Below are 71,051 nucleotides of genomic sequence, written 5' to 3' on the forward strand. Positions count from 1 at the left end.
ATCGATAGGGTTGTCTTTGTTTCAGGTGTACAATAGAGCGATTCCCCTCCCCTACCCCACCTGCTGTCAGCTCCGGTTGCAGGCACTGATGTGCCTTGGAGATTCAGGTGCACCTCCCCCACCCCTCCTCCCTTCAACTCCTGTTGCCAGGCACTGGTTTGCGTTGGAGACGGAACCCTCGTAGGGGTTCCAAGCACTTCCTCGTGGCCCAGAAGACACTGGTGATCGGAGACCAAGCCACAAGGCTCTTTGGAGCCAGCTGGGGGCCATCCAAATGCCTCCCCACACAGTTCTGGAGCCGCTGTGGGCTGTCCTGGAGCAGCTGTGGGCTGCTGGGTTGGTGATAGGCGAACGTTGGCCACATGTGCCACGAGTCTCTGGGTTTCGCTGGGAGATCCTGGTGTGCACTGCAGTGGTGGTGTTCCTGGGAAAGAGTGCACTCAGCTTCCGAAGAAGAAAGTGGCAGTGTGCCCAGAACGAGGAAGTCTCTGGAAAAGGCATGGAGAAGACCGAACCGGACGCACAAGCCCGTGGAGCTGTCGCATCATCCGAGCCGAAGGCCAGTCCTCTCCCGTTCCAGCTTCTTGCTCTGGCTGCCCTGAATCAAGATGCCGGGTATTGGTCAGTGGGAAACACCACGCAACTGCTGAAGGGAGTTCGGGAAAGGCTGTTGAAGAGCCCTCACCAGCTGCCTCCTGAAAATCCCATCTGTGGAGCAGCCCGGGAAGATGGAGAAGCCCTGGTGAGGAAAACACCAGAAGGCTTCAAGGACAGCCGTGATCTGCAGGCAAGTGCAGACCCGCTGGTTCAGGAGATTGGCAGCTGTGGACAGAGAGTGCAGGACGAGGCAGGGCAGGCAGGCAGGCCAGAGCTTCCTGAAGGAGGAGTGCGGCGGCAGGCCAGCGCTGAGGGCCAGAGCCAACAGCACACCCTCAGCCAGATCCTCCTGAAGGGGATGCATGTGCTAGAGCTGCTTGGAGATCATCTGGAAGGTGGGGGCTCAAGGAGGCAGGTGGAGACTGGCTCCTCCTCCCCTGACCACGTGCCCTCAGGCGGGAGCCCCGTGAACCAATTAAAGCCGTCCAGGGCACTGAAGAAGGCACGTCAGAGGAATGAAGAGCTCCCAAGAAACCCAACAAGCCACCAAGCTGAGCAAGGACCTGTTCACCTTCGGAACACCCTCCTGGACGGTGAGATTCCGAAGTTGCGCCTGAAGCTTGAGGCAGAGCCGAAGCTGTGCGAAGAGCACCTCAGACACCTGGAGAGGAAGATGATGGAGGAGAAGGCACGCTGCCTGCAAGTGAAGAACGAGCTTGCCAAGGTGCGCAGGAAGGCGGATGCTGCCCACTGGCACTTGGGCCTCTATAGGAACATGGCCGCCGACCTGCACCGAGAATGGCAGCAAATCGCCTCCTTGCATGAGCGGGAGCGCCTCCTGGTGGAGAAGAGGAGTGAGGAGAGCCAGAAGGCTGTCCTGTGGGCAGAGAGGGAGTTCCAAAGGCTCCAGGCCCAAAACCATTGCCTCAGGCAGAAGCTGGCCAACTCTGGGCCCAAGGTCCAGCCTGTCTCCGGGGGGCCTCCTGCTCCTGCTCCTGCTGTTCCGGGCACAGCCTCCAAATACCCTCAAGGGCCAAAGGCTCCCCTGAAACCCAGGAAGCCCAAGAAGGGAGCAAGGGTGCACTGGCCAGACTCCAAGTTCTCGGGTCCCCTGCAGGTCTGATTCCCTTGCCCAGCAGCCACCAACACTCACAACCAGAGCACAGAAGCTCCTGTGCTGACCCCTTCAGCCATACCCATGGCTCCTTTGACTTGAGATCCACCCCATCCTTTAGCCTGATGCTCCATATTCCCTGGAGCCGTATGAGTGTGAGAGAATATTTTTCAGTGTTCAGCGTAACACAAATAAAAATAAAAATATCCAATGGCTGAGACTACTGCTACTGAGAATGGATTTGATTAAGGGATTCTATGCCAAGCAAGGGACGGTTTGAAGTGTCTTGTATCGATCCCTTAATCGTCCCAATAACCCAGTGTGTCATGTCTGACTGAGGTTCAGACAGGGGAAACAACTTGCCCCAAGATCACACAGCTAGTGAATTTCAGAGCTCCTGTTCCAAACCAGGGTTGTCTAATGATCACCTGCTGTGCCAATAACTTCTACTACAATGCCTACTACTGTTCTTCTTCTTCTTCTTCTTCTTCTTCTTCTTCTTCTTCTTCTTCTTCTTCTTCTTATTCTTTGGAGAGACAGAAAGGGTGACGGCACACACATACACACACACACACACACACAGGAACGCACACACATGCAGGCGGGGGAGGGGCCGAGTTAGAGTGATTCCTCGACAGGCTTGGGACTCAAGTGCTGAACCAGACGCTGGTCTGGATTTCCCAGATCACGTGATCAGCCCTGAACCGAAATCAGGAGCCAGACACTGAACTGACAGGCACCCTTGGGCAAGGAACTTCTAGGCAAGCTGCTGAAGGATCCCAGAAGGGCTTGGTAAAATGTTCCCCTCGTTCACGTCCTAGGATGTGATGATTATATGCAAAGATAATAGTGCATATAATATAATCTAACATAATATATAATAATATAAGGATGCCGAGATTATAGTGGTGGCTAGCTGAGGTCAAGTCCCAGCCAAGTAGGGAGGGCAGCCTTTAAGGGTCTCCAACGATTCCCATCTTGGGTACACATCGTTTTGGGTTCCATAGTCTACCTCTTGCTTCGAGTCAGAACTACTGACTCCCTTGTAAAGGACAGAATGTGGCCAAAGTGATAGGATGTCCCTTCGGAGGTGAGTTTACAAAGAGACTGGTCTCCTCTTGGGCTTGCCCGCCCTCCGTCCCTCCCTCCCTCATCTGTTCCCAGGGAAGCCAGCTGCTCCTTGGGAGCTTTATGCTGGAGAGGCCCATGGGGCAAGGAATGACTATTTCTTGCTTCCAGCAGTGGAGGGCCTCTGGCTGCTCACAGCCAGCTGAGTGAGCTCAAAAGCAGACTTACCCCCAACAAGCCCGCAGATGACTGAAGATCCAGAGGCCCTCTGGACTGCAGCCTTGTGAGAGATCCTGAGCCACAGGGACCTGGCTAGTTGCACCTGGATGGCTGGCCCACAGAAACCATATCAGGTTATGAATGTTGTTTTAGGCCCATTGGTTCAGGGAAAACCTTCAAGAAAGACAGGAGTGGGAAGGCAAATGTTGGGCTTCTGACCCACCCCCCCTCTCCTGGGGTTGAAATTCCAGGGAAATCAAGAGATGGTAGAAACGCCTGAGAGATGAGGGTAAACAATGGAAGAGAGAGGACATCTATGCTGATCGCCATGGATCTCTCTGAGAGGACATCCTCCCACTTGATCCTCCTGTGTCGAAGGGTGGCAAATGAAGGGGAGACACCTGGCAGTGTGGTCCAAGTTGGCTGAGAGCACTCGACCCAGCCCCACAGAGCCTCCTAGAAGGCAGAGAAAGAGCCCAGAAGTTCCCTGGGGCCCCTAGAGAAGGCCCCGAGAGAATGAGATGAGTTGAAAGCCTGGGACCTGGTCGTTGGACTTCTAGACTGGAGGGGAGATGGCCTGTGGAAGGGCCACTGCCCGCAAGCCCTGTTGGACCAGACCCCTCCTGTCTGCTTTGGGAGACTGGGGGTGAATATGAGAATGAATTCATGTAGAAGAGATGGTGTTCTAATGCTTGGTTTCAACTTCTTGAAATCCTTTCAACTTCTTGAAATCGTTGACATTCCTTTTCTCCTTGTCCCCAGGACCACCATGAATGGGAAGGGGCCTTCAAAGAAGCAAGATGAGAACATCTCTTACAAGGCTGTCCAGTGTCAATATCCAACCACTGCAGTCACTTCTACCCCCTTGGCAGCCCCACTGCTTCCATCAGGACACAGATCCGTTCCTGTACAGGTTTTTGAGCAAACGTAAGTTTGGATTTCTCGCAGAGAAATGCCAAGAGTGCAATGACTGGGGTCCTAGGGTGGTTGCAAGTCTAGTTTTCAGAGAAACTGTGTGGAGGGTTGGGTCACTCTACTGTGCACCCGAAAAGCATATTCTACTGCTTGTTCCCTGGAATTTAAATCCAGGCCTTGAAAAAGAAAAGGAACTGTGAACTGTTTTCAAGAGGGAGCTCTATCATCTTCCATTCCCAACAGCGATGCAGGAGCGATCCAGTCGTTCCACATCCTGCCTTGCATTGGGGAGTGGGGTCTCTCTCTCCCTCTCGGGTGCATTTGGTTTGCATCATGCTGATAGGTGTGCAGTGAGAGCTCATTGGAGTTTGAATTTGAATTGCCCCAATAGCAACTTTTTATGGGATTTCCATCTGTATACTCTTTGGTAAAGGGTTTCGGTCTATTGCCCATTTTTTTTTGTTTTTGTTCTTTTCAGACTGGATGGCTTGCTTCTTTGGGGGTCCACTTTTGAGGTTCTCTCCTTCCGACAGGAGTCCTTTATCAGGTATGTGGTTTGCACCTGTTTTCTCCCAGTTTGTAGCTTCCCTTTTGGGTCTTCTTCACAAGGTGTTTCACACATTACAGACTTCCAATTCTGATTGTTGGATCATGTCTAATGAATCAACTCTTCTTGAACGGAACATGATTTGATGTCCAGTCGGAGGATTCTTTACCTAGCTGTCCATTCTGGACATTTTTTTCCCTAGAAGATTTATCATTTTACATAGAAGGCGGTGATTAATTTTGAGTTAATTTAACAAATTTTTTTTTCTTTTTGAGAGAGTGAGCATGCGCATGAGTGGGGCGTGGGGTGGAGGGAGAAGCGAAAAGAGCGTCCTTAAGCAGACTCCCCAGTGAGCTTGGAGCCTGATTTTGTCCCGGGACCCTGAGAGCATGACAAGAGCCGAAATTAAGAGCTGGCTGCCTCAGCGACTGAGTCACCCAGGCGCCACGAGTTCAGTTTTGTACAGAGGATGAGCCTTCGATTGTGGTCCTCGTCCTCTTCGTCCTCCACCTCCACCTCCTCCTCCTCTCTGCCCCTCCCTCTTCTTCTTCTCCTTCTTCTTCTTTGTCTCTGGAAGTCCACTTGCTCTAGCACCATTTCTTCAAAACGCTGTCACTCCTCCATTGAATTGCTTTTCCCCTTTGTCAGAATCCCATTGACATGTTGGTGGTTGGTCTCTTTCTGGGTTTGATCCTGTTCCACTTATCTATCTTTATACTGTTCCATTTGTCTATCCCTTCACCAACACCACACATTTTTGATTACTATAGCTGTAGATCTTGAAACTGGGTGGAAGGATTCCTTTGGTTTTCTTCTTTAGTTTTATTTTCTCATCTTTTTCTAGGTTCTGACGTGGAGAGCTTATTGTTTTGAGACAGAGAGAGAGAGAGAGAGAGAGAGAGAGACGGGGAAGGGGTACAGAGAGAGAGAGAGAGAGAGAGAGAGAGATTATTAAACAGCCTCCATGCCCAGCACCAGCACAATGCAGGTTCAGTCTCACAACCTCGAGTTTCATCATGACCCGAGTCAAAATCAAGAGTTGGACTAACTGACTGAGCCTCCCAGATGCTCCTCCTCCTTTCTAACATAGGCAGTGATTGCTCTACATGGTGCTGTCCATTGATTGTGCTGTGTCCCACACATTTTCATATGTTGTATGTTCATTTTCCTTCACTTCAAGGCATTGAGATTTGATCTTTGATCTTTGATCATCTAGAAGGTTACTTTCTCAGTGTTTGGATATTTGTTCGTTTTCTCCTTTGGATACCTAGTTTGCTTTTTAAATATATTTTTTTTAATGTTGAAATTGTACTTCCGAGAAATTGATCGATAGGGTTGTCTTTGTTTCAGGTGTACAATAGAGCGATTCCCCTCCCCTACCCCACCTGCTGTCAGCTCCGGTTGCAGGCACTGATGTGCCTTGGAGATTCAGGTGCACCTCCCCCACCCCTCCTCCCTTCAGCTCCTGTTGCCAGGCACTGGTTTGCGTTGGAGACGGAACCCTCGTAGGGGTTCCAAGCACTTCCTCGTGGCCCAGAAGACACTGGTGATCGGAGACCAAGCCACAAGGCTCTTTGGAGCCAGCTGGGGGCCATCCAAATGCCTCCCCACACAGTTCTGGAGCCGCTGTGGGCTGTCCTGGAGCAGCTGTGGGCTGCTGGGTTGGTGATAGACGAACGTTGGCCACATGTGCCACGAGTCTCTGGGTTTCGCTGGGAGATCCTGGTGTGCACTGCAGTGGTGGTGTTCCTGGGAAAGAGTGCACTCAGCTTCCGAAGAAGAAAGTGGCAGTGTGCCCAGAACGAGGAAGTCTCTGGAAAAGGCATGGAGAAGACCGAACCGGACGCACAAGCCCGTGGAGCTGTCGCATCATCCGAGCCGAAGGCCAGTCCTCTCCCGTTCCAGCTTCTTGCTCTGGCTGCCCTGAATCAAGATGCCGGGTATTGGTCAGTGGGAAACACCACGCAACTGCTGAAGGGAGTTCGGGAAAGGCTGTTGAAGAGCCCTCACCAGCTGCCTCATGAAAATCCCATCTGTGGAGCAGCCCGGGAAGATGGAGAAGCCCTGGTGAGGAAAACACCAGAAGGCTTCAAGGACAGCCGTGATCTGCAGGCAAGTGCAGACCCGCTGGTTCAGGAGATTGGCAGCTGTGGACAGAGAGTGCAGGACGAGGCAGGGCAGGCAGGCAGGCCAGAGCTTCCTGAAGGAGGAGTGCGGCGGCAGGCCAGCGCTGAGGGCCAGAGCCAACAGCACACCCTCAGCCAGATCCTCCTGAAGGGGATGCATGTGCTAGAGCTGCTTGGAGATCATCTGGAAGGTGGGGGCTCAAGGAGGCAGGTGGAGACTGGCTCCTCCTCCCCTGACCACGTGCCCTCAGGCGGGAGCCCCGTGAACCAATTCAAGCCGTCCAGGGCACTGAAGAAGGCACGTCAGAGGAATGAAGAGCTCCCAAGAAACCCAACAAGCCACCAAGCTGAGCAAGGACCTGTTCACCTTCGGAACACCCTCCTGGACGGTGAGATTCCGAAGTTGCGCCTGAAGCTTGAGGCAGAGCCGAAGCTGTGCGAAGAGCACCTCAGACACCTGGAGAGGAAGATGATGGAGGAGAAGGCACGCTGCCTGCAAGTGAAGAACGAGCTTGCCAAGGTGCGCAGGAAGGCGGATGCTGCCCACTGGCACTTGGGCCTCTATAGGAACATGGCCGCCGACCTGCACCGAGAATGGCAGCAAATCGCCTCCTTGCATGAGCGGGAGCGCCTCCTGGTGGAGAAGAGGAGTGAGGAGAGCCAGAAGGCTGTCCTGTGGGCAGAGAGGGAGTTCCAAAGGCTCCAGGCCCAAAACCATTGCCTCAGGCAGAAGCTGGCCAACTCTGGGCCCAAGGTCCAGCCTGTCTCCGGGGGGCCTCCTGCTCCTGCTCCTGCTGTTCCGGGCACAGCCTCCAAATACCCTCAAGGGCCAAAGGCTCCCCTGAAACCCAGGAAGCCCAAGAAGGGAGCAAGGGTGCACTGGCCAGACTCCAAGTTCTCGGGTCCCCTGCAGGTCTGATTCCCTTGCCCAGCAGCCACCAACACTCACAACCAGAGCACAGAAGCTCCTGTGCTGACCCCTTCAGCCATACCCATGGCTCCTTTGACTTGAGATCCACCCCATCCTTTAGCCTGATGCTCCATATTCCCTGGAGCCGTATGAGTGTGAGAGAATATTTTTCAGTGTTCAGCGTAACACAAATAAAAATAAAAATATCCAATGGCTGAGACTACTGCTACTGAGAATGGATTTGATTAAGGGATTCTATGCCAAGCAAGGGACGGTTTGAAGTGTCTTTTATCGATCCCTTAATCGTCCCAATAACCCAGTGTGTCATGTTTGACTGAGGTTCAGACAGGGGAAACAACTTGCCCCAAGATCACACAGCTAGTGAATTTCAGAGCTCCTGTTCCAAACCAGGGTTGTCTAATGATCACCTGCTGTGCCAATAACTTCTACTACAATGCCTACTACTGTTCTTCTTCTTCTTCTTCTTCTTCTTCTTCTTCTTCTTCTTCTTCTTCTTATTCTTTGGAGAGACAGAAAGGGTGACGGCGCACACATACACACACACACACACACAAAGGAACGCACACACATGCAGGCGGGGGAGGGGCCGAGTTAGAGAGATTCCTCGACAGGCTTGGGACTCAAGTGCTGAACCAGACGCTGGTCTGGATTTCCCAGATCACGTGATCAGCCCTGAACCGAAATCAGGAGCCAGACACTGAACTGACAGGCAACATTGGGCAAGGAACTTCTAGGCAAGCTGCTGAAGGATCCCAGAAGGGCTTGGTAAAATGTTCCCCTCGTTCACGTCCTAGGATGTGATGATTCTATGCAAAGATAATAGTGCATATAATATAATCTAACATAATATATAATAATATAAGGATGCCGAGATTATAGTGGTGGCTAGCTGAGGTCAAGTCCCAGCCAAGTAGGGAGGGCAGCCTTTAAGGGTCTCCAACGATTCCCATCTTGGGTACACATCGTTTTGTGTTCCATAGTCTACCTCTTGCTTCGAGTCAGAACTACTGACTCCCTTGTAAAGGACAGAATGTGGCCAAAGTGAAAGGATGTCCCTTCGGAGGTGAGTTTACAAAGAGACTGGTCTCCTCTTGGGCTTGCCCGCCCTCCGTCCCTCCCTCCCTCATCTGTTCCCAGGGAAGCCAGCTGCTCCTTGGGAGCTTTATGCTGGAGAGGCCCATGGGGCAAGGAATGACTATTTCTTGCTTCCAGCAGTGGAGGGCCTCTGGCTGCTCACAGCCAGCTGAGTGAGCTCAAAAGCAGACTTACCCCCAACAAGCCCGCAGATGACTGAAGATCCAGAGGCCCTCTGGACTGCAGCCTTGTGAGAGATCCTGAGCCACAGGGACCTGGCTAGTTGCACCTGGATGGCTGGCCCACAGAAACCATATCAGGTTATGAATGTTGTTTTAGGCCCATTGTTTCGGGGAAAACCTTCAAGAAAGACAGGAGTGGGAAGCCAAATGTTGGGCTTCTGACCCACCCCCCCTCTCCTGGGGTTGAAATTCCAGGGAAATCAAGAGATGGTAGAAACGCCTGAGAGATGAGGGTAAACAATGGAAGAGAGAGGACATCTATGCTGATCGCCATGGATCTCTCTGAGAGGACATCCTCCCACTTGATCCTCCTGTGTCGAAGGGTGGCAAATGCAGGGGGAGACACCTGGCAGTGTGGTCCAAGTCGGCTGAGAGCACTCGACCCAGCCCCACAGAGCCTCCTAGAAGGCAGAGAAAGAGCCCAGAAGTTCCCTGGGGCCCCTAGAGAAGGCCCCGAGAGAATGAGATGAGTTGAAAGCCTGGGACCTGGTCGTTGGACTTCTAGACTGGAGGGGAGATGGCCTGTGGAAGGGCCACTGCCCGCAACCCCTGTTGGACCAGACCCCTCCTGTCTGCTTTGGGAGACTGGGGGTGAATATGAGAATGAATTCATGTAGAAGAGATGGTGTTCTAATGCTTGGTTTCAACTTCTTGAAATCCTTTCAACTTCTTGAAATCGTTGACATTCCTTTTCTCCTTGTCCCCAGGACCACCATGAATGGGAAGGGGCCTTCAAAGAAGCAAGATGAGAACATCTCTTACAAGGTTGTCCAGTGTCAATATCCAACCACTGCAGTCACTTCTACCCCCTTGGCAGCCCCACTGCTTCCATCAGGACACAGATCCGTTCCTGTACAGGTTTTTGAGCAAACGTAAGTTTGGATTTCTCGCAGAGAAATGCCAAGAGTGCCATGACTGGGGTCCTAGGGTGGTTGCAAGTCTAGTTTTCAGAGAAACTGTGTGGAGGGTTGGGTCACTCTACTGTGCACCCGAAAAGCATATTCTACTGCTTGTTCCCTGGAATTTAAATCCAGGCCTTGAAAAAGAAAAGGAACTGTGAACTGTTTTCAAGAGGGAGCTCTATCATCTTCCATTCCCAACAGCGATGCAGGAGCGATCCAGTCGTTCCACATCCTGCCTTGCATTGGGGAGTGGGGTCTCTCTCTCCCTCTCGGGTGCATTTGGTTTGCATCATGCTGAGAGGTGTGCAGTGAGAGCTCATTGGAGTTTGAATTTGAATTGCCCCGATAGCAACTTTTTATGGGATTTCCATCTGTATACTCTTTGGTAAAGTGTTTCGGTCTTTTGCCCATTTTTTTTGTTTTTGTTCTTTTCAGACTGGATGGCTTGCTTCTTTGGGGGTCCACTTTTGAGGTTCTCTCCTTCCGACAGGAGTCCTTTATCAGGTATGTGGTTTGCACCTATTTTCTCCCAGTTTGTAGCTTCCCTTTTGGGTCTTCTTCACAAGGTGTTTCACACATTACAGACTTCCAATTCTGATTGTTGGATCATGTCTAATGAATCAACTCTTCTTGAACGGAACATGATTTGATGTCCAGTCGGAGGATTCTTTACCTAGCTGTCCATTCTGGACATTTTTTTCCCTAGAAGATTTATCATTTTACATAGAAGGCGGTGATTAATTTTGAGTTAATTTAACAAATTTTTTTCTCTTTTTGAGAGAGTGAGCATGCGCATGAGTGGGGCGTGGGGTGGAGGGAGAAGCGAAAAGAGCGTCCTTAAGCAGACTCCCCAGTGAGCTTGGAGCCTGATTTTGTCCCGGGACCCTGAGAGCATGACAAGAGCCGAAATTAAGAGCTGGCTGCCTCAGCGACTGAGTCACCCAGGCGCCACGAGTTCAGTTTTGTACAGAGGATGAGCCTTCGATTGTGGTCCTCGTCCTCCTCGTCCTCCACCTCCACCTCCTCCTCCTCTCTGCCCCTCCCTCTTCTTCTTCTCCTTCTTCTTCTTTGTCTCTGGAAGTCCACTTGCTCTAGCACCATTTCTTCAAAACGCTGTCACTCCTCCATTGAATTGCTTTTCCCCTTTGTCAGAATCCCATTGACATGTTGGTGGTTGGTCTCTTTCTGGGTTTGATCCTGTTCCACTTATCTATCTTTATACTGTTCCATTTGTCTATCCCTTCACCAACACCACACATTTTGGATTACTATAGCTGTAGATCTTGAAACTGGGTGGAAGGATTCCTTTGGTTTTCTTCTTTAGTTTTATTTTCTCATCTTTTTCTAGGTTCTGACGTGGAGAGCTTATTGTTTTGAGACAGAGAGAGAGAGAGAGAGAGAGACAGGGAAGGGGTACAGAGAGAGAGAGAGAGAGAGAGAGAGAGATTATTAAACAGCCTCCATGCCCAGCACCAGCACAATGCAGGTTCAGTCTCACAACCTCGAGTTTCATCATGACCCGAGTCAAAATCAAGAGTTGGACTAACTGACTGAGCCTCCCAGATGCTCCTCCTCCTTTCTAACATAGGCAGTGATTGCTCTACATGGTGCTGTCCATTGATTGTGCTGTGTCCCACACATTTTCATATGTTGTATGTTCATTTTCCTTCACTTCAAGGCATTGAGATTTGATCTTTGATCTTTGATCATCTAGAAGGTTACTTTCTCAGTGTTTGGATATTTGTTCGTTTTCTCCTTTGGATACCTAGTTTGCTTTTTAAATATAGTTTTTTTAATGTTGAAATTGTACTTCCGAGAAATTGATCGATAGGGTTGTCTTTGTTTCAGGTGTACAATAGAGCGATTCCCCTCCCCTACCCCACCTGCTGTCAGCTCCGGTTGCAGGCACTGATGTGCCTTGGAGACTCAGGTGCACCTCCCCCACCCCTCCTCCCTTCAGCTCCTGTTGCCAGGCACTGGTTTGCGTTGGAGACGGAACCCTCGTAGGGGTTCCAAGCACTTCCTAGTGGCCCAGAAGACACTGGTGATCGGAGACCAAGCCACAAGGCTCTTTGGAGCCAGCTGGGGGCCATCCAAATGCCTCCCCACACAGTTCTGGAGCCGCTGTGGGCTGTCCTGGAGCAGCTGTGGGCTGCTGGGTTGGTGATAGACGAACGTTGGCCACATGTGCCACGAGTCTCTGGGTTTCGCTGGGAGATCCTGGTGTGCACTGCAGTGGTGGTGTTCCTGGGAAAGAGTGCACTCAGCTTCCGAAGAAGAAAGTGGCAGTGTGCCCAGAACGAGGAAGTCTCTGGAAAAGGCATGGAGAAGACCGAACCGGACGCACAAGCCCGTGGAGCTGTCGCATCATCCGAGCCGAAGGCCAGTCCTCTCCCGTTCCAGCTTCTTGCTCTGGCTGCCCTGAATCAAGATGCCGGGTATTGGTCAGTGGGAAACACCACGCAACTGCTGAAGGGAGTTCGGGAAAGGCTGTTGAAGAGCCCTCACCAGCTGCCTCATGAAAATCCCATCTGTGGAGCAGCCCGGGAAGATGGAGAAGCCCTGGTGAGGAAAACACCAGAAGGCTTCAAGGACAGCCGTGATCTGCAGGCAAGTGCAGACCCGCTGGTTCAGGAGATTGGCAGCTGTGGACAGAGAGTGCAGGACGAGGCAGGGCAGGCAGGCAGGCCAGAGCTTCCTGAAGGAGGAGTGCGGCGGCAGGCCAGCGCTGAGGGCCAGAGCCAACAGCACGCCCTCAGCCAGATCCTCCTGAAGGGGATGCATGTGCTAGAGCTGCTTGGAGATCATCTGGAAGGTGGGGGCTCAAGGAGGCAGGTGGAGACTGGCTCCTCCTCCCCTGACCACGTGCCCTCAGGCGGGAGCCCCGTGAACCAATTAAAGCCGTCCAGGGCACTGAAGAAGGCACGTCAGAGGAATGAAGAGCTCCCAAGAAACCCAACAAGCCACCAAGCTGAGCAAGGACCTGTTCACCTTCGGAACACCCTCCTGGACGGTGAGATTCCGAAGTTGCGCCTGAAGCTTGAGGCAGAGCCGAAGCTGTGCGAAGAGCACCTCAGACACCTGGAGAGGAAGATGATGGAGGAGAAGGCACGCTGCCTGCAAGTGAAGAACGAGCTTGCCAAGGTGCGCAGGAAGGCGGATGCTGCCCACTGGCACTTGGGCCTCTATAGGAACATGGCCGCCGACCTGCACCGAGAATGGCAGCAAATCGCCTCCTTGCATGAGCGGGAGCGCCTCCTGGTGGAGAAGAGGAGTGAGGAGAGCCAGAAGGCTGTCCTGTGGGCAGAGAGGGAGTTCCAAAGGCTCCAGGCCCAAAACCATTGCCTCAGGCAGAAGCTGGCCAACTCTGGGCCCAAGGTCCAGCCTGTCTCCGGGGGGCCTCCTGCTCCTGCTCCTGCTGTTCCGGGCACAGCCTCCAAATACCCTCAAGGGCCAAAGGCTCCCCTGAAACCCAGGAAGCCCAAGAAGGGAGCAAGGGTGCACTGGCCAGACTCCAAGTTCTCGGGTCCCCTGCAGGTCTGATTCCCTTGCCCAGCAGCCACCAACACTCACAACCAGAGCACAGAAGCTCCTGTGCTGACCCCTTCAGCCATACCCATGGCTCCTTTGACTTGAGATCCACCCCATCCTTTAGCCTGATGCTCCATATTCCCTGGAGCCGTATGAGTGTGAGAGAATATTTTTCAGTGTTCAGCGTAACACAAATAAAAATAAAAATATCCAATGGCTGAGACTACTGCTACTGAGAATGGATTTGATTAAGGGATTCTATGCCAAGCAAGGGACGGTTTGAAGTGTCTTTTATCGATCCCATAATCGTCCCAATAACCCAGTGTGTCATGTCTGACTGAGGTTCAGACAGGGGAAACAACTTGCCCCAAGATCACACAGCTAGTGAATTTCAGAGCTCCTGTTCCAAACCAGGGTTGTCTAATGATCACCTGCTGTGCCAATAACTTCTACTACAATGCCTACTACTGTTGTTGTTGTTGTTGTTGTTGTTGTTGTTCTTCTTCTTCTTCTTCTTCTTCTTCTTCTTCTTCTTCTTCTTCTTCTTCTTCTTCTTCTTCTTCTTCTTCTTCGGAGAGACAGAAAGGGTGACGGCGCACACATACACACACACACACACAAAGGAACGCACACACATGCAGGCGGGGGAGGGGCCGAGTTAGAGAGATTCCTCGTCAGGCTTCGGACACAAGTGCTGAACCAGACGCTGGTCTGGATTTCCCAGATCACGTGATCAGCCCTGAACCGAAATCAGGAGCCAGACACTGAACTGACAGGCACCCTTGGGCAAGGAACTTCTAGGCAAGCTGCTGAAGGATCCCGGAAGGGCTTGGTAAAATGTTCCCCTCGTTCACGTCCTAGGATGTGATGATTCTATGCAAAGATAATAGTGCATATAATATAATCTAACATAATATATAATAATATAAGGATGCCGAGATTATAGTGGTGGCTACCTGAGGTCAAGTCCCAGCCAAGTAGGGAGGGCAGCCTTTAAGGGTCTCCAACGATTCCCATCTTGGGTACACATCGTTTTGTGTTCCATAGTCTACCTCTTGCTTCGAGTCAGAACTACTGACTCCCTTGTAAAGGACAGAATGTGGCCAAAGTGATAGGATGTCCCTTCGGAGGTGAGTTTACAAAGAGACTGGTCTCCTCTTGGGCTTGCCCGCCCTCCGTCCCTCCCTCCCTCATCTGTTCCCAGGGAAGCCAGCTGCTCCTTGGGAGCTTTATGCTGGAGAGGCCCATGGGGCAAGGAATGACTATTTCTTGCTTCCAGCAATGGAGGGCCTCTGGCTGCTCACAGCCAGCTGAGTGAGCTCAAAAGCAGACTTACCCCCAACAAGCCCGCAGATGACTGAAGATCCAGAGGCCCTCTGGACTGCAGCCTTGTGAGAGATCCTGAGCCACAGGGACCTGGCTAGTTGCACCTGGATGGCTGGCCCACAGAAACCATATCAGGTTATGAATGTTGTTTTAGGCCCATTGGTTCGGGGAAAACCTTCAAGAAAGACAGGAGTGGGAAGCCAAATGTTGGGCTTCTGACCCACCCCCCCTCTCCTGGGGTTGAAATTCCAGGGAAATCAAGAGATGGTAGAAACGCCTGAGAGATGAGGGTAAACAATGGAAGAGAGAGGACATCTAGTCTGATCGCCATGGATCTCTCTGAGAGGACATCCTCCCACTTGATCCTGCTGTGTCGAAGGGTGGCAAATGCAGGGGGAGACACCTGGCAGTGTGGTCCAAGTCAGCTGAGAGCACTCGACCCAGCCCCACAGAGCCTCCTAGAAGGCAGAGAAAGAGCCCAGATGTTCCCTGGGGCCCCTAGAGAAGGCCCCTAGAGAATGAGATGAGTTGAAAGCCTGGGACCTGGTCGTTGGACTTCTAGACTGGAGGGGAGATGGCCTGTGGAAGGGCCACTGCCCGCAACCCCTGTTGGACCAGACCCCTCCTGTCTGCTTTGGGAGCCTGGGGGTGAATATGAGAATGAATTCATGTAGAAGAGATGGTGTTCTAATGCTTGGTTTCAACTTCTTGAAATCGTTGACATTCCTTTTCTCCTTGTCCCCAGGACCACCATGAATGGGAAGGGGCCTTCAAAGAAGCAAGATGAGAACATCTCTTACAAGGCTGTCCAGTGTCAATATCCAACCACTGCAGTCACTTGTACCCCCTTGGCAGCCCCACTGCTTCCATCAGGACACAGATCCGTTCCTGTACAGGTTTTTGAGCAAACGTAAGTTTGGATTTCTCGCAGAGAAATGCCAAGAGTGCCATGACTGGGGTCCTAGGGTGGTTGCAAGTCTAGTTTTCAGAGAAACTGTGTGGAGGGTTGGGTCACTCTACTGTGCACCCGAAAAGCATATTCTACTGCTTGTTCCCTGGAATTTAAATCCAGGCCTTGAAAAAGAAAAGGAACTGTGAACTGTTTTCAAGAGGGAGCTCTATCATCTTCCATTCCCAACAGCGATGCAGGAGCGATCCAGTCGTTCCACATCCTGCCTTGCATTGGGGAGTGGGGTCTCTCTCTCCCTCTCGGGTGCATTTGGTTTGCATCATGCTGAGAGGTGTGCAGTGAGAGCTCATTGGAGTTTGAATTTGAATTGCCCCGATGGTAACTTTTTATGGGATTTCCATCTGTATACTCTTTGGTAAAGGGTTTCAGTCTTTTGCCCATTTTTTTTGTTTTTGTGCTTTTCAGACTGGATGGCTTGCTTCTTTGGGGGTCAACTTTTGAGGTTCTCTCCTTCCGACAGGAGTCCTTTATCAGGTATGTGGTTTGCACCTATTTTCTCCCAGTTTGTAGCTTCCCTTTTGGGTCTTCTTCACAAGGTGTTTCACACATTACAGACTTCCAATTCTGATTGTTGGATCATGTCTAATGAATCAACTCTTCTTGAACGGAACATGATTTGATGTCCAGTCGGAGGATTCTTTACCTAGCTGTCCATTCTGGACATTTTTTTCCCTAGAAGATTTATCATTTTACATAGAAGGCGGTGATTAATTTTGAGTTAATTTAACAAATTTTTTTTTCTTTTTGAGAGAGTGAGCATGCGCATGAGTGGGGCGTGGGGTGGAGGGAGAAGCGAAAAGAGCGTCCTTAAGCAGACTCCCCAGTGAGCTTGGAGCCTGATTTTGTCCCGGGACCCTGAGAGCATGACAAGAGCCGAAATTAAGAGCTGGCTGCCTCAGCGACTGAGTCACCCAGGCGCCACGAGTTCAGTTTTGTACCGAGGATGAGCCTTCGATTGTGGTCCTCGTCCTCCTCGTCCTCCACCTCCACCTCCTCCTCCTCTCTGCCCCTCCCTCTTCTTCTTCTCCTTCTTCTTCTTTGTCTCTGGAAGTCCACTTGCTCTAGCACCATTTCTTCAAAACGCTGTCACTCCTCCATTGAATTGCTTTTCCCCTTTGTCAGAATCCCATTGACATGTTGGTGGTTGGTCTCTTTCTGGGTTTGATCCTGTTCCACTTATCTATCTTTATACTGTTCCATTTGTCTATCCCTTCACCAACACCACACATTTTGGATTACTATAGCTGTAGATCTTGAAACTGGGTGGAAGGATTCCTTTGGTTTTCTTCTTTAGTTTTATTTTCTCATCTTTTTCTAGGTTCTGAGGTGGAGAGCTTATTGTTTTGAGACAGAGAGAGAGAGAGAGAGAGAGACAGGGAAGGGGTACAGAGAGAGAGAGAGAGAGAGAGAGAGAGATTATTAAACAGCCTCCATGCCCAGCACCAGCACAATGCAGGTTCAGTCTCACAACCTCGAGTTTAATCATGACCCGAGTCAAAATCAAGAGTTGGACTAACTGACTGAGCCTCCCAGATGCTCCTCCTCCTTTCTAACATAGGCAGTGATTGCTCTACATGGTGCTGTCCATTGATTGTGCTGTGTCCCACACATTTTCATATGTTGTATGTTCATTTTCCTTCACTTCAAGGCATTGAGATTTGATCTTTGATCTTTGATCATCTAGAAGGTTACTTTCTCAGTGTTTGGATATTTGTTCGTTTTCTCCTTTGGATACCTAGTTTGCTTTTTAAATATATTTTTTTTAATGTTGAAATTGTACTTCCGAGAAATTGATCGATAGGGTTGTCTTTGTTTCAGGTGTACAATAGAGCGATTCCCCTCCCCTACCCCACCTGCTGTCAGCTCCGGTTGCAGGCACTGATGTGCCTTGGAGACTCAGGTGCACCTCCCCCACCCCTCCTCCCTTCAGCTCCTGTTGCCAGGCACTGGTTTGCGTTGGAGACGGAACCCTCGTAGGGGTTCCAAGCACTTCCTAGTGGCCCAGAAGACACTGGTGATCGGAGACCAAGCCACAAGGCTCTTTGGAGCCAGCTGGGGGCCATCCAAATGCCTCCCCACACAGTTCTGGAGCCGCTGTGGGCTGTCCTGGAGCAGCTGTGGGCTGCTGGGTTGGTGATAGACGAACGTTGGCCACATGTGCCACGAGTCTCTGGGTTTCGATGGGAGATCCTGGTGTGCACTGCAGTGGTGGTGTTCCTGGGAAAGAGTGCACTCAGCTTCCGAAGAAGAAAGTGGCAGTGTGCCCAGAACGAGGAAGTCTCTGGAAAAGGCATGGAGAAGACCGAACCGGACGCACAAGCCCGTGGAGCTGTCGCATCATCCGAGCCGAAGGCCAGTCCTCTCCCGTTCCAGCTTCTTGCTCTGGCTGCCCTGAATCAAGATGCCGGGTATTGGTCAGTGGGAAACACCACGCAACTGCTGAAGGGAGTTCGGGAAAGGCTGTTGAAGAGCCCTCACCAGCTGCCTCATGAAAATCCCATCTGTGGAGCAGCCCGGGAAGATGGAGAAGCCCTGGTGAGGAAAACACCAGAAGGCTTCAAGGACAGCCGTGATCTGCAGGCAAGTGCAGACCCGCTGGTTCAGGAGATTGGCAGCTGTGGACAGAGAGTGCAGGACGAGGCAGGGCAGGCAGGCAGGCCAGAGCTTCCTGAAGGAGGAGTGCGGCGGCAGGCCAGCGCTGAGGGCCAGAGCCAACAGCACACCCTCAGCCAGATCCTCCTGAAGGGGATGCATGTGCTAGAGCTGCTTGGAGATCATCTGGAAGGTGGGGGCTCAAGGAGGCAGGTGGAGACTGGCTCCTCCTCCCCTGACCACGTGCCCTCAGGCGGGAGCCCCGTGAACCAATTCAAGCCGTCCAGGGCACTGAAGAAGGCACGTCAGAGGAATGAAGAGCTCCCAAGAAACCCAACAAGCCACCAAGCTGAGCAAGGACCTGTTCACCTTCGGAACACCCTCCTGGACGGTGAGATTCCGAAGTTGCGCCTGAAGCTTGAGGCAGAGCCGAAGCTGTGCGAAGAGCACCTCAGACACCTGGAGAGGAAGATGATGGAGGAGAAGGCACGCTGCCTGCAAGTGAAGAACGAGCTTGCCAAGGTGCGCAGGAAGGCGGATGCTGCCCACTGGCACTTGGGCCTCTATAGGAACATGGCCGCCGACCTGCACCGAGAATGGCAGCAAATCGCCTCCTTGCATGAGCGGGAGCGCCTCCTGGTGGAGAAGAGGAGTGAGGAGAGCCAGAAGGCTGTCCTGTGGGCAGAGAGGGAGTTCCAAAGGCTCCAGGCCCAAAACCATTGCCTCAGGCAGAAGCTGGCCAACTCTGGGCCCAAGGTCCAGCCTGTCTCCGGGGGGCCTCCTGCTCCTGCTCCTGCTGTTCCGGGCACAGCCTCCAAATACCCTCAAGGGCCAAAGGCTCCTCTGAAACCCAGGAAGCCCAAGAAGGGAGCAAGGGTGCACTGGCCAGACTCCAAGTTCTCGGGTCCCCTGCAGGTCTGATTCCCTTGCCCAGCAGCCACCAACACTCACAACCAGGGCACAGAAGCTCCTGTGATGACCCCTTCAGCCATACCCATGGCTCCTTTGACTTGAGATCCACCCCATCCTTTAGCCTGATGCTCCATATTCCCTGGAGCCGTATGAGTGTGAGAGAATATTTTTCAGTGTTCAGCGTAACACAAATAAAAATAAAAATATCCAATGGCTGAGACTACTGCTACTGAGAATGGATTTGATTAAGGGATTCTATGCCAAGCAAGGGACGGTTTGAAGTGTCTTGTATCGATCCCTTAATCGTCCCAATAACCCAGTGTGTCATGTCTGACTGAGGTTCAGACAGGGGAAACAACTTGCCCCAAGATCACACAGCTAGTGAATTTCAGAGCTCCTGTTCCAAACCAGGGTTGTCTAATGATCACCTGCTGTGCCAATAACTTCTACTACAATGCCTACTACTGTTCTTCTTCTTCTTCTTCTTCTTCTTCTTCTTCTTCTTCTTCTTCTTCTTCTTCTTCTTCTTCTTCGGAGAGACAGAAAGGGTGACGGCGCACACATACACACACACACTCACAAAGGAACGCACACACATGCAGGCGGGGGAGGGGCCGAGTTAGAGAGATTCCTCGTCAGGCTTCGGACACAAGTGCTGAACCAGACGCTGGTCTGGATTTCCCAGATCACGTGATCAGCCCTGAACCGAAATCAGGAGCCAGACACTGAACTGACAGGCACCCTTGGGCAAGGAACTTCTAGGCAAGCTGCTGAAGGATCCCAGAAGGGCTTGGTAAAATGTTCCCCTCGTTCACGTCCTAGGATGTGATGATTCTATGCAAAGATAATAGTGCATATAATATAATCTAACATAATATATAATAATATAAGGATGCAGAGATTATAGTGGTGGCTAGCTGAGGTCAAGTCCCAGCCAAGTAGGGAGGGCAGCCTTTAAGGGTCTCCAACGATTCCCATCTTGGGTACACATCGTTTTGTGTTCCATAGTCTACCTCTTGCTTCGAGTCAGAACTACTGACTCCCTTGTAAAGGACAGAATGTGGCCAAAGTGATAGGATGTCCCTTCGGAGGTGAGTTTACAAAGAGACTGGTCTCCTCTTGGGCTTGCCCGCCCTCCGTCCCTCCCTCCCTCATCTGTTCCCAGGGAAGCCAGCTGCTCCTTGGGAGCTTTATGCTGGAGAGGCCCATGGGGCAAGGAATGACTATTTCTTGCTTCCAGCAATGGAGGGCCTCTGGCTGCTCACAGCCAGCTGAGTGAGCTCAAAAGCAGACTTACCCCCAACAAGCCCGCAGATGACTGAAGATCCAGAGGCCCTCTGGACTGCAGCCTTGTGAGAGATCCTGAGCCACAGGGACCTGGCTAGTTGCACCTGGATGGCTGGCCCACAGAAACCATATCAGGTTATGAATGTTGTTTTAGGCCCATTGGTTCGGGGAAAACCTTCAAGAAAGACAGGAGTGGGAAGCCAAATGTTGGGCTTCTGACCCACCCCCCCTCTCCTGGGGTTGAAATTCCAGGGAAATCAAGAGATGGTAGAAACGCCTGAGAGATGAGGGTAAACAATGGAAGAGAGAGGACATCTAGTCTGATCGCCATGGATCTCTCTGAGAGGACATCCTCCCACTTGATCCTCCTGTGTCGAAGGGTGGCAAATGCAGGGGGAGACACCTGGCAGTGTGGTCCAAGTCGGCTGAGAGCACTCGACCCAGCCCCACAGAGCCTCCTAGAAGGCAGAGAAAGAGCCCAGATGTTCCCTGGGGCCCCTAGAGAAGGCCCCTAGAGAATGAGATGAGTTGAAAGCCTGGGACCTGGTCGTTGGACTTCTAGACTGGAGGGGAGATGGCCTGTGGAAGGGCCACTGCCCGCAACCCCTGTTGGACCAGACCCCTCCTGTCTGCTTTGGGAGCCTGGGGGTGAATATGAGAATGAATTCATGTAGAAGAGATGGTGTTCTAATGCTTGGTTTCAACTTCTTGAAATCCTTTCAACTTCTTGAAATCGTTGACATTCCTTTTCTCCTTGTCCCCAGGACCACCATGAATGGGAAGGGGCCTTCAAAGAAGCAAGATGAGAACATCTCTTACAAGGCTGTCCAGTGTCAATATCCAACCACTGCAGTCACTTGTACCCCCTTGGCAGCCCCACTGCTTCCATCAGGACACAGATCCGTTCCTGTACAGGTTTTTGAGCAAACGTAAGTTTGGATTTCTCTCAGAGAAATGCCAAGAGTGCAATGACTGGGGTCCTAGGGTGGTTGCAAGTCTAGTTTTCAGAGAAACTGTGTGGAGGGTTGGGTCACTCTACTGTGCACCTGAAAAGCATATTCTACTGCTTGTTCCCTGGAATTTAAATCCAGGCCTTGAAAAAGAAAAGGAACTGTGAACTGTTTTCAAGAGGGAGCTCTATCATCTTCCATTCCCAACAGCGATGCAGGAGCGATCCAGTCGTTCCACATCCTGCCTTGCATAGGGGAGTGGGGTCTCTCTCTCCCTCTCGGGTGCATTTGGTTTGCATCATGCTGATAGGTGTGCAGTGAGAGCTCATTGGAGTTTGAATTTGAATTGCCCCGATGGTAACTTTTTATGGGATTTCCATCTGTATACTCTTTGGTAAAGTGTTTCGGTCTTTTGCCCATTTTTTTTTTTGTTTTTGTTCTTTTCAGACTGGATGGCTTGCTTCTTTGGGGGTCAACTTTTGAGGTTCTCTCCTTCCGACAGGAGTCCTTTATCAGGTATGTGGTTTGCACCTATTTTCTCCCAGTTTGTAGCTCCCCTTTTGGGTCTTCTTCACAAGGTGTTTCACACATTACAGACTTCCAATTCTGATTGTTGGATCATGTCTAATGAATCAACTCTTCTTGAACGGAACATGATTTGATGTCCAGTCGGAGGATTCTTTCCCTAGCTGTCCATTCTGGACATTTTTTTCCCTAGAAGATTAATCATTTTACATAGAAGGCGGTGATTAATTTTGAGTTAATTTAACAAATTTTTTTTTCTTTTTGAGAGATTGAGCATGCGCATGAGTGGGGCGTGGGGTGGAGGGAGAAGCGAAAAGAGCGTCCTTAAGCAGACTCCCCAGTGAGCTTGGAGCCTGATTTTGTCCCGGGACCCTGAGAGCATGACAAGAGCCGAAATTAAGAGCTGGCTGCCTCAGCGACTGAGTCACCCAGGCGCCACGAGTTCAGTTTTGTACAGAGGATGAGCCTTCGATTGTGGTCCTCGTCCTCCTCGTCCTCCACCTCCACTTCCTCCTCCTCTCTGCCCCTCCCTCTTCTTCTTCTCCTTCTTCTTCTTTGTCTCTGGAAGTCCACTTGCTCTAGCACCATTTCTTCAAAACGCTGTCACTCCTCCATTGAATTGCTTTTCCCCTTTGTCAGAATCCCATTGACATGTTGGTGGTTGGTCTCTTTCTGGGTTTGATCCTGTTCCACTTATCTATCTTTATACTGTTCCATTTGTCTATCCCTTCACCAACACCACACATTTTTGATTACTATAGCTGTAGATCTTGAAACTGGGTGGAAGGATTCCTTTGGTTTTCTTCTTTAGTTTTATTTTCTCATCTTTTTCTAGGTTCTGACGTGGAGAGCTTATTGTTTTGAGACAGAGAGAGAGAGAGAGAGAGAGACAGGGAAGGGGTACAGAGAGAGAGAGAGAGAGAGAGAGAGAGAGATTATTAAACAGCCTCCATGCCCAGCACCAGCACAATGCAGGTTCAGTCTCACAACCTCGAGTTTCATCATGACCCGAGTCAAAATCAAGAGTTGGACTAACTGACTGAGCCTCCCAGATGCTCCTCCTCCTTTCTAACATAGGCAGTGATTGCTCTACATGGTGCTGTCCATTGATTGTGCTGTGTCCCACACATTTTCATATGTTGTATGTTCATTTTCCTTCACTTCAAGGCATTGAGATTTGATCTTTGATCTTTGATCATCTAGAAGGTTACTTTCTCAGTGTTTGGATATTTGTTCGTTTTCTCCTTTGGATACCTAGTTTGCTTTTTAAATATATTTTTTTTAATGTTGAAATTGTACTTCCGAGAAATTGATCGATAGGGTTGTCTTTGTTTCAGGTGTACAATAGAGCGATTCCCCTCCCCTACCCCACCTGCTGTCAGCTCGGGTTGCAGGCACTGATGTGCCTTGGAGACTCAGGTGCACCTCCCCCACCCCTCCTCCCTTCAGCTCCTGTTGCCAGGCACTGGTTTGCGTTGGAGACGGAACCCTCGTAGGGGTTCCAAGCACTTCCTAGTGGCCCAGAAGACACTGGTGATCGGAGACCAAGCCACAAGGCTCTTTGGAGCCAGCTGGGGGCCATCCAAATGCCTCCCCACACAGTTCTGGAGCCGCTGTGGGCTGTCCTGGAGCAGCTGTGGGCTGCTGGGTTGGTGATAGACGAACGTTGGCCACATGTGCGACGAGTCTCTGGGTTTCGCTGGGAGATCCTGGTGTGCACTGCAGTGGTGGTGTTCCTGGGAAAGAGTGCACTCAGCTTCCGAAGAAGAAAGTGGCAGTGTGCCCAGAACGAGGAAGTCTCTGGAAAAGGCATGGAGAAGACCGAACCGGACGCACAAGCCCGTGGAGCTGTCGCATCATCCGAGCCGAAGGCCAGTCCTCTCCCGTTCCAGCTTCTTGCTCTGGCTGCCCTGAATCAAGATGCCAGGTATTGGTCAGTGGGAAACACCACGCAACTGCTGAAGGGAGTTCGGGAAAGGCTGTTGAAGAGCCCTCACCAGCTGCCTCATGAAAATCCCATCTGTGGAGCAGCCCGGGAAGATGGAGAAGCCCTGGTGAGGAAAACACCAGAAGGCTTCAAGGACAGCCGTGATCTGCAGGCAAGTGCAGACCCGCTGGTTCAGGAGATTGGCAGCTGTGGACAGAGAGTGCAGGACGAGGCAGGGCAGGCAGGCAGGCCAGAGCTTCCTGAAGGAGGAGTGCGGCGGCAGGCCAGCGCTGAGGGCCAGAGCCAACAGCACACCCTCAGCCAGATCCTCCTGAAGGGGATGCATGTGCTAGAGCTGCTTGGAGATCATCTGGAAGGTGGGGGCTCAAGGAGGCAGGTGGAGACTGGCTCCTCCTCCCCTGACCACGTGCCCTCAGGCGGGAGCCCCGTGAACCAATTAAAGCCGTCCAGGGCACTGAAGAAGGCACGTCAGAGGAATGAAGAGCTCCCAAGAAACCCAACAAGCCACCAAGCTGAGCAAGGACCTGTTCACCTTCGGAACACCCTCCTGGACGGTGAGATTCCGAAGTTGCGCCTGAAGCTTGAGGCAGAGCCGAAGCTGTGCGAAGAGCACCTCAGACACCTGGAGAGGAAGATGATGGAGGAGAAGGCACGCTGCCTGCAAGTGAAGAACGAGCTTGCCAAGGTGCGCAGGAAGGCGGATGCTGCCCACTGGCACTTGGGCCTCTATAGGAACATGGCCGCCGACCTGCACCGAGAATGGCAGCAAATCGCCTCCTTGCATGAGCGGGAGCGCCTCCTGGTGGAGAAGAGGAGTGAGGAGAGCCAGAAGGCTGTCCTGTGGGCAGAGAGGGAGTTCCAAAGGCTCCAGGCCCAAAACCATTGCCTCAGGCAGAAGCTGGCCAACTCTGGGCCCAAGGTCCAGCCTGTCTCCGGGGGGCCTCCTGCTCCTGCTCCTGCTGTTCCGGGCACAGCCTCCAAATACCCTCAAGGGCCAAAGGCTCCCCTGAAACCCAGGAATCCCAAGAAGGGAGCAAGGGTGCACTGGCCAGACTCCAAGTTCTCGGGTCCCCTGCAGGTCTGATTCCCTTGCCCAGCAGCCACCAACACTCACAACCAGAGCACAGAAGCTCCTGTGCTGACCCCTTCAGCCATACCCATGGCTCCTTTGACTTGAGATCCACCCCATCCTTTAGCCTGATGCTCCATATTCCCTGGAGCCGTATGAGTGTGAGAGAATATTTTTCAGTGTTCAGCGTAACACAAATAAAAATAAAAATATCCAATGGCTGAGACTACTGCTACTGAGAATGGATTTGATTAAGGGATTCTATGCCAAGCAAGGGACGGTTTGAAGTGTCTTGTATCGATCCCTTAATCGTCCCAATAACCCAGTGTGTCATGTCTGACTGAGGTTCAGACAGGGGAAACAACTTGCCCCAAGATCACACAGCTAGTGAATTTCAGAGCTCCTGTTCCAAACCAGGGTTGTCTAATGATCACCTGCTGTGCCAATAACTTCTACTACAATGCCTACTACTGTTGTTCTTCTTCTTCTTCTTCTTCTTCTTCTTCTTCTTCTTCTTCTTCTTCTTCTTCTTCTTCTTCTTCTTCTTCTTCGGAGAGACAGAAAGGGTGACGGCGCACACATACACACACACACACACAAAGGAACGCACACACATGCAGGCGGGGGAGGGGCCGAGTTAGAGAGATTCCTCGTCAGGCTTCGGACACAAGTGCTGAACCAGACGCTGGTCTGGATTTCCCAGATCACGTGATCAGCCCTGAACCGAAATCAGGAGCCAGACACTGAACTGACAGGCACCCTTGGGCAAGGAACTTCTAGGCAAGCTGCTGAAGGATCCCAGAAGGGCTTGGTAAAATGTTCCCCTCGTTCACGTCCTAGGATGTGATGATTCTATGCAAAGATAATAGTGCATATAATATAATCTAACATAATATATAATAATATAAGGATGCAGAGATTATAGTGGTGGCTAGCTGAGGTCAAGTCCCAGCCAAGTAGGGAGGGCAGCCTTTAAGGGTCTCCAACGATTCCCATCTTGGGTACACATCGTTTTGTGTTCCATAGTCTACCTCTTGCTTCGAGTCAGAACTACTGACTCCCTTGTAAAGGACAGAATGTGGCCAAAGTGATAGGATGTCCCTTCGGAGGTGAGTTTACAAAGAGACTGGTCTCCTCTTGGGCTTGCCCGCCCTCCGTCCCTCCCTCCCTCATCTGTTCCCAGGGAAGCCAGCTGCTCCTTGGGAGCTTTATGCTGGAGAGGCCCATGGGGCAAGGAATGACTATTTCTTGCTTCCAGCAATGGAGGGCCTCTGGCTGCTCACAGCCAGCTGAGTGAGCTCAAAAGCAGACTTACCCCCAACAAGCCCGCAGATGACTGAAGATCCAGAGGCCCTCTGGACTGCAGCCTTGTGAGAGATCCTGAGCCACAGGGACCTGGCTAGTTGCACCTGGATGGCTGGCCCACAGAAACCATATCAGGTTATGAATGTTGTTTTAGGCCCATTGGTTCGGGAAAAACCTTCAAGAAAGACAGGAGTGGGAAGCCAAATGTTGGGCTTCTGACCCACCCCCCCTCTCCTGGGGTTGAAATTCCAGGGAAATCAAGAGATGGTAGAAACGCCTGAGAGATGAGGGTAAACAATGGAAGAGAGAGGACATCTAGTCTGATCGCCATGGATCTCTCTGAGAGGACATCCTCCCACTTGATCCTCCTGTGTCGAAGGGTGGCAAATGCAGGGGGAGACACCTGGCAGTGTGGTCCAAGTCGGCTGAGAGCACTCGACCCAGCCCCACAGAGCCTCCTAGAAGGCAGAGAAAGAGCCCAGATGTTCCCTGGGGCCCCTAGAGAAGGCCCCTAGAGAATGAGATGAGTTGAAAGCCTGGGACCTGGTCGTTGGACTTCTAGACTGGAGGGGAGATGGCCTGTGGGAAGGGCCACTGCCCGCAACCCCTGTTGGACCAGACCCCTCCTGTCTGCTTTGGGAGCCTGGGGGTGAATATGAGAATGAATTCATGTAGAAGAGATGGTGTTCTAATGCTTGGTTTCAACTTCTTGAAATCCTTTCAACTTCTTGAAATCGTTGACATTCCTTTTCTCCTTGTCCCCAGGACCACCATGAATGGGAAGGGGCCTTCAAAGAAGCAAGATGAGAACATCTCTTACAAGGCTGTCCAGTGTCAATATCCAACCACTGCAGTCACTCGTACCCCCTTGGCAGCCCCACTGCTTCCATCAGGACACAGATCCGTTCCTGTACAGGTTTTTGAGCAAACGTAAGTTTGGATTTCTCTCAGAGAAATGCCAAGAGTGCAATGACTGGGGTCCTAGGGTGGTTGCAAGTCTAGTTTTCAGAGAAACTGTGTGGAGGGTTGGGTCACTCTACTGTGCACCCGAAAAGCATATTCTACTGCTTGTTCCCTGGAATTTAAATCCAGGCCTTGAAAAAGAAAAGGAACTGTGAACTGTTTTCAAGAGGGAGCTCTATCATCTTCCATTCCCAACAGCGATGCAGGAGCGATCCAGTCGTTCCACATCCTGCCTTGCATTGGGGAGTGGGGTCTCTCTCTCCCTCTCGGGTGCATTTGGTTTGCATCATGCTGATAGGTGTGCAGTGAGAGCTCATTGGAGTTTGAATTTGAATTGCCCCGATGGTAACTTTTTATGGGATTTCCATCTGTATACTCTTTGGTAAAGTGTTTCGGTCTTTTGCCCATTTTTTTTGTTTTTGTTCTTTTCAGACTGGATGGCTTGCTTCTTTGGGGGTCCACTTTTGAGGTTCTCTCCTTCCGACAGGAGTCCTTTATCAGGTATGTGGTTTGCACCTATTTTCTCCCAGTTTGTAGCTTCCCTTTTGGGTCTTCTTCACAAGGTGTTTCACACATTACAGACTTCCAATTCTGATTGTTGGATCATGTCTAATGAATCAACTCTTCTTGAACGGAACATGATTTGATGTCCAGTCGGAGGATTCTTTCCCTAGCTGTCCATTCTGGACATTTTTTTCCCTAGAAGATTTATCATTTTACATAGAAGGCGGTGATTAATTTTGAGTTAATTTAACAAATTTTTTTTTCTTTTTGAGAGAGTGAGCATGCGCATGAGTGGGGCGTGGGGTGGAGGGAGAAGCGAAAAGAGCGTCCTTAAGCAGACTCCCCAGTGAGCTTGGAGCCTGATTTTGTCCCGGGACCCTGAGAGCATGACAAGAGCCGAAATTAAGAGCTGGCTGCCTCAGCGACTGAGTCACCCAGGCGCCACGAGTTCAGTTTTGTACAGAGGATGAGCCTTCGATTGTGGTCCTCGTCCTCCTCGTCCTCCACCTCCACCTCCTCCTCCTCTCTGCCCCTCCCTCTTCTTCTTCTCCTTCTTCTTCTTTGTCTCTGGAAGTCCACTTGCTCTAGCACCATTTCTTCAAAACGCTGTCACTCCTCCATTGAATTGCTTTTCCCCTTTGTCAGAATCCCATTGACATGTTGGTGGTTGGTCTCTTTCTGGGTTTGATCCTGTTCCACTTATCTATCTTTATACTGTTCCATTTGTCTATCCCTTCACCAACACCACACATTTTGGATTACTATAGCTGTAGATCTTGAAACTGGGTGGAAGGATTCCTTTGGTTTTCTTCTTTAGTTTTATTTTCTCATCTTTTTCTAGGTTCTGACGTGGAGAGCTTATTGTTTTGAGACAGAGAGAGAGAGAGAGAGAGAGACAGGGAAGGGGTACAGAGAGAGAGAGAGAGAGAGATTATTAAACAGCCTCCATGCCCAGCACCAGCACAATGCAGGTTCAGTCTCACAACCTCGAGTTTCATCATGACCCGAGTCAAAATCAAGAGTTGGACTAACTGACTGAGCCTCCCAGATGCTCCTCCTCCTTTCTAACATAGGCAGTGATTGCTCTACATGGTGCTGTCCATTGATTGTGCTGTGTCCCACACATTTTCATATGTTGTATGTTCATTTTCCTTCACTTCAAGGCATTGAGATTTGATCTTTGATCTTTGATCATCTAGAAGGTTACTTTCTCAGTGTTTGGATATTTGTTCGTTTTCTCCTTTGGATACCTAGTTTGCTTTTTAAATATATTTTTTTTAATGTTGAAATTGTACTTCCGAGAAATTGATCGATAGGGTTGTCTTTGTTTCAGGTGTACAATAGAGCGATTCCCCTCCCCTACCCCACCTGCTGTCAGCTCCGGTTGCAGGCACTGATGTGCCTTGGAGACTCAGGTGCACCTCCCCCACCCCTCCTCCCTTCAGCTCCTGTTGCCAGGCACTGGTTTGTGTTGGAGACGGAACCCTCGTAGGGGTTCCAAGCACTTCCTAGTGGCCCAGAAGACACTGGTGATCGGAGACCAAGCCACAAGGCTCTTTGGAGCCAGCTGGGGGCCATCCAAATGCCTCCCCACACAGTTCTGGAGCCGCTGTGGGCTGTCCTGGAGCAGCTGTGGGCTGCTGGGTTGGTGATAGACGAACGTTGGCCACATGTGCCACGAGTCTCTGGGTTTCGCTGGGAGATCCTGGTGTGCACTGCAGTGGTGGTGTTCCTGGGAAAGAGTGCACTCAGCTTCCGAAGAAGAAAGTGGCAGTGTGCCCAGAACGAGGAAGTCTCTGGAAAAGGCATGGAGAAGACCGAACCGGACGCACAAGCCCGTGGAGCTGTCGCATCATCCGAGCCGAAGGCCAGTCCTCTCCCGTTCCAGCTTCTTGCTCTGGCTGCCCTGAATCAAGATGCCGGGTATTGGTCAGTGGGAAACACCACGCAACTGCTGAAGGGAGTTCGGGAAAGGCTGTTGAAGAGCCCTCACCAGCTGCCTCATGAAAATCCCATCTGTGGAGCAGCCCGGGAAGATGGAGAAGCCCTGGTGAGGAAAACACCAGAAGGCTTCAAGGACAGCCGTGATCTGCAGGCAAGTGCAGACCCGCTGGTTCAGGAGATTGGCAGCTGTGGACAGAGAGTGCAGGACGAGGCAGGGCAGGCAGGCAGGCCAGAGCTTCCTGAAGGAGGAGTGCGGCGGCAGGCCAGCGCTGAGGGCCAGAGCCAACAGCACACCCTCAGCCAGATCCTCCTGAAGGGGATGCATGTGCTAGAGCTGCTTGGAGATCATCTGGAAGGTGGGGGCTCAAGGAGGCAGGTGGAGACTGGCTCCTCCTCCCCTGACCACGTGCCCTCAGGCGGGAGCCCCGTGAACCAATTAAAGCCGTCCAGGGCACTGAAGAAGGCACGTCAGAGGAATGAAGAGCTCCCAAGAAACCCAACAAGCCACCAAGCTGAGCAAGGACCTGTTCACCTTCGGAACACCCTCCTGGACGGTGAGATTCCGAAGTTGCGCCTGAAGCTTGAGCCAGAGCCGAAGCTGTGCGAAGAGCACCTCAGACACCTGGAGAGGAAGATGATGGAGGAGAAGGCACGCTGCCTGCAAGTGAAGAACGAGCTTGCCAAGGTGCGCAGGAAGGCGGATGCTGCCCACTGGCACTTGGGCCTCTATAGGAACATGGCCGCCGACCTGCACCGAGAATGGCAGCAAATCGCCTCCTTGCATGAGCGGGAGCGCCTCCTGGTGGAGAAGAGGAGTGAGGAGAGCCAGAAGGCTGTCCTGTGGGCAGAGAGGGAGTTCCAAAGGCTCCAGGCCCAAAACCATTGCCTCAGGCAGAAGCTGGCCAACTCTGGGCCCAAGGTCCAGCCTGTCTCCGGGGGGCCTCCTGCTCCTGCTCCTGCTGTTCCGGGCACAGCCTCCAAATACCCTCAAGGGCCAAAGGCTCCCCTGAAACCCAGGAAGCCCAAGAAGGGAGCAAGGGTGCACTGGCCAGACTCCAAGTTCTCGGGTCCCCTGCAGGTCTGATTCCCTTGCCCAGCAGCCACCAACACTCACAACCAGAGCACAGAAGCTCCTGTGCTGACCCCTTCAGCCATACCCATGGCTCCTTTGACTTGAGATCCACCCCATCCTTTAGCCTGATGCTCCATATTCCCTGGAGCCGTATGAGTGTGAGAGAATATTTTTCAGTGTTCAGCGTAACACAAATAAAAATAAAAATATCCAATGGCTGAGACTACTGCTACTGAGAATGGATTTGATTAAGGGATTCTATGCCAAGCAAGGGACGGTTTGAAGTGTCTTGTATCGATCCCTTAATCGTCCCAATAACCCAGTGTGTCATGTCTGACTGAGGTTCAGACAGGGGAAACAACTTGCCCCAAGATCACACAGCTAGTGAATTTCAGAGCTCCTGTTCCAAACCAGGGTTGTCTAATGATCACCTGCTGTGCCAATAACTTCTACTACAATGCCTACTACTGTTGTTCTTCTTCTTCTTCTTCTTCTTCTTCTTCTTCTTCTTCTTCTTCTTCTTCTTCTTCTTCTTCGGAGAGACAGAAAGGGTGACGGCGCACACATACACACACACACACACAAAGGAACGCACACACATGCAGGCGGGGGAGGGGCCGAGTTAGAGAGATTCCTCGTCAGGCTTCGGACACAAGTGCTGAACCAGACGCTGGTCTGGATTTCCCAGATCACGTGATCAGCCCTGAACCGAAATCAGGAGCCAGACACTGAACTGACAGGCACCCTTGGGCAAGGAACTTCTAGGCAAGCTGCTGAAGGATCCCAGAAGGGCTTGGTAAAATGTTCCCCTCGTTCACGTCCTAGGATGTGATGATTCTATGCAAAGATAATAGTGCATATAATATAATCTAACATAATATATAATAATATAAGGATGCAGAGATTATAGTGGTGGCTAGCTGAGGTCAAGTCCCAGCCAAGTAGGGAGGGCAGCCTTTAAGGGTCTCCAACGATTCCCATCTTGGGTACACATCGTTTTGTGTTCCATAGTCTACCTCTTGCTTCGAGTCAGAACTACTGACTCCCTTGTAAAGGACAGAATGTGGCCAAAGTGATAGGATGTCCCTTCGGAGGTGAGTTTACAAAGAGACTGGTCTCCTCTTGGGCTTGCCCGCCCTCCGTCCCTCCCTCCCTCATCTGTTCCCAGGGAAGCCAGCTGCTCCTTGGGAGCTTTATGCTGGAGAGGCCCATGGGGCAAGGAATGACTATTTCTTGCTTCCAGCAATGGAGGGCCTCTGGCTGCTCACAGCCAGCTGAGTGAGCTCAAAAGCAGACTTACCCCCAACAAGCCCGCAGATGACTGAAGATCCAGAGGCCCTCTGGACTGCAGCCTTGTGAGAGATCCTGAGCCACAGGGACCTGGCTAGTTGCACCTGGATGGCTGGCCCACAGAAACCATATCAGGTTATGAATGTTGTTTTAGGCCCATTGGTTCGGGAAAAACCTTCAAGAAAGACAGGAGTGGGAAGCCAAATGTTGGGCTTCTGACCCACCCCCCCTCTCCTGGGGTTGAAATTCCAGGGAAATCAAGAGATGGTAGAAACGCCTGAGAGATGAGGGTAAACAATGGAAGAGAGAGGACATCTAGTCTGATCGCCATGGATCTCTCTGAGAGGACATCCTCCCACTTGATCCTCCTGTGTCGAAGGGTGGCAAATGCAGGGGGAGACACCTGGCAGTGTGGTCCAAGTCGGCTGAGAGCACTCGACCCAGCCCCACAGAGCCTCCTAGAAGGCAGAGAAAGAGCCCAGATGTTCCCTGGGGCCCCTAGAGAAGGCCCCTAGAGAATGAGATGAGTTGAAAGCCTGGGACCTGGTCGTTGGACTTCTAGACTGGAGGGGAGATGGCCTGTGGGAAGGGCCACTGCCCGCAACCCCTGTTGGACCAGACCCCTCCTGTCTGCTTTGGGAGCCTGGGGGTGAATATGAGAATGAATTCATGTAGAAGAGATGGTGTTCTAATGCTTGGTTTCAACTTCTTGAAATCCTTTCAACTTCTTGAAATCGTTGACATTCCTTTTCTCCTTGTCCCCAGGACCACCATGAATGGGAAGGGGCCTTCAAAGAAGCAAGATGAGAACATCTCTTACAAGGCTGTCCAGTGTCAATATCCAACCACTGCAGTCACTCGTACCCCCTTGGCAGCCCCACTGCTTCCATCAGGACACAGATCCGTTCCTGTACAGGTTTTTGAGCAAACGTAAGTTTGGATTTCTCTCAGAGAAATGCCAAGAGTGCAATGACTGGGGTCCTAGGGTGGTTGCAAGTCTAGTTTTCAGAGAAACTGTGTGGAGGGTTGGGTCACTCTACTGTGCACCCGAAAAGCATATTCTACTGCTTGTTCCCTGGAATTTAAATCCAGGCCTTGAAAAAGAAAAGGAACTGTGAACTGTTTTCAAGAGGGAGCTCTATCATCTTCCATTCCCAACAGCGATGCAGGAGCGATCCAGTCGTTCCACATCCTGCCTTGCATTGGGGAGTGGGGTCTCTCTCTCCCTCTCGGGTGCATTTGGTTTGCATCATGCTGATAGGTGTGCAGTGAGAGCTCATTGGAGTTTGAATTTGAATTGCCCCGATGGTAACTTTTTATGGGATTTCCATCTGTATACTCTTTGGTAAAGTGTTTCGGTCTTTTGCCCATTTTTTTTGTTTTTGTTCTTTTCAGACTGGATGGCTTGCTTCTTTGGGGGTCCACTTTTGAGGTTCTCTCCTTCCGACAGGAGTCCTTTATCAGGTATGTGGTTTGCACCTATTTTCTCCCAGTTTGTAGCTTCCCTTTTGGGTCTTCTTCACAAGGTGTTTCACACATTACAGACTTCCAATTCTGATTGTTGGATCATGTCTAATGAATCAACTCTTCTTGAACGGAACATGATTTGATGTCCAGTCGGAGGATTCTTTCCCTAGCTGTCCATTCTGGACATTTTTTTCCCTAGAAGATTTATCATTTTACATAGAAGGCGGTGATTAATTTTGAGTTAATTTAACAAATTTTTTTTTCTTTTTGAGAGAGTGAGCATGCGCATGAGTGGGGCGTGGGGTGGAGGGAGAAGCGAAAAGAGCGTCCTTAAGCAGACTCCCCAGTGAGCTTGGAGCCTGATTTTGTCCCGGGACCCTGAGAGCATGACAAGAGCCGAAATTAAGAGCTGGCTGCCTCAGCGACTGAGTCACCCAGGCGCCACGAGTTCAGTTTTGTACAGAGGATGAGCCTTCGATTGTGGTCCTCGTCCTCCTCGTCCTCCACCTCCACCTCCTCCTCCTCTCTGCCCCTCCCTCTTCTTCTTCTCCTTCTTCTTCTTTGTCTCTGGAAGTCCACTTGCTCTAGCACCATTTCTTCAAAACGCTGTCACTCCTCCATTGAATTGCTTTTCCCCTTTGTCAGAATCCCATTGACATGTTGGTGGTTGGTCTCTTTCTGGGTTTGATCCTGTTCCACTTATCTATCTTTATACTGTTCCATTTGTCTATCCCTTCACCAACACCACACATTTTGGATTACTATAGCTGTAGATCTTGAAACTGGGTGGAAGGATTCCTTTGGTTTTCTTCTTTAGTTTTATTTTCTCATCTTTTTCTAGGTTCTGACGTGGAGAGCTTATTGTTTTGAGACAGAGAGAGAGAGAGAGAGAGAGACAGGGAAGGGGTACAGAGAGAGAGAGAGAGAGAGATTATTAAACAGCCTCCATGCCCAGCACCAGCACAATGCAGGTTCAGTCTCACAACCTCGAGTTTCATCATGACCCGAGTCAAAATCAAGAGTTGGACTAACTGACTGAGCCTCCCAGATGCTCCTCCTCCTTTCTAACATAGGCAGTGATTGCTCTACATGGTGCTGTCCATTGATTGTGCTGTGTCCCACACATTTTCATATGTTGTATGTTCATTTTCCTTCACTTCAAGGCATTGAGATTTGATCTTTGATCTTTGATCATCTAGAAGGTTACTTTCTCAGTGTTTGGATATTTGTTCGTTTTCTCCTTTGGATACCTAGTTTGCTTTTTAAATATATTTTTTTTAATGTTGAAATTGTACTTCCGAGAAATTGATCGATAGGGTTGTCTTTGTTTCAGGTGTACAATAGAGCGATTCCCCTCCCCTACCCCACCTGCTGTCAGCTCCGGTTGCAGGCACTGATGTGCCTTGGAGACTCAGGTGCACCTCCCCCACCCCTCCTCCCTTCAGCTCCTGTTGCCAGGCACTGGTTTGTGTTGGAGACGGAACCCTCGTAGGGGTTCCAAGCACTTCCTAGTGGCCCAGAAGACACTGGTGATCGGAGACCAAGCCACAAGGCTCTTTGGAGCCAGCTGGGGGCCATCCAAATGCCTCCCCACACAGTTCTGGAGCCGCTGTGGGCTGTCCTGGAGCAGCTGTGGGCTGCTGGGTTGGTGATAGACGAACGTTGGCCACATGTGCCACGAGTCTCTGGGTTTCGCTGGGAGATCCTGGTGTGCACTGCAGTGGTGGTGTTCCTGGGAAAGAGTGCACTCAGCTTCCGAAGAAGAAAGTGGCAGTGTGCCCAGAACGAGGAAGTCTCTGGAAAAGGCATGGAGAAGACCGAACCGGACGCACAAGCCCGTGGAGCTGTCGCATCATCCGAGCCGAAGGCCAGTCCTCTCCCGTTCCAGCTTCTTGCTCTGGCTGCCCTGAATCAAGATGCCGGGTATTGGTCAGTGGGAAACACCACGCAACTGCTGAAGGGAGTTCGGGAAAGGCTGTTGAAGAGCCCTCACCAGCTGCCTCATGAAAATCCCATCTGTGGAGCAGCCCGGGAAGATGGAGAAGCCCTGGTGAGGAAAACACCAGAAGGCTTCAAGGACAGCCGTGATCTGCAGGCAAGTGCAGACCCGCTGGTTCAGGAGATTGGCAGCTGTGGACAGAGAGTGCAGGACGAGGCAGGGCAGGCAGGCAGGCCAGAGCTTCCTGAAGGAGGAGTGCGGCGGCAGGCCAGCGCTGAGGGCCAGAGCCAACAGCACACCCTCAGCCAGATCCTCCTGAAGGGGATGCATGTGCTAGAGCTGCTTGGAGATCATCTGGAAGGTGGGGGCTCAAGGAGGCAGGTGGAGACTGGCTCCTCCTCCCCTGACCACGTGCCCTCAGGCGGGAGCCCCGTGAACCAATTCAAGCCGTCCAGGGCACTGAAGAAGGCACGTCAGAGGAATGAAGAGCTCCCAAGAAACCCAACAAGCCACCAAGCTGAGCAAGGACCTGTTCACCTTCGGAACACCCTCCTGGACGGTGAGATTCCGAAGTTGCGCCTGAAGCTTGAGCCAGAGCCGAAGCTGTGCGAAGAGCACCTCAGACACCTGGAGAGGAAGATGATGGAGGAGAAGGCACGCTGCCTGCAAGTGAAGAACGAGCTTGCCAAGGTGCGCAGGAAGGCGGATGCTGCCCACTGGCACTTGGGCCTCTATAGGAACATGGCCGCCGACCTGCACCGAGAATGGCAGCAAATCGCCTCCTTGCATGAGCGGGAGCGCCTCCTGGTGGAGAAGAGGAGTGAGGAGAGCCAGAAGGCTGTCCTGTGGGCAGAGAGGGAGTTCCAAAGGCTCCAGGCCCAAAACCATTGCCTCAGGCAGAAGCTGGCCAACTCTGGGCCCAAGGTCCAGCCTGTCTCCGGGGGGCCTCCTGCTCCTGCTCCTGCTGTTCCGGGCACAGCCTCCAAATACCCTCAAGGGCCAAAGGCTCCCCTGAAACCCAGGAAGCCCAAGAAGGGAGCAAGGGTGCACTGGCCAGACTCCAAGTTCTCGGGTCCCCTGCAGGTCTGATTCCCTTGCCCAGCAGCCACCAACACTCACAACCAGAGCACAGAAGCTCCTGTGCTGACCCCTTCAGCCATACCCATGGCTCCTTTGACTTGAGATCCACCCCATCCTTTAGCCTGATGCTCCATATTCCCTGGAGCCGTATGAGTGTGAGAGAATATTTTTCAGTGTTCAGCGTAACACAAATAAAAATAAAAATATCCAATGGCTGAGACTACTGCTACTGAGAATGGATTTGATTAAGGGATTCTATGCCAAGCAAGGGACGGTTTGAAGTGTCTTGTATCGATCCCTTAATCGTCCCAATAACCCAGTGTGTCATGTCTGACTGAGGTTCAGACAGGGGAAACAACTTGCCCCAAGATCACACAGCTAGTGAATTTCAGAGCTCCTGTTCCAAACCAGGGTTGTCTAATGATCACCTGCTGTGCCAATAACTTCTACTACAATGCCTACTACTGTTCTTCTTCTTCTTCTTCTTCTTCTTCTTCTTCTTCTTCGGAGAGACAGAAAGGGTGACGGCGCACACATACACACACACACTCACAAAGGAACGCACACACATGCAGGCGGGGGAGGGGCCGAGTTAGAGAGATTCCTCGTCAGGCTTCGGACACAAGTGCTGAACCAGACGCTGGTCTGGATTTCCCAGATCACGTGATCAGCCCTGAACCGAAATCAGGAGCCAGACACTGAACTGACAGGCACCCTTGGGCAAGGAACTTCTAGGCAAGCTGCTGAAGGATCCCAGAAGGGCTTGGTAAAATGTTCCCCTCGTTCACGTCCTAGGATGTGATGATTCTATGCAAAGATAATAGTGCATATAATATAATCTAACATAATATATAATAATATAAGGATGCAGAGATTATAGTGGTGGCTAGCTGAGGTCAAGTCCCAGCCAAGTAGGGAGGGCAGCCTTTAAGGGTCTCCAACGATTCCCATCTTGGGTACACATCGTTTTGTGTTCCATAGTCTACCTCTTGCTTCGAGTCAGAACTACTGACTCCCCTGTAAAGGACAGAATGTGGCCAAAGTGATAGGATGTCCCTTCGGAGGTGAGTTTACAAAGAGACTGGTCTCCTCTTGGGCTTGCCCGCCCTCCGTCCCTCCCTCCCTCATCTGTTCCCAGGGAAGCCAGCTGCTCCTTGGGAGCTTTATGCTGGAGAGGCCCATGGGGCAAGGAATGACTATTTCTTGCTTCCAGCAATAGAGGGCCTCTGGCTGCTCACAGCAAGCTGAGTGAGCTCAAAAGCAGACTTACCCCCAACAAGCCCGCAGATGACTGAAGATCCAGAGGCCCTCTGGACTGCAGCCTTGTGAGAGATCCTGAGCCACAGGGACCTGGCTAGTTGCACCTGGATGGCTGGCCCACAGAAACCATATCAGGTTATGAATGTTGTTTTAGGCCCATTGGTTCGGGGAAAACCTTCAAGAAAGACAGGAGTGGGAAGCCAAATGTTGGGCTTCTGACCCACCCCCCCTCTCCTGGGGTTGAAATTCCAGGGAAATCAAGAGATGGTAGAAACGCCTGAGAGATGAGGGTAAACAATGGAAGAGAGAGGACATCTAGTCTGATCGCCATGGATCTCTCTGAGAGGACATCCTCCCACTTGATCCTCCTGTGTCGAAGGGTGGCAAATGCAGGGGGAGACACCTGGCAGTGTGGTCCAAGTCGGCTGAGAGCACTCGACCCAGCCCCACAGAGCCTCCTAGAAGGCAGAGAAAGAGCCCAGATGTTCCCTGGGGCCCCTAGAGAAGGCCCCTAGAGAATGAGATGAGTTGAAAGCCTGGGACCTGGTCGTTGGACTTCTAGACTGGAGGGGAGATGGCCTGTGGAAGGGCCACTGCCCGCAACCCCTGTTGGACCAGACCCCTCCTGTCTGCTTTGGGAGCCTGGGGGTGAATATGAGAATGAATTCATGTAGAAGAGATGGTGTTCTAATGCTTGGTTTCAACTTCTTGAAATCCTTTCAACTTCTTGAAATCGTTGACATTCCTTTTCTCCTTGTCCCCAGGACCACCATGAATGGGAAGGGGCCTTCAAAGAAGCAAGATGAGAACATCTCTTACAAGGCTGTCCAGTGTCAATATCCAACCACTGCAGTCACTTCTACCCCCTTGGCAGCCCCACTGCTTCCATCAGGACACAGATCCGTTCCTGTACAGGTTTTTGAGCAAACGTAAGTTTGGATTTCTCGCAGAGAAATGCCAAGAGTGCCATGACTGGGGTCCTAGGGTGGTTGCAAGTCTAGTTTTCAGAGAAACTGTGTGGAGGGTTGGGTCACTCTACTGTGCACCCGAAAAGCATATTCTACTGCTTGTTCCCTGGAATTTAAATCCAGGCCTTGAAAAAGAAAAGGAACTGTGAACTGTTTTCAAGAGGGAGCTCTATCATCTTCCATTCCCAACAGCGATGCAGGAGCGATCCAGTCGTTCCACATCCTGCCTTGCATTGGGGAGTGGGGTCTCTCTCTCCCTCTCGGGTGCATTTGGTTTGCATCATGCTGATAGGTGTGCAGTGAGAGCTCATTGGAGTTTGAATTTGAATTGCCCCGATGGTAACTTTTTATGGGATTTCCATCTGTATACTCTTTGGTAAAGTGTTTCGGTCTTTTGCCCATTTTTTTTGTTTTTGTTCTTTTCAGACTGGATGGCTTGCTTCTTTGGGGGTCCACTTTTGAGGTTCTCTCCTTCCGACAGGAGTCCTTTATCAGGTATGTGGTTTGCACCTATTTTCTCCCAGTTTGTAGCTTCCCTTTTGGGTCTTCTTCACAAGGTGTTTCACACATTACAGACTTCCAATTCTGATTGTTGGATCATGTCTAATGAATCAACTCTTCTTGAACGGAACATGATTTGATGTCCAGTCGGAGGATTCTTTCCCTAGCTGTCCATTCTGGACATTTTTTTCCCTAGAAGATTTATCATTTTACATAGAAGGCGGTGATTAATTTTGAGTTAATTTAACAAATTTTTTTTTCTTTTTGAGAGAGTGAGCATGCGCATGAGTGGGGCGTGGGGTGGAGGGAGAAGCAAAAAGAGCGTCCTTAAGCAGACTCCCCAGTGAGCTTGGAGCCTGATTTTGTCCCGGGACCCTGAGAGCATGACAAGAGCCGAAATTAAGAGCTGGCTGCCTCAGCGACTGAGTCACCCAGGCGCCACGAGTTCAGTTTTGTACAGAGGATGAGCCTTCGATTGTGGTCCTCGTCCTCCTCGTCCTCCACCTCCACCTCCTCCTCCTCTCTGCCCCTCCCTCTTCTTCTTCTCCTTCTTCTTCTTTGTCTCTGGAAGTCCACTTGCTCTAGCACCATTTCTTCAAAACGCTGTCACTCCTCCATTGAATTGCTTTTCCCCTTTGTCAGAATCCCATTGACATGTTGGTGGTTGGTCTCTTTCTGGGTTTGATCCTGTTCCACTTATCTATCTTTATACTGTTCCATTTGTCTATCCCTTCACCAACACCACACATTTTTGATTACTATAGCTGTAGATCTTGAAACTGGGTGGAAGGATTCCTTTGGTTTTCTTCTTTAGTTTTATTTTCTCATCTTTTTCTAGGTTCTGACGTGGAGAGCTTATTGTTTTGAGACAGAGAGAGAGAGAGAGAGAGAGAGACAGGGAAGGGGTACAGAGAGAGAGAGAGAGAGAGAGAGAGATTATTAAACAGCCTCCATGCCCAGCACCAGCACAATGCAGGTTCAGTCTCACAACCTCGAGTTTCATCATGACCCGAGTCAAAATCAAGAGTTGGACTAACTGACTGAGCCTCCCAGATGCTCCTCCTCCTTTCTAACATAGGCAGTGATTGCTCTACATGGTGCTGTCCATTGATTGTGCTGTGTCCCACACATTTTCATATGTTGTATGTTCATTTTCCTTCACTTCAAGGCATTGAGATTTGATCTTTGATCTTTGATCATCTCGAAGGTTACTTTCTCAGTGTTTGGATATTTGTTCGTTTTCTCCTTTGGATACCTAGTTTGCTTTTTAAATATATTTTTTTTAATGTTGAAATTGTACTTCCGAGAAATTGATCCATAGGGTTGTCTTTGTTTCAGGTGTACAATAGAGCGATTCCCCTCCCCTACCCCACCTGCTGTCAGCTCCGGTTGCAGGCACTGATGTGCCTTGGAGACTCAGGTGCACCTCCCCCACCCCTCCTCCCTTCAGCTCCTGTTGCCAGGCACTGGTTTGCGTTGGAGACGGAACCCTCGTAGGGGTTCCAAGCACTTCCTAGTGGCCCAGAAGACACTGGTGATCGGAGACCAAGCCACAAGGCTCTTTGGAGCCAGCTGGGGGCCATCCAAATGCCTCCCCACACAGTTCTGGAGCCGCTGTGGGCTGTCCTGGAGCAGCTGTGGGCTGCTGGGTTGGTGATAGACGAACGTTGGCCACATGTGCCACGAGTCTCTGGGTTTCGCTGGGAGATCCTGGTGTGCACTGCAGTGGTGGTGTTCCTGGGAAAGAGTGCACTCAGCTTCCGAAGAAGAAAGTGGCAGTGTGCCCAGAACGAGGAAGTCTCTGGAAAAGGCATGGAGAAGACCGAACCGGACGCACAAGCCCGTGGAGATGTCGCATCATCCGAGCCGAAGGCCAGTCCTCTCCCGTTCCAGCTTCTTGCTCTGGCTGCCCTGAATCAAGATGCCGGGTATTGGTCAGTGGGAAACACCACGCAACTGCTGAAGGGAGTTCGGGAAAGGCTGTTGAAGAGCCCTCACCAGCTGCCTCATGAAAATCCCATCTGTGGAGCAGCCCGGGAAGATGGAGAAGCCCTGGTGAGGAAAACACCAGAAGGCTTCAAGGACAGCCGTGATCTGCAGGCAAGTGCAGACCCGCTGGTTCAGGAGATTGGCAGCTGTGGACAGAGAGTGCAGGACGAGGCAGGGCAGGCAGGCAGGCCAGAGCTTCCTGAAGGAGGAGTGCGGCGGCAGGCCAGCGCTGAGGGCCAGAGCCAACAGCACACCCTCAGCCAGATCCTCCTGAAGGGGATGCATGTGCTAGAGCTGCTTGGAGATCATCTGGAAGGTGGGGGCTCAAGGAGGCAGGTGGAGACTGGCTCCTCCTCCCCTGACCACGTGCCCTCAGGCGGGAGCCCCGTGAACCAATTAAAGCCGTCCAGGGCACTGAAGAAGGCACGTCAGAGGAATGAAGAGCTCCCAAGAAACCCAACAAGCCACCAAGCTGAGCAAGGACCTGTTCACCTTCGGAACACCCTCCTGGACGGTGAGATTCCGAAGTTGCGCCTGAAGCTTGAGCCAGAGCCGAAGCTGTGCGAAGAGCACCTCAGACACCTGGAGAGGAAGATGATGGAGGAGAAGGCACGCTGCCTGCAAGTGAAGAACGAGCTTGCCAAGGTGCGCAGGAAGGCGGATGCTGCCCACTGGCACTTGGGCCTCTATAGGAACATGGCCGCCGACCTGCACCGAGAATGGCAGCAAATCGCCTCCTTGCATGAGCGGGAGTGCCTCCTGGTGGAGAAGAGGAGTGAGGAGAGCCAGAAGGCTGTCCTGTGGGCAGAGAGGGAGTTCCAAAGGCTCCAGGCCCAAAACCATTGCCTCAGGCAGAAGCTGGCCAACTCTGGGCCCAAGGTCCAGCCTGTCTCCGGGGGGCCTCCTGCTCCTGCTCCTGCTGTTCCGGGCACAGCCTCCAAATACCCTCAAGGGCCAAAGGCTCCCCTGAAACCCAGGAAGCCCAAGAAGGGAGCAAGGGTGCACTGGCCAGACTCCAAGTTCTCGGGTCCCCTGCAGGTCTGATTCCCTTGCCCAGCAGCCACCAACACTCACAACCAGAGCACAGAAGCTCCTGTGCTGACCCCTTCAGCCATACCCATGGCTCCTTTGACTTGAGATCCACCCCATCCTTTAGCCTGATGCTCCATATTCCCTGGAGCCGTATGAGTGTGAGAGAATATTTTTCAGTGTTCAGCGTAACACAAATAAAAATAAAAATATCCAATGGCTGAGACTACTGCTACTGAGAATGGATTTGATTAAGGGATTCTATGCCAAGCAAGGGACGGTTTGAAGTGTCTTGTATCGATCCCTTAATCGTCCCAATAACCCAGTGTGTCATGTCTGACTGAGGTTCAGACAGGGGAAACAACTTGCCCCAAGATCACACAGCTAGTGAATTTCAGAGCTCCTGTTCCAAACCAGGGTTGTCTAATGATCACCTGCTGTGCCAATAACTTCTACTACAATGCCTACTACTGTTCTTCTTCTTCTTCTTCTTCTTCTTCTTCTTCTTCTTCTTCTTCTTCTTCTTCTTCGGAGAGACAGAAAGGGTGACGGCGCACACATACACACACACACTCACAAAGGAACGCACACACATGCAGGCGGGGGAGGGGCCGAGTTAGAGAGATTCCTCGTCAGGCTTCGGACACAAGTGCTGAACCAGACGCTGGTCTGGATTTCCCAGATCACGTGATCAGCCCTGAACCGAAATCAGGAGCCAGACACTGAACTGACAGGCACCCTTGGGCAAGGAACTTCTAGGCAAGCTGCTGAAGGATCCCAGAAGGGCTTGGTAAAATGTTCCCCTCGTTCACGTCCTAGGATGTGATGATTCTATGCAAAGATAATAGTGCATATAATATAATCTAACATAATATATAATAATATAAGGATGCAGAGATTATAGTGGTGGCTAGCTGAGGTCAAGTCCCAGCCAAGTAGGGAGGGCAGCCTTTAAGGGTCTCCAACGATTCCCATCTTGGGTACACATCGTTTTGTGTTCCATAGTCTACCTCTTGCTTCGAGTCAGAACTACTGACTCCCCTGTAAAGGACAGAATGTGGCCAAAGTGATAGGATGTCCCTTCGGAGGTGAGTTTACAAAGAGACTGGTCTCCTCTTGGGCTTGCCCGCCCTCCGTCCCTCCCTCCCTCATCTGTTCCCAGGGAAGCCAGCTGCTCCTTGGGAGCTTTATGCTGGAGAGGCCCATGGGGCAAGGAATGACTATTTCTTGCTTCCAGCAATAGAGGGCCTCTGGCTGCTCACAGCCAGCTGAGTGAGCTCAAAAGCAGACTTACCCCCAACAAGCCCGCAGATGACTGAAGATCCAGAGGCCCTCTGGACTGCAGCCTTGTGAGAGATCCTGAGCCACAGGGACCTGGCTAGTTGCACCTGGATGGCTGGCCCACAGAAACCATATCAGGTTATGAATGTTGTTTTAGGCCCATTGGTTCGGGGAAAACCTTCAAGAAAGACAGGAGTGGGAAGCCAAATGTTGGGCTTCTGACCCACCCCCCCTCTCCTGGGGTTGAAATTCCAGGGAAATCAAGAGATGGTAGAAACGCCTGAGAGATGAGGGTAAACAATGGAAGAGAGAGGACATCTAGTCTGATCGCCATGGATCTCTCTGAGAGGACATCCTCCCACTTGATCCTCCTGTGTCGAAGGGTGGCAAATGCAGGGGGAGACACCTGGCAGTGTGGTCCAAGTCGGCTGAGAGCACTCGACCCAGCCCCACAGAGCCTCCTAGAAGGCAGAGAAAGAGCCCAGATGTTCCCTGGGGCCCCTAGAGAAGGCCCCTAGAGAATGAGATGAGTTGAAAGCCTGGGACCTGGTCGTTGGACTTCTAGACTGGAGGGGAGATGGCCTGTGGAAGGGCCACTGCCCGCAACCCCTGTTGGACCAGACCCCTCCTGTCTGCTTTGGGAGCCTGGGGGTGAATATGAGAATGAATTCATGTAGAAGAGATGGTGTTCTAATGCTTGGTTTCAACTTCTTGAAATCCTTTCAACTTCTTGAAATCGTTGACATTCCTTTTCTCCTTGTCCCCAGGACCACCATGAATGGGAAGGGGCCTTCAAAGAAGCAAGATGAGAACATCTCTTACAAGGCTGTCCAGTGTCAATATCCAACCACTGCAGTCACTTCTACCCCCTTGGCAGGCCCACTGCTTCCATCAGGACACAGATCCGTTCCTGTACAGGTTTTTGAGCAAACGTAAGTTTGGATTTCTCGCAGAGAAATGCCAAGAGTGCCATGACTGGGGTCCTAGGGTGGTTGCAAGTCTAGTTTTCAGAGAAACTGTGTGGAGGGTTGGGTCACTCTACTGTGCACCCGAAAAGCATATTCTACTGCTTGTTCCCTGGAATTTAAATCCAGGCCTTGAAAAAGAAAAGGAACTGTGAACTGTTTTCAAGAGGGAGCTCTATCATCTTCCATTCCCAACAGCGATGCAGGAGCGATCCAGTCGTTCCACATCCTGCCTTGCATTGGGGAGTGGGGTCTCTCTCTCCCTCTCGGGTGCATTTGGTTTGCATCATGCTGATAGGTGTGCAGTGAGAGCTCATTGGAGTTTGAATTTGAATTGCCCCGATGGTAACTTTTTATGGGATTTCCATCTGTATACTCTTTGGTAAAGTGTTTCGGTCTTTTGCCCATTTTTTTTGTTTTTGTTCTTTTCAGACTGGATGGCTTGCTTCTTTGGGGGTCAACTTTTGAGGTTCTCTCCTTCCGACAGGAGTCCTTTATCAGGTATGTGGTTTGCACCTATTTTCTCCCAGTTTGTAGCTTCCCTTTTGGGTCTTCTTCACAAGGTGTTTCACACATTACAGACTTCTAATTCTGATTGTTGGATCATGTCTAATGAATCAACTCTTCTTGAACGGAACATGATTTGATGTCCAGTCGGAGGATTCTTTCCCTAGCTGTCCATTCTGGACATTTTTTTCCCTAGAAGATTTATCATTTTACATAGAAGGCGGTGATTAATTTTGAGTTAATTTAACAAATTTTTTTTTCTTTTTGAGAGAGTGAGCATGCGCATGAGTGGGGCGTGGGGTGGAGGGAGAAGCAAAAAGAGCGTCCTTAAGCAGACTCCCCAGTGAGCTTGGAGCCTGATTTTGTCCCGGGACCCTGAGAGCATGACAAGAGCCGAAATTAAGAGCTGGCTGCCTCAGCGACTGAGTCACCCAGGCGCCACGAGTTCAGTTTTGTACAGAGGATGAGCCTTCGATTGTGGTCCTCGTCCTCCTCGTCCTCCACCTCCACCTCCTCCTCCTCTCTGCCCCTCCCTCTTCTTCTTCTCCTTCTTCTTCTTTGTCTCTGGAAGTCCACTTGCTCTAGCACCATTTCTTCAAAACGCTGTCACTCCTCCATTGAATTGCTTTTCCCCTTTGTCAGAATCCCATTGACATGTTGGTGGTTGGTCTCTTTCTGGGTTTGATCCTGTTCCACTTATCTATCTTTATACTGTTCCATTTGTCTATCCCTTCACCAACACCACACATTTTTGATTACTATAGCTGTAGATCTTGAAACTGGGTGGAAGGATTCCTTTGGTTTTCTTCTTTAGTTTTATTTTCTCATCTTTTTCTAGGTTCTGACGTGGAGAGCTTATTGTTTTGAGACAGAGAGAGAGAGAGAGAGAGAGAGACAGGGAAGGGGTACAGAGAGAGAGAGAGAGAGAGAGAGAGATTATTAAACAGCCTCCATGCCCAGCACCAGCACAATGCAGGTTCAGTCTCACAACCTCGAGTTTCATCATGACCCGAGTCAAAATCAAGAGTTGGACTAACTGACTGAGCCTCCCAGATGCTCCTCCTCCTTTCTAACATAGGCAGTGATTGCTCTACATGGTGCTGTCCATAGATTGTGCTGTGTCCCACACATTTTCATATGTTGTATGTTCATTTTCCTTCACTTCAAGGCATTGAGATTTGATCTTTGATCTTTGATCATCTCGAAGGTTACTTTCTCAGTGTTTGGATATTTGTTCGTTTTCTCCTTTGGATACCTAGTTTGCTTTTTAAATATATTTTTTTTAATGTTGAAATTGTACTTCCGAGAAATTGATCCATAGGGTTGTCTTTGTTTCAGGTGTACAATAGAGCGATTCCCCTCCCCTACCCCACCTGCTGTCAGCTCCGGTTGCAGGCACTGATGTGCCTTGGAGACTCAGGTGCACCTCCCCCACCCCTCCTCCCTTCAGCTCCTGTTGCCAGGCACTGGTTTGCGTTGGAGACTGAACCCTCGTAGGGGTTCCAAGCACTTCCTAGTGGCCCAGAAGACACTGGTGATCGGAGACCAAGCCACAAGGCTCTTTGGAGCCAGCTGGGGGCCATCCAAATGCCTCCCCACACAGTTCTGGAGCCGCTGTGGGCTGTCCTGGAGCAGCTGTGGGCTGCTGGGTTGGTGATAGACGAACGTTGGCCACATGTGCCACGAGTCTCTGGGTTTCGCTGGGAGATCCTGGTGTGCACTGCAGTGGTGGTGTTCCTGGGAAAGAGTGCACTCAGCTTCCGAAGAAGAAAGTGGCAGTGTGCCCAGAACGAGGAAGTCTCTGGAAAAGGCATGGAGAAGACCGAACCGGACGCACAAGCCCGTGGAGATGTCGCATCATCCGAGCCGAAGGCCAGTCCTCTCCCGTTCCAGCTTCTTGCTCTGGCTGCCCTGAATCAAGATGCCGGGTATTGGTCAGTGGGAAACACCACGCAACTGCTGAAGGGAGTTCGGGAAAGGCTGTTGAAGAGCCCTCACCAGCTGCCTCATGAAAATCCCATCTGTGGAGCAGCCCGGGAAGATGGAGAAGCCCTGGTGAGGAAAACACCAGAAGGCTTCAAGGACAGCCGTGATCTGCAGGCAAGTGCAGACCCGCTGGTTCAGGAGATTGGCAGCTGTGGACAGAGAGTGCAGGACGAGGCAGGGCAGGCAGGCAGGCCAGAGCTTCCTGAAGGAGGAGTGCGGCGGCAGGCCAGCGCTGAGGGCCAGAGCCAACAGCACACCCTCAGCCAGATCCTCCTGAAGGGGATGCATGTGCTAGAGCTGCTTGGAGATCATCTGGAAGGTGGGGGCTCAAGGAGGCAGGTGGAGACTGGCTCCTCCTCCCCTGACCACGTGCCCTCAGGCGGGAGCCCCGTGAACCAATTAAAGCCGTCCAGGGCACTGAAGAAGGCACGTCAGAGGAATGAAGAGCTCCCAAGAAACCCAACAAGCCACCAAGCTGAGCAAGGACCTGTTCACCTTCGGAACACCCTCCTGGACGGTGAGATTCCGAAGTTGCGCCTGAAGCTTGAGCCAGAGCCGAAGCTGTGCGAAGAGCACCTCAGACACCTGGAGAGGAAGATGATGGAGGAGAAGGCACGCTGCCTGCAAGTGAAGAACGAGCTTGCCAAGGTGCGCAGGAAGGCGGATGCTGCCCACTGGCACTTGGGCCTCTATAGGAACATGGCCGCCGACCTGCACCGAGAATGGCAGCAAATCGCCTCCTTGCATGAGCGGGAGTGCCTCCTGGTGGAGAAGAGGAGTGAGGAGAGCCAGAAGGCTGTCCTGTGGGCAGAGAGGGAGTTCCAAAGGCTCCAGGCCCAAAACCATTGCCTCAGGCAGAAGCTGGCCAACTCTGGGCCCAAGGTCCAGCCTGTCTCCGGGGGGCCTCCTGCTCCTGCTCCTGCTGTTCCGGGCACAGCCTCCAAATACCCTCAAGGGCCAAAGGCTCCCCTGAAACCCAGGAAGCCCAAGAAGGGAGCAAGGGTGCACTGGCCAGACTCCAAGTTCTCGGGTCCCCTGCAGGTCTGATTCCCTTGCCCAGCAGCCACCAACACTCACAACCAGAGCACAGAAGCTCCTGTGCTGACCCCTTCAGCCATACCCATGGCTCCTTTGACTTGAGATCCACCCCATCCTTTAGCCTGATGCTCCATATTCCCTGGAGCCGTATGAGTGTGAGAGAATATTTTTCAGTGTTCAGCGTAACACAAATAAAAATAAAAATATCCAATGGCTGAGACTACTGCTACTGAGAATGGATTTGATTAAGGGATTCTATGCCAAGCAAGGGACGGTTTGAAGTGTCTTGTATCGATCCCTTAATCGTCCCAATAACCCAGTGTGTCATGTCTGACTGAGGTTCAGACAGGGGAAACAACTTGCCCCAAGATCACACAGCTAGTGAATTTCAGAGCTCCTGTTCCAAACCAGGGTTGTCTAATGATCACCTGCTGTGCCAATAACTTCTACTACAATGCCTACTACTGTTCTTCTTCTTCTTCTTCTTCTTCTTCTTCTTCTTCTTCTTCTTCTTCTTCTTCTTCTTCTTCTTCGGAGAGACAGAAAGGGTGACGGCGCACACATACACACACACACTCACAAAGGAACGCACACACATGCAGGCGGGGGAGGGGCCGAGTTAGAGAGATTCCTCGTCAGGCTTCGGACACAAGTGCTGAACCAGACGCTGGTCTGGATTTCCCAGATCACGTGATCAGCCCTGAACCGAAATCAGGAGCCAGACACTGAACTGACAGGCACCCTTGGGCAAGGAACTTCTAGGCAAGCTGCTGAAGGATCCCAGAAGGGCTTGGTAAAATGTTCCCCTCGTTCACGTCCTAGGATGTGATGATTCTATGCAAAGATAATAGTGCATATAATATAATCTAACATAATATATAATAATATAAGGATGCAGAGATTATAGTGGTGGCTAGCTGAGGTCAAGTCCCAGCCAAGTAGGGAGGGCAGCCTTTAAGGGTCTCCAACGATTCCCATCTTGGGTACACATCGTTTTGTGTTCCATAGTCTACCTCTTGCTTCGAGTCAGAACTACTGACTCCCTTGTAAAGGACAGAATGTGGCCAAAGTGATAGGATGTCCCTTCGGAGGTGAGTTTACAAAGAGACTGGTCTCCTCTTGGGCTTGCCCGCCCTCCGTCCCTCCCTCCCTCATCTGTTCCCAGGGAAGCCAGCTGCTCCTTGGGAGCTTTATGCTGGAGAGGCCCATGGGGCAAGGAATGACTATTTCTTGCTTCCAGCAGTGGAGGGCCTCTGGCTGCTCACAGCCAGCTGAGTGAGCTCAAAAGCAGACTTACCCCCAACAAGCCCGCAGATGACTGAAGATCCAGAGGCCCTCTGGACTGCAGCCTTGTGAGAGATCCTGAGCCACAGGGACCTGGCTAGTTGCACCTGGATGGCTGGCCCACAGAAACCATATCAGGTTATGAATGTTGTTTTAGGCCCATTGGTTCGGGGAAAACCTTCAAGAAAGACAGGAGTGGGAAGCCAAATGTTGGGCTTCTGACCCACCCCCCCTCTCCTGGGGTTGAAATTCCAGGGAAATCAAGAGATGGTAGAAACGCCTGAGAGATGAGGGTAAACAATGGAAGAGAGAGGACATCTAGTCTGATCGCCATGGATCTCTCTGAGAGGACATCCTCCCACTTGATCCTCCTGTGTCGTAGGGTGGCAAATGCAGGGGGAGACACCTGGCAGTGTGGTCCAAGTCGGCTGAGAGCACTCGACCCAGCCCCACAGAGCCTCCTAGAAGGCAGAGAAAGAGCCCAGATGTTCCCTGGGGCCCCTATAGAAGGCCCCTAGAGAATGAGATGAGTTGAAAGCCTGGGACCTGGTCGTTGGACTTCTAGACTGGAGGGGAGATGGCCTGTGGAAGGGCCACTGCCCGCAACCCCTGTTGGACCAGACCCCTCCTGTCTGCTTTGGGAGCCTGGGGGTGAATATGAGAATGAATTCATGTAGAAGAGATGGTGTTCTAATGCTTGGTTTCAACTTCTTGAAATCCTTTCAACTTCTTGAAATCGTTGACATTCCTTTTCTCCTTGTCCCCAGGACCACCATGAATGGGAAGGGGCCTTCAAAGAAGCAAGATGAGAACATCTCTTACAAGGCTGTCCAGTGTCAATATCCAACCACTGCAGTCACTCGTACCCCCTTGGCAGCCCCACTGCTTCCATCAGGACACAGATCCGTTCCTGTACAGGTTTTTGAGCAAACGTAAGTTTGGATTTGTCTCAGAGAAATGCCAAGAGTGCAATGACTGGGGTCCTAGGGTGGTTGCAAGTCTAGTTTTCAGAGAAACTGTGTGGAGGGTTGGGTCACTCTACTGTGCACCCGAAAAGCATATTCTACTGCTTGTTCCCTGGAATTTAAATCCAGGCCTTGAAAAAGAAAAGGAACTGTGAACTGTTTTCAAGAGGGAGCTCTATCATCTTCCATTCCCAACAGCGATGCAGGAGCGATCCAGTCGTTCCACATCCTGCCTTGCATTGGGGAGTGGGGTCTCTCTCTCCCTCTCGGGTGCATTTGGTTTGCATCATGCTGATAGATGTGCAGTGAGAGCTCATTGGAGTTTGAATTTGAATTGCCCCGATGGTAACTTTTTATGGGATTTCCATCTGTATACTCTTTGGTAAAGTGTTTCGGTCTTTTGCCCATTTTTTTTATTTTTGTTCTTTTCAGACTGGATGGCTTGCTTCTTTGGGGGTCAACTTTTGAGGTTCTCTCCTTCCGACAGGAGTCCTTTATCAGGTATGTGGTTTGCACCTATTTTCTCCCAGTTTGTAGCTTCCCTTTTGGGTCTTCTTCACAAGGTGTTTCACACATTACAGACTTCCAATTCTGATTGTTGGATCATGTCTAATGAATCAACTCTTCTTGAACGGAACATGATTTGATGTCCAGTCGGAGGATTCTTTCCCTAGCTGTCCATTCTGGACATTTTTTTCCCTAGAAGATTTATCATTTTACATAGAAGGCGGTGATTAATTTTGAGTTAATTTAACAAATTTTTTTTTTCTTTTTGAGAGAGTGAGCATGCGCATGAGTGGGGCGTGGGGTGGAGGGAGAAGCGAAAAGAGCGTCCTTAAGCAGACTCCCCAGTGAGCTTGGAGCCTGATTTTGTCCCGGGACCCTGAGAGCATGACAAGAGCCGAAATTAAGAGCTGGCTGCCTCAGCGACTGAGTCACCCAGGCGCCACGAGTTCAGTTTTGTACAGAGGATGAGCCTTCGATTGTGGTCCTCGTCCTCCTCGTCCTCCACCTCCACCTCCTCCTCCTCTCTGCCCCTCCCTCTTCTTCTTCTCCTTCTTCTTCTTTGTCTCTGGAAGTCCACTTGCTCTAGCACCATTTCTTCAAAACGCTGTCACTCCTCCATTGAATTGCTTTTCCCCTTTGTCAGAATCCCATTGACATGTTGGTGGTTGGTCTCTTTCTGGGTTTGATCCTGTTCCACTTATCTATCTTTATACTGTTCCATTTGTCTATCCCTTCACCAACACCACACATTTTTGATTACTATAGCTGTAGATCTTGAAACTGGGTGGAAGGATTCCTTTGGTTTTCTTCTTTAGTTTTATTTTCTCATCTTTTTCTAGGTTCTGACGTGGAGAGCTTATTGTTTTGAGACAGAGAGAGAGAGAGAGAGAGAGAGAGACAGGGAAGGGGTACAGAGAGAGAGAGAGAGAGAGAGAGAGATTATTAAACAGCCTCCATGCCCAGCAGCAGCACAATGCAGGTTCAGTCTCACAACCTCGAGTTTCATCATGACCCGAGTCAAAATCAAGAGTTGGACTAACTGACTGAGCCTCCCAGATGCTCCTCCTCCTTTCTAACATAGGCAGTGATTGCTCTACATGGTGCTGTCCATTGATTGTGCTGTGTCCCACACATTTTCATATGTTGTATGTTCATTTTCCTTCACTTCAAGGCATTGAGATTTGATCTTTGATCTTTGATCATCTAGAAGGTTACTTTCTCAGTGTTTGGATATTTGTTCGTTTTCTCCTTTGGATACCTAGTTTGCTTTTTAAATATATTTTTTTTAATGTTGAAATTGTACTTCCGAGAAATTGATCGATAGGGTTGTCTTTGTTTCAGGTGTACAATAGAGCGATTCCCCTCCCCTACCCCACCTGCTGTCAGCTCCGGTTGCAGGCACTGATGTGCCTTGGAGACTCAGGTGCACCTCTCCCACCCCTCCTCCCTTCAGCTCCTGTTGCCAGGCACTGGTTTGCGTTGGAGACGGAACCCTCGTAGGGGTTCCAAGCACTTCCTAGTGGCCCAGAAGACACTGGTGATCGGAGACCAAGCCACAAGGCTCTTTGGAGCCAGCTGGGGGCCATCCAAATGCCTCCCCACACAGTTCTGGAGCCGCTGTGGGCTGTCCTGGAGCAGCTGTGGGCTGCTGGGTTGGTGATAGACGAACGTTGGCCACATGTGCCACGAGTCTCTGGGTTTCGCTAGGAGATCCTGGTGTGCACTGCAGTGGTGGTGTTCCTGGGAAAGAGTGCACTCAGCTTCCGAAGAAGAAAGTGGCAGTGTGCCCAGAACGAGGAAGTCTCTGGAAAAGGCATGGAGAAGACCGAACCGGACGCACAAGCCCGTGGAGCTGTCGCATCATCCGAGCCGAAGGCCAGTCCTCTCCCGTTCCAGCTTCTTGCTCTGGCTGCCCTGAATCAAGATGCCGGGTATTGGTCAGTGGGAAACACCACGCAACTGCTGAAGGGAGTTCGGGAAAGGCTGTTGAAGAGCCCTCACCAGCTGCCTCCTGAAAATCCCATCTGTGGAGCAGCCCGGGAAGATGGAGAAGCCCTGGTGAGGAAAACACCAGAAGGCTTCAAGGACAGCCGTGATCTGCAGGCAAGTGCAGACCCGCTGGTTCAGGAGATTGGCAGCTGTGGACAGAGAGTGCAGGACGAGGCAGGGCAGGCAGACAGGCCAGAGCTTCCTGAAGGAGGAGTGCGGCGGCAGGCCAGCGCTGAGGGCCAGAGCCAACAGCACACCCTCAGCCAGATCCTCCTGAAGGGGATGCATGTGCTAGAGCTGCTTGGAGATCATCTGGAAGGTGGGGGCTCAAGGAGGCAGGTGGAGACTGGCTCCTCCTCCCCTGACCACGTGCCCTCAGGCGGGAGCCCCGTGAACCAATTAAAGCCGTCCAGGGCACTGAAGAAGGCACGTCAGAGGAATGAAGAGCTCCCAAGAAACCCAACAAGCCACCAAGCTGAGCAAGGACCTGTTCACCTTCGGAACACCCTCCTGGACGGTGAGATTCCCAAGTTGCGCCTGAAGCTTGAGCCAGAGCCGAAGCTGTGCGAAGAGCACCTCAGACACCTGGAGAGGAAGATGATGGAGGAGAAGGCACGCTGCCTGCAAGTGAAGAACGAGCTTGCCAAGGTGCGCAGGAAGGCGGATGCTGCCCACTGGCACTTGGGCCTCTATAGGAACATGGCCGCCGACCTGCACCGAGAATGGCAGCAAATCGCCTCCTTGCATGAGCGGGAGCGCCTCCTGGTGGAGAAGAGGAGTGAGGAGAGCCAGAAGGCTGTCCTGTGGGCAGAGAGGGAGTTCCAAAGGCTCCAGGCCCAAAACCATTGCCTCAGGCAGAAGCTGGCCAACTCTGGGCCCAAGGTCCAGCCTGTCTCCGGGGGGCCTCCTGCTCCTGCTCCTGCTGTTCCGGGCACAGCCTCCAAATACCCTCAAGGGCCAAAGGCTCCCCTGAAACCCAGGAAGCCCAAGAAGGGAGCAAGGGTGCACTGGCCAGACTCCAAGTTCTCGGGTCCCCTGCAGGTCTGATTCCCTTGCCCAGCAGCCACCAACACTCACAACCAGAGCACAGAAGCTCCTGTGCTGACCCCTTCAGCCATACCCATGGCTCCTTTGACTTGAGATCCACCCCATCCTTTAGCCTGATGCTCCATATTCCCTGGAGCCGTATGAGTGTGAGAGAATATTTTTCAGTGTTCAGCGTAACACAAATAAAAATAAAAATATCCAATGGCTGAGACTACTGCTACTGAGAATGGATTTGATTAAGGGATTCTATGCCAAGCAAGGGACGGTTTGAAGTGTCTTGTATCGATCCCTTAATCGTCCCAATAACCCAGTGTGTCATGTCTGACTGAGGTTCAGACAGGGGAAACAACTTGCCCCAAGATCACACAGCTAGTGAATTTCAGAGCTCCTGTTCCAAACCAGGGTTGTCTAATGATCACCTGCTGTGCCAATAACTTCTACTACAATGCCTACTACTGTTCTTCTTCTTCTTCTTCTTCTTCTTCTTCTTCTTCTTCTTCTTCTTCTTCTTCTTCTTCTTCTTCTTCTTCTTCTTCTTCTTCTTCTTCTTCTCCGGAGAGACAGAAAGGGTGACGGCGCACACATACACACACACACACACAAAGGAACGCACAAACATGCAGGCGGGGGAGGGGCCGAGTTAGAGAGATTCCTCGTCAGGCTTGGGACTCAAGTGCTGAACCAGACGCTGGTCTGGATTTCCCAGATCACGTGATCAGCCCTGAACCGAAATCAGGAGCCAGACACTGAACTGACAGGCACCCTTGGGCAAGGAACTTCTAGGCAAGCTGCTGAAGGATCCCAGAAGGGCTTGGTAAAATGTTCCCCTCGTTCACGTCCTAGGATGTGATGATTCTATGCAAAGATAATAGTGCATATAATATAATCTAACATAATATATAATAATATATGGATGCAGAGATTATAGTGATGGCTAGCTGAGGTCAAGTCCCAGCCAAGTAGGGAGGGCAGCCTTTAAGGGTCTCCAACGATTCCCATCTTGGGTACACATCGTTTTGTGTTCCATAGTCTACCTCTTGCTTCGAGTCAGAACTACTGACTCCCTTGTAAAGGACAGAATGTGGCCAAAGTGATAGGATGTCCCTTCGGAGGTGAGTTTACAAAGAGACTGGTCTCCTCTTGGGCTTGCCCGCCCTCCGTCCCTCCCTCCCTCATCTGTTCCCAGGGAAGCCAGCTGCTCCTTGGGAGCTTTATGCTGCAGAGGCCCATGGGGCAAGGAATGACTATTTCTTGCTTCCAGCAGTGGAGGGCCTCTGGCTGCTCACAGCCAGCTGAGTGAGCTCAAAAGCAGACTTACCCCCAACAAGCCCGCAGATGACTGAAGATCCAGAGGCCCTCTGGACTGCAGCCTTGTGAGAGATCCTGAGCCACAGGGACCTGGCTAGTTGCACCTGGATGGCTGGCCCACAGAAACCATATCAGGTTATGAATGTTGTTTTAGGCCCATTGGTTCGGGGAAAACCTTCAAGAAAGACAGGAGTGGGAAGCCAAATGTTGGGCTTCTGACCCACCCCCCCTCTCCTGGGGTTGAAATTCCAGGGAAATCAAGAGATGGTAGAAACGCCTGAGAGATGAGGGTAAACAATGGAAGAGAGAGGACATCTAGTCTGATCGCCATGGATCTCTCTGAGAGGACATCCTCCCACTTGATCCTCCTGTGTCGAAGGGTGGCAAATGCAGGGGGAGACACCTGGCAGTGTGGTCCAAGTCGGCTGAGAGCACTCGACCCAGCCCCACAGAGCCTCCTAGAAGGCAGAGAAAGAGCCCAGATGTTCCCTGGGGCCCCTAGAGAAGGCCCCTAGAGAATGAGATGAGTTGAAAGCCTGGGACCTGGTCGTTGGACTTCTAGACTGGAGGGGAGATGGCCTGTGGAAGGGCCACTGCCCGCAACCCCTGTTGGACCAGACCCCTCCTGTCTGCTTTGGGAGCCTGGGGGTGAATATGAGAATGAATTCATGTAGAAGAGATGGTGTTCTAATGCTTGGTTTCAACTTCTTGAAATCCTTTCAACTTCTTGAAATCGTTGACATTCCTTTTCTCCTTGTCCCCAGGACCACCATGAATGGGAAGGGGCCTTCAAAGAAGCAAGATGAGAACATCTCTTACAAGGCTGTCCAGTGTCAATATCCAACCACTGCAGTCACTTCTACCCCCTTGGCAGCCCCACTGCTTCCATCAGGACACAGATCCGTTCCTGTACAGGTTTTTGAGCAAACGTAAGTTTGGATTTCTCTCAGAGAAATGCGAAGAGTGCATTGACTGGGGTCCTAGGGTGGTTGCAAGTCTAGTTTTCAGAGAAACTGTGTGGAGGGTTGGGTCACTCTACTGTGCACCCGAAAAGCATATTCTACTGCTTGTTCCCTGGAATTTAAATCCAGGCCTTGAAAAAGAAAAGGAACTGTGAACTGTTTTCAAGAGGGAGCTCTATCATCTTCCATTCCCAACAGCGATGCAGGAGCGATCCAGTCGTTCCACATCCTGCCTTGCATTGGGGAGTGGGGTCTCTCTCTCCCTCTCGGGTGCATTTGGTTTGCATCATGCTGATAGGTGTGCAGTGAGAACTCATTGGAGTTTGAATTTGAATTGCCCCGATGGTAACTTTTTATGGGATTTCCATCTGTATACTCTTTGGTAAAGTGTTTCGGTCTTTTGCCCATTTTTTTTGTTTTTGTTCTTTTCAGACTGGATGGCTTGCTTCTTTGGGGGTCAACTTTTGAGGTTCTCTCCTTCCGACAGGAGTCCTTTATCAGGTATGTGGTTTGCACCTATTTTCTCCCAGTTTGTAGCTTCCCTTTTGGGTCTTCTTCACAAGGTGTTTCACACATTACAGACTTCCAATTCTGATTGTTGGATCATGTCTAATGAATCAACTCTTCTTGAACGGAACATGATTTGATGTCCAGTCGGAGGATTCTTTCCCTAGCTGTCCATTCTGGACATTTTTTTCCCTAGAAGATTTATCATTTTACATAGAAGGCGGTGATTAATTTTGAGTTAATTTAACAAATTTTTTTTTCTTTTTGAGAGAGTGAGCATGCGCATGAGTGGGGCGTGGGGTGGAGGGAGAAGCGAAAAGAGCGTCCTTAAGCAGACTCCCCAGTGAGCTTGGAGCCTGATTTTGTCCCGGGACCCTGAGAGCATGACAAGAGCCGAAATGAAGAGCTGGCTGCCTCAGCGACTGAGTCACCCAGGCGCCACGAGTTCAGTTTTGTACAGAGGATGAGCCTTCGATTGTGGTCCTCGTCCTCCTCGTCCTTCACCTCCACCTCCTCCTCCTCTCTGCCCCTCCCTCTTCTTCTTCTCCTTCTTCTTCTTTGTCTCTGGAAGTCCACTTGCTCTAGCACCATTTCTTCAAAACGCTGTCACTCCTCCATTGAATTGCTTTTCCCCTTTGTCAGAATCCCATTGACATGTTGGTGGTTGGTCTCTTTCTGGGTTTGATCCTGTTCCACTTATCTATCTTTATACTGTTCCATTTGTCTATCCCTTCACCAACACCACACATTTTTGATTACTATAGCTGTAGATCTTGAAACTGGGTGGAAGGATTCCTTTGGTTTTCTTCTTTAGTTTTATTTTCTCATCTTTTTCTAGGTTCTGACGTGGAGAGCTTATTGTTTTGAGACAGAGAGAGAGAGAGAGAGAGAGACAGGGAAGGGGTACAGAGAGAGAGAGAGAGAGAGAGAGAGAGATTATTAAAGAGCCTCCATGCCCAGCACCAGCACAATGCAGGTTCAGTCTCACAACCTCGAGTTTCATCATGACCCGAGTCAAAATCAAGAGTTGGACTAACTGACTGAGCCTCCCAGATGCTCCTCCTCCTTTCTAACATAGGCAGTGATTGCTCTACATGGTGCTGTCCATTGATTGTGCTGTGTCCCACACATTTTCATATGTTGTATGTTCATTTTCCTTCACTTCAAGGCATTGAGATTTGATCTTTGATCTTTGATCATCTAGAAGGTTACTTTCTCAGTGTTTGGATATTTGTTCGTTTTCTCCTTTGGATACCTAGTTTGCTTTTTAAATATATTTTTTTTAATGTTGAAATTGTACTTCCGAGAAATTGATCGATAGGGTTGTCTTTGTTTCAGGTGTACAATAGAGCGATTCCCCTCCCCTACCCCACCTGCTGTCAGCTCCGGTTGCAGGCATTGATGTGCCTTGGAGACTCAGGTGCACCTCTCCTACCCCTCCTCCCTTCAGCTCCTGTTGCCAGGCACTGGTTTGCGTTGGAGACGGAACCCTCGTAGGGGTTCCAAGCACTTCCTAGTGGCCCAGAAGACACTGGTGATCGGAGACCAAGCCACAAGGCTCTTTGGAGCCAGCTGGGGGCCATCCAAATGCCTCCCCACACAGTTCTGGAGCCGCTGTGGGCTGTCCTGGAGCAGCTGTGGGCTGCTGGGTTGGTGATAGACGAACGTTGGCCACATGTGCCACGAGTCTCTGGGTTTCGCTGGGAGATCCTGGTGTGCACTGCAGTGGTGGTGTTCCTGGGAAAGAGTGCACTCAGCTTCCGAAGAAGAAAGTGGCAGTGTGCCCAGAACGAGGAAGTCTCTGGAAAAGGCATGGAGAAGACCGAACCGGACGCACAAGCCCGTGGAGCTGTCGCATCATCCGAGCCGAAGGCCAGTCCTCTCCCGTTCCAGCTTCTTGCTCTGGCTGCCCTGAATCAAGATGCCGGGTATTGGTCAGTGGGAAACACCACGCAACTGCTGAAGGGAGTTCGGGAAAGGCTGTTGAAGAGCCCTCACCAGCTGCCTCATGAAAATCCCATCTGTGGAGCAGCCCGGGAAGATGGAGAAGCCCTGGTGAGGAAAACACCAGAAGGCTTCAAGGACAGCCGTGATCTGCAGGCAAGTGCAGACCCGCTGGTTCAGGAGATTGGCAGCTGTGGACAGAGAGTGCAGGACGAGGCAGGGCAGGCAGGCAGGCCAGAGCTTCCTGAAGGAGGAGTGCGGCGGCAGGCCAGCGCTGAGGGCCAGAGCCAACAGCACACCCTCAGCCAGATCCTCCTGAAGGGGATGCATGTGCTAGAGCTGCTTGGAGATCATCTAGAAGGTGGGGGCTCAAGGAGGCAGGTGGAGATGGCTCCTCCTCCCCTGACCACGTGCCCTCAGGCGGGAGCCCCGTGAACCAATTCAAGCCGTCCAGGGCACTGAAGAAGGCACGTCAGAGGAATGAAGAGCTCCCAAGAAACCCAACAAGCCACCAAGCTGAGCAAGGACCTGTTCACCTTCGGAACACCCTCCTGGACGGTGAGATTCCGAAGTTGCGCCTGAAGCTTGAGGCAGAGCCGAAGCTGTGCGAAGAGCACCTCAGACACCTGGAGAGGAAGATGATGGAGGAGAAGGCACGCTGCCTGCAAGTGAAGAACGAGCTTGCCAAGGTGCGCAGGAAGGCGGATGCTGCCCACTGGCACTTGGGCCTCTATAGGAACATGGCCGCCGACCTGCACCGAGAATGGCAGCAAATCGCCTCCTTGCATGAGCGGGAGCGCCTCCTGGTGGAGAAGAGGAGTGAGGAGAGCCAGAAGGCTGTCCTGTGGGCAGAGAGGGAGTTCCAAAGGCTCCAGGCCCAAAACCATTGCCTCAGGCAGAAGCTGGCCAACTCTGGGCCCAAGGTCCAGCCTGTCTCCGGGGGGCCTCCTGCTCCTGCTCCTGCTGTTCCGGGCACAGCCTCCAAATACCCTCAAGGGCCAAAGGCTCCCCTGAAACCCAGGAAGCCCAAGAAGGGAGCAAGGGTGCACTGGCCAGACTCCAAGTTCTCGGGTCCCCTGCAGGTCTGATTCCCTTGCCCAGCAGCCACCAACACTCACAACCAGAGCACAGAAGCTCCTGTGCTGACCCCTTCAGCCATACCCATGGCTCCTTTGACTTGAGATCCACCCCATCCTTTAGCCTGATGCTCCATATTCCCTGGAGCCGTATGAGTGTGAGAGAATATTTTTCAGTGTTCAGCGTAACACAAATAAAAATAAAAATATCCAATGGCTGAGACTACTGCTACTGAGAATGGATTTGATTAAGGGATTCTATGCCAAGCAAGGGACGGTTTGAAGTGTCTTGTATCGATCCCTTAATCGTCCCAATAACCCAGTGTGTCATGTCTGACTGAGGTTCAGACAGGGGAAACAACTTGCCCCAAGATCACACAGCTAGTGAATTTCAGAGCTCCTGTTCCAAACCAGGGTTGTCTAATGATCACCTGCTGTGCCAATAACTTCTACTACAATGCCTACTACTGTTCTTCTTCTTCTTCTTCTTCTTCTTCTTCTTCTTCTTCTTCTTCTTCTTCTTCTTCTTCGGAGAGACAGAAAGGGTGACGGCGCACACATACACACACACACTCACAAAGGAACGCACACACATGCAGGCGGGGGAGGGGCCGAGTTAGAGAGATTCCTCGTCAGGCTTCGGACACAAGTGCTGAACCAGACGCTGGTCTGGATTTCCCAGATCACGTGATCAGCCCTGAACCGAAATCAGGAGCCAGACACTGAACTGACAGGCACCCTTGGGCAAGGAACTTCTAGGCAAGCTGCTGAAGGATCCCAGAAGGGCTTGGTAAAATGTTCCCCTCGTTCACGTCCTAGGATGTGATGATTCTATGCAAAGATAATAGTGCATATAATATAATCTAACATAATATATAATAATATAAGGATGCAGAGATTATAGTGGTGGCTAGCTGAGGTCAAGTCCCAGCCAAGTAGGGAGGGCAGCCTTTAAGGGTCTCCAACGATTCCCATCTTGGGTACACATCGTTTTGTGTTCCATAGTCTACCTCTTGCTTCGAGTCAGAACTACTGACTCCCTTGTAAAGGACAGAATGTGGCCAAAGTGATAGGATGTCCCTTCGGAGGTGAGTTTACAAAGAGACTGGTCTCCTCTTGGGCTTGCCCGCCCTCCGTCCCTCCCTCCCTCATCTGTTCCCAGGGAAGCCAGCTGCTCCTTGGGAGCTTTATGCTGGAGAGGCCCATGGGGCAAGGAATGACTATTTCTTGCTTCCAGCAGTGGAGGGCCTCTGGCTGCTCACAGCCAGCTGAGTGAGCTCAAAAGCAGACTTACCCCCAACAAGCCCGCAGATGACTGAAGATCCAGAGGCCCTCTGGACTGCAGCCTTGTGAGAGATCCTGAGCCACAGGGACCTGGCTAGTTGCACCTGGATGGCTGGCCCACAGAAACCATATCAGGTTATGAATGTTGTTTTAGGCCCATTGGTTCGGGGAAAACCTTCAAGAAAGACAGGAGTGGGATGCCAAATGTTGGGCTTCTGACCCACCCCCCCTCTCCTGGGGTTGAAATTCCAGGGAAATCAAGAGATGGTAGAAACGCCTGAGAGATGAGGGTAAACAATGGAAGAGAGAGGACATCTAGTCTGATCGCCATGTATCTCTCTGAGAGGACATCCTCCCACTTGATCCTCCTGTGTCGAAGGGTGGCAAATGCAGGGGGAGACACCTGGCAGTGTGGTCCAAGTCGGCTGAGAGCACTCGACCCAGCCCCACAGAGCCTCCTAGAAGGCAGAGAAAGAGCCCAGATGTTCCCTGGGGCCCCTAGAGAAGGCCCCGAGAGAATGAGATGAGTTGAAAGCCTGGGACCTGGTCGTTGGACTTCTAGACTGGAGGGGAGATGGCCTGTGGAAGGGCCACTGCCCGCAACCCCTGTTGGACCAGACCCCTCCTGTCTGCTTTGGGAGCCTGGGGGTGAATATGAGAATGAATTCATGTAGAAGAGATGGTGTTCTAATGCTTGGTTTCAACTTCTTGAAATCCTTTCAACTTCTTGAAATCGTTGACATTCCTTTTCTCCTTGTCCCCAGGACCACCATGAATGGGAAGGGGCCTTCAAAGAAGCAAGATGAGAACATCTCTTACAAGGCTGTCCAGTGTCAATATCCAACCACTGCAGTCACTTGTACCCCCTTGGCAGCCCCACTGCTTCCATCAGGACACAGATCCGTTCCTGTACAGGTTTTTGAGCAAACGTAAGTTTGGATTTCTCTCAGAGAAATGCCAAGAGTGCAATGACTGGGGTCCTAGGGTGGTTGCAAGTCTAGTTTTCAGAGAAACTGTGTGGAGGGTTGGGTCACTCTACTGTGCACCCGAAAAGCATATTCTACTGCTTGTTCCCTGGAATTTAAATCCAGGCCTTGAAAAAGAAAAGGAACTGTGAACTGTTTTCAAGAGGGAGCTCTATCATCTTCCATTCCCAACAGCGATGCAGGAGCGATCCAGTCGTTCCACATCCTGCCTTGCATTGGGGAGTGGGGTCTCTCTCTCCCTCTCGGGTGCATTTGGTTTGCATCATGCTGATAGGTGTGCAGTGAGAGCTCATTGGAGTTTGAATTTGAATTGCCCCGATGGTAACTTTTTATGGGATTTCCATCTGTATACTCTTTGGTAAAGTGTTTCGGTCTTTTGCCCATTTTTTTTTGTTTTTGTTCTTTTCAGACTGGATGGCTTGCTTCTTTGGGGGTCCACTTTTGAGGTTCTCTCCTTCCGACAGGAGTCCTTTATCAGGTATGTGGTTTGCACCTATTTTCTCCCAGTTTGTAGCTCCCCTTTTGGGTCTTCTTCACAAAGTGTTTCACACATTACAGACTTCCAATTCTGATTGTTGGATCATGTCTAATGAATCAACTCTTCTTGAACGGAACATGATTTGATGTCCAGTCGGAGGATTCTTTACCTAGCTGTCCATTCTGGACATTTTTTTCCCTAGAAGATTTATCATTTTACATAGAAGGCGGTGATTAATTTTGAGTTAATTCAACAAATTTTTTTTTCTTTTTGAGAGAGTGAGCATGCGCATGAGTGGGGCGTGGGGTGGAGGGAGAAGCGAAAAGAGCGTCCTTAAGCAGACTCCCCAGTGAGCTTGGAGCCTGATTTTGTCCCGGGACCCTGAGAGCATGACAAGAGCCGAAATTAAGAGCTGGCTGCCTCAGCGACTGAGTCACCCAGGCGCCACGAGTTCAGTTTTGTACAGAGGATGAGCCTTCGATTGTGGTCCTCGTCCTCCTCGTCCTCCACCTCCACCTCCTCCTCCTCTCTGCCCCTCCCTCTTCTTCTTCTCCTTCTTCTTCTTTGTCTCTGGAAGTCCACTTGCTCTAGCACCATTTCTTCAAAACGCTGTCACTCCTCCATTGAATTGCTTTTCCCCTTTGTCAGAATCCCATTGACATGTTGGTGGTTGGTCTCTTTCTGGGTTTGATCCTGTTCCACTTATCTATCTTTATACTGTTCCATTTGTCTATCCCTTCACCAACACCACACATTTTTGATTACTATAGCTGTAGATCTTGAAACTGGGTGGAAGGATTCCTTTGGTTTTCTTCTTTAGTTTTATTTTCTCATCTTTTTCTAGGTTCTGACGTGGAGAGCTTATTGTTTTGAGACAGAGAGAGAGAGAGAGAGAGAGAGAGAGAGAGACAGGGAAGGGGTACAGAGAGAGAGAGAGAGAGAGAGAGAGATTATTAAACAGCCTCCATGCCCAGCACCAGCACAATGCAGGTTCAGTCTCACAACCTCGAGTTTAATCATGACCCGAGTCAAAATCAAGAGTTGGACTGACTGAGCCTCCCAGATGCTCCTCCTCCTTTCTAACATAGGCAGTGATTGCTCTACATGGTGCTGTCCATTGATTGTGCTGTGTCCCACACATTTTCTTTTCTTTTTTTTTTTTTTTAAAGATTTTATTTATTTATTTGACAGAGAGAGATCACAAGTAGACAGAGAGGCAGGCAGAGAGAGAGAGAGGGAAGCAGGCCCCCTGCTGAGCAGAGAGCCTGATGTGGGACTCGATCCCAGGACCCTGAGATCATGACCTGAGCCGAAGGCAGCGGCTTAACCCACTGAGCCACCCAGGCGCCCCCACATTTTCATATGTTGTATGTTCATTTTCCTTCACTTCAATGCATTGAGATTTGATCTTTGATCTTTGATCATCTAGAAGGTTACTTTCTCAGTGTTTGGATATTTGTTCGTTTTCTCCTTTGGATACCTAGTTTGCTTTTTAAATATATTTTTTTTTAATGTTGAAATTGTACTTCCGAGAAATTGATCGATAGGGTTGTCTTTGTTTCAGGTGTACAATAGAGCGATTCCCCTCCCCTACCCCACCTGCTGTCAGCTCCGGTTGCAGGGACTGATGTGCCTTGGAGACTCAGGTGCACCTCCCCCACCCCTCCTGCCTTCAGCTCCTGTTGCCAGGCACTGGTTTGCGTTGGAGACGGAACCCTCGTAGGGGTTCCAAGCACTTCCTAGTGGCCCAGAAGACACTGGTGATCGGAGACCAAGCCACAAGGCTCTTTGGAGCCAGCTGGGGGCCATCCAAATGCCTCCCCACACAGTTCTGGAGCCGCTGTGGGCTGTCCTGGAGCAGCTGTGGGCTGCTGGGTTGGTGATAGACGAACGTTGGCCACATGTGCCACGAGTCTCTGGGTTTCGCTGGGAGATCCTGGTGTGCACTGCAGTGGTGGTGTTCCTGGGAAAGAGTGCACTCAGCTTCTGAAGAAGAAAGTGGCAGTGTGCCCAGAACGAGGAAGTCTCTGGAAAAGGCATGGAGAAGACCGAACCGGACGCACAAGCCCGTGGAGCTGTCGCATCATCCGAGCCGAAGGCCAGTCCTCTCCCGTTCCAGCTTCTTGCTCTGGCTGCCCTGAATCAAGATGCCGGGTATTGGTCAGTGGGAAACACCACGCAACTGCTGAAGGGAGTTCAGGAAAGGCTGTTGAAGAGCCCTCACCAGCTGCCTCATGAAAATCCCATCTGTGGAGCAGCCCGGGAAGATGGAGAAGCCCTGGTGAGGAAAACACCAGAAGGCTTCAAGGACAGCCGTGATCTGCAGGCAAGTGCAGACCCGCTGGTTCAGGAGATTGGCCGCTGTGGACAGAGAGTGCAGGACGAGGCAGGGCAGGCAGGCAGGCCAGAGCTTCCTGAAGGAGGAGTGCGGCGGCAGGCCAGCGCTGAGGGCCAGAGCCAACAGCACACCCTCAGCCAGATCCTCCTGAAGGGGATGCATGTGCTAGAGCTGCTTGGAGATCATCTGGAAGGTGGGGGCTCAAGGAGGCAGGTGGAGACTGGCTCCTCCTCCCCTGACCACGTGCCCTCAGGCGGGAGCCCCGTGAACCAATTCAAGCCGTCCAGGGCACTGAAGAAGGCACGTCAGAGGAATGAAGAGCTCCCAAGAAACCCAACAAGCCACCAAGCTGAGCAAGGACCTGTTCACCTTCGGAACACCCTCCTGGACGGTGAGATTCCGAAGTTGCGCCTGAAGCTTGAGGCAGAGCCGAAGCTGTGCGAAGAGCACCTCAGACACCTGGAGAGGAAGATGATGGAGGAGAAGGCACGCTGCCTGCAAGTGAAGAACGAGCTTGCCAAGGTGCGCAGGAAGGCGGATGCTGCCCACTGGCACTTGGGCCTCTATAGGAACATGGCCGCCGACCTGCACCGAGAATGGCAGCAAATCGCCTCCTTGCATGAGCGGGAGCGCCTCCTGGTGGAGAAGAGGAGTGAGGAGAGCCAGAAGGCTGTCCTGTGGGCAGAGAGGGAGTTCCAAAGGCTCCAGGCCCAAAACCATTGCCTCAGGCAGAAGCTGGCCAACTCTGGGCCCAAGGTCCAGCCTGTCTCCGGGGGGCCTCCTGCTCCTGCTCCTGCTGTTCCGGGCACAGCCTCCAAATACCCTCAAGGGCCAAAGGCTCCCCTGAAACCCAGGAAGCCCAAGAAGGGAGCAAGGGTGCACTGGCCAGACTCCAAGTTCTCGGGTCCCCTGCAGGTCTGATTCCCTTGCCCAGCAGCCACCAACACTCACAACCAGAGCACAGAAGCTCCTGTGCTGACCCCTTCAGCCATACCCATGGCTCCTTTGACTTGAGATCCACCCCATCCTTTAGCCTGATGCTCCATATTCCCTGGAGCCGTATGAGTGTGAGAGAATATTTTTCAGTGTTCAGCGTAACACAAATAAAAATAAAAATATCCAATGGCTGAGACTACTGCTACTGAGAATGGATTTGATTAAGGGATTCTATGCCAAGCAAGGGACGGTTTGAAGTGTCTTGTATCGATCCCTTAATCGTCCCAATAACCCAGTGTGTCATGTCTGACTGAGGTTCAGACAGGGGAAACAACTTGCCCCAAGACCACACAGCTAGTGAATTTCAGAGCTCCTGTTCCAAACCAGGGTTGTCTAATGATCACCTGCTGTGCCAATAACTTCTACTACAATGCCTACTACTGTTCTTCTTCTTCTTCTTCTTCTTCTTCTTCTTCTTCTTCTTCTTCTTCTTCTTCTTCTTCTTCGGAGAGACAGAAATGGTGACGGCGCACACATACACACACACACTCACAAAGGAACGCACACACATGCAGGCGGGGGAGGGGCCGAGTTAGAGAGATTCCTCGTCAGGCTTCGGACACAAGTGCTGAACCAGACGCTGGTCTGGATTTCCCAGATCACGTGATCAGCCCTGAACCGAAATCAGGAGCCAGACACTGAACTGACAGGCACCCTTGGGCAAGGAACTTCTAGGCAAGCTGCTGAAGGATCCCAGAAGGGCTTGGTAAAATGTTCCCCTCGTTCACGTCCTAGGATGTGATGATTCTATGCAAAGATAATAGTGCATATAATATAATCTAACATAATATATAATAATATAAGAATGCAGAGATTATAGTGGTGGCTAGCTGAGGTCAAGTCCCAGCCAAGTAGGGAGGGCAGCCTTTAAGGGTCTCCAACGATTCCCATCTTGGGTACACATCGTTTTGTGTTCCATAGTCTACCTCTTGCTTCGAGTCAGAACTACTGACTCCCTTGTAAAGGACAGAATGTGGCCAAAGTGATAGGATGTCCCTTCGGAGGTGAGTTTACAAAGAGACTGGTCTCCTCTTGGGCTTGCCCGCCCTCCGTCCCTCCCTCCCTCATCTGTTCCCAGGGAAGCCAGCTGCTCCTTGGGAGCTTTATGCTGGAGAGGCCCATGGGGCAAGGAATGACTATTTCTTGCTTCCAGCAGTGGAGGGCCTCTGGCTGCTCACAGCCAGCTGAGTGAGCTCAAAAGCAGACTTACCCCCAACAAGCCCGCAGATGACTGAAGATCCAGAGGCCCTCTGGACTGCAGCCTTGTGAGAGATCCTGAGCCACAGGGACCTGGCTAGTTGCACCTGGATGGCTGGCCCACAGAAACCATATCAGGTTATGAATGTTGTTTTAGGCCCATTGGTTCAGGGAAAACCTTCAAGAAAGACAGGAGTGGGAAGGCAAATGTTGGGCTTCTGACCCACCCCCCCTCTCCTGGGGTTGAAATTCCAGGGAAATCAAGAGATGGTAGAAACGCCTGAGAGATGAGGGTAAACAATGGAAGAGAGAGGACATCTAGTCTGATCGCCATGGATCTCTCTGAGAGGACATCCTCCCACTTGATCCTCCTGTGTCGAAGGGTGGCAAATGCAGGGGGAGACACCTGGCAGTGTGGTCCAAGTCGGCTGAGAGCACTCGACCCAGCCCCACAGAGCCTCCTAGAAGGCAGAGAAAGAGCCCAGATGTTCCCTGGGGCCCCTAGAGAAGGCCCCGAGAGAATGAGATGAGTTGAAAGCCTGGGACCTGGTCGTTGGACTTCTAGACTGGAGGGGAGATGGCCTGTGGAAGGGCCACTGCCCGCAACCCCTGTTGGACCAGACCCCTCCTGTCTGCTTTGGGAGACTGGGGGTGAATATGAAAATGAATTCATGTAGAAGAGATGGTGTTCTAATGCTTGGTTTCAACTTCTTGAAATCCTTTCAACTTCTTGAAATCGTTGACATTCCTTTTCTCCTTGTCCCCAGGACCACCATGAATGGGAAGGGGCCTTCAAAGAAGCAAGACGAGAACATCTCTTACAAGGCTGTCCAGTGTCAATATCCAACCACTGCAGTCACTTGTACCCCCTTGGCAGCCCCACTGCTTCCATCAGGACACAGATCCGTTCCTGTACAGGTTTTTGAGCAAACGTAAGTTTGGATTTCTCTCAGAGAAATGCCAAGAGTGCAATGACTGGGGTCCTAGGGTGGTTGCAAGTCTAGTTTTCAGAGAAACTGTGTGGAGGGTTGGGTCACTCTACTGTGCACCCGAAAAGCATATTCTACTGCTTGTTCCCTGGAATTTAAATCCAGGCCTTGAAAAAGAAAAGGAACTGTGAACTGTTTTCAAGAGGGAGCTCTATCATCTTCCATTCCCAACAGCGATGCAGGAGCGATCCAGTCGTTCCACATCCTGCCTTGCATTGGGGAGTGGGGTCTCTCTCTCCCTCTCGGGTGCATTTGGTTTGCATCATGCTGATGGGTGTGCAGTGAGAGCTCATTGGAGTTTGAATTTGAATTGCCCCGATGGTAACTTTTTATGGGATTTCCATCTGTATACTCTTTGGTAAAGTGTTTCGGTCTTTTACCCATTTTTTTTTGTTTTTGTTCTTTTCAGACTGGATGGCTTGCTTCTTTGGGGGTCCACTTTTGAGGTTCTCTCCTTCCGACAGGAGTCCTTTATCAGGTATGTGGTTTGCACCTATTTTCTCCCAGTTTGTAGCTCCCCTTTTGGGTCTTCTTCACAAGGTGTTTCACACATTACAGACTTCCAATTCTGATTGTTGGATCATGTCTAATGAATCAACTCTTCTTGAACGGAACATGATTTGATGTCCAGTCGGAGGATTCTTTCCCTAGCTGTCCATTCTGGACATTTTTTTCCCTAGAAGATTTATCATTTTACATAGAAGGCGGTGATTAATTTTGATTTAATTCAACAAATTTTTTTTTCTTTTTGAGAGAGTGGGCATGCGCATGAGTGGGGCGTGGGGTGGAGGGAGAAGCGAAAAGAGCGTCCTTAAGCAGACTCCCCAGTGAGCTTGGAGCCTGATTTTGTCCCGGGACCCTGAGAGCATGACAAGAGCCGAAATTAAGAGCTGGCTGCCTCAGCGACTGAGTCACCCAGGCGCCACGAGTTCAGTTTTGTACAGAGGATGAGCCTTCGATTGTGGTCCTCGTCCTCCTCGTCCTCCACCTCCACCTCCTCCTCCTCTCTGCCCCTCCCTCTTCTTCTTCTCCTTCTTCTTCTTTGTCTCTGGAAGTCCACTTGCTCTAGCACCATTTCTTCAAAACGCTGTCACTCCTCCATTGAATTGCTTTTCCCCTTTGTCAGAATCCCATTGACATGTTGGTGGTTGGTCTCTTTCTGGGTTTGATCCTGTTCCACTTATCTATCTTTATACTGTTCCATTTGTCTATCCCTTCACCAACACCACACATTTTTGATTACTATAGCTGTAGATCTTGAAACTGGGTGGAAGGATTCCTTTGGTTTTCTTCTTTAGTTTTATTTTCTCATCTTTTTCTAGGTTCTGACGTGGAGAGCTTATTGTTTTGAGACAGAGAGAGAGAGAGAGAGACAGGGAAGGGGTACAGAGAGAGAGAGAGAGAGAGAGAGAGAGATTATTAAACAGCCTCCATGCCCAGCACCAGCACAATGCAGGTTCAGTCTCACAACCTCGAGTTTAATCATGACCCGAGTCAAAATCAAGAGTTGGACTAACTGACTGAGCCTCCCAGATGCTCCTCCTCCTTTCTAACATAGGCAGTGATTGCTCTACATGGTGCTGTCCATTGATTGTGCTGTGTCCCACACATTTTCATATGTTGTATGTTCATTTTCCTTCACTTCAAGGCATTGAGATTTGATCTTTGATCTTAATCATCTAGAAGGTTACTTTCTCAGTGTTTGGATATTTGTTCATTTTCTCCTTTGGATACCTAGTTTGCTTTTTAAATATATTTTTTTTAATGTTGAAATTGTACTTCCGAGAAATTGATCGATAGGGTTGTCTTTGTTTCAGGTGTACAATAGAGCGATTCCCCTCCCCTACCCCACCTGCTGTCAGCTCCGGTTGCAGGCACTGATGTGCCTTGGAGACTCAGGTGCACCTCCTCCACCCCTCCTCCCTTCAGCTCCTGTTGCCAGGCACTGGTTTGCGTTGGAGACGGAACCCTCGTAGGGGTTCCAAGCACTTCCTAGTGTCCCAGAAGACACTGGTGATCGGAGACCAAGCCACAAGGCTCTTTGGAGCCAGCTGGGGGCCATCCAAATGCCTCCCCACACAGTTCTGGAGCCGCTGTGGGCTGTCCTGGAGCAGCTGTGGGCTGCTGGGTTGGTGATAGACGAACGTTGGCCACATGTGCCACGAGTCTCTGGGTTTCGCTGGGAGATCCTGGTGTGCACTGCAGTGGTGGTGTTCCTGGGAAAGAGTGCACTCAGCTTCCGAAGAAGAAAGTGGCAGTGTGCCCAGAACGAGGAAGTCTCTGGAAAAGGCATGGAGAAGACCGAACCGGACGCACAAGCCCGTGGAGCTGTCGCATCATCCGAGCCGAAGGCCAGTCCTCTCCCGTTCCAGCTTCTTGCTCTGGCTGCCCTGAATCAAGATGCCGGGTATTGGTCAGTGGGAAACACCACGCAACTGCTGAAGGGAGTTCGGGAAAGGCTGTTGAAGAGCCCTCACCAGCTGCCTCATGAAAATCCCATCTGTGGAGCAGCCCGGGAAGATGGAGAAGCCCTGGTGAGGAAAACACCAGAAGGCTTCAAGGACAGCCGTGATCTGCAGGCAAGTGCAGACCCGCTGGTTCAGGAGATTGGCCGCTGTGGACAGAGAGTGCAGGACGAGGCAGGGCAGGCAGGCAGGCCAGAGCTTCCTGAAGGAGGAGTGCGGCGGCAGGCCAGCGCTGAGGGCCAGAGCCAACAGCACACCCTCAGCCAGATCCTCCTGAAGGGGATGCATGTGCTAGAGCTGCTTGGAGATCATCTGGAAGGTGGGGGCTCAAGGAGGCAGGTGGAGACTGGCTCCTCCTCCCCTGACCACGTGCCCTCAGGCGGGAGCCCCGTGAACCAATTAAAGCCGTCCAGGGCACTGAAGAAGGCACGTCAGAGGAATGAAGAGCTCCCAAGAAACCCAACAAGCCACCAAGCTGAGCAAGGACCTGTTCACCTTCGGAACACCCTCCTGGACGGTGAGATTCCGAAGTTGCGCCTGAAGCTTGAGGCAGAGCCGAAGCTGTGCGAAGAGCACCTCAGACACCTGGAGAGGAAGATGATGGAGGAGAAGGCACGCTGCCTGCAAGTGAAGAACGAGCTTGCCAAGGTGCGCAGGAAGGCGGATGCTGCCCACTGGCACTTGGGCCTCTATAGGAACATGGCCGCCGACCTGCACAGAGAATGGCAGCAAATCGCCTCCTTGCATGAGCGGGAGCGCCTCCTGGTGGAGAAGAGGAGTGAGGAGAGCCAGAAGG

Source organism: Meles meles, chromosome 1 (genome assembly GCF_922984935.1).
Source record: "Meles meles chromosome 1, mMelMel3.1 paternal haplotype, whole genome shotgun sequence".
Lineage (NCBI taxonomy): Eukaryota > Metazoa > Chordata > Mammalia > Carnivora > Mustelidae > Meles > Meles meles.